Source organism: Drosophila pseudoobscura, chromosome 4 (assembly GCF_009870125.1).
Source record: "Drosophila pseudoobscura strain MV-25-SWS-2005 chromosome 4, UCI_Dpse_MV25, whole genome shotgun sequence".
Classification (NCBI taxonomy): domain Eukaryota; kingdom Metazoa; phylum Arthropoda; class Insecta; order Diptera; family Drosophilidae; genus Drosophila; species Drosophila pseudoobscura.
This window is the reverse complement of record NC_046681.1, coordinates 4,821,308-4,893,396: the sequence shown is the minus strand read 5'-3', so window position 1 is coordinate 4,893,396 and position 72,089 is coordinate 4,821,308. Positions and strand designations below refer to the sequence as shown.

General features: G+C 41.8%; 2 protein-coding genes, 2 long non-coding RNA genes and 1 pseudogene across 4 annotated transcripts; 2 read left to right on the top strand and 3 right to left on the bottom strand.

The window, feature by feature from the left end:
• Positions 1 to 9,586: 9,586 nt before the first annotated feature.
• On the bottom strand, positions 9,587 to 13,125 carry LOC26533095 (uncharacterized). The gene is made up of 4 exons (XR_004469422.1): positions 12,780 to 13,125; positions 10,186 to 10,515; positions 9,901 to 10,054; positions 9,587 to 9,815 (listed from the first exon to the last, which is right to left on the bottom strand). It is a non-coding gene; the product is annotated as an uncharacterized lncRNA (long non-coding RNA).
• Positions 13,126 to 41,956: 28,831 nt separating this feature from the next.
• On the bottom strand, positions 41,957 to 42,767 carry LOC117183966 (uncharacterized; annotated as a pseudogene).
• A 10,776-nt stretch (positions 42,768 to 53,543) lies between these two features.
• Positions 53,544 to 55,049, top strand: LOC4816683 (uncharacterized). Its single transcript, XM_001356138.4, has 2 exons — positions 53,544 to 53,686; positions 53,740 to 55,049. Exons 1-2 carry the CDS (start codon positions 53,683 to 53,685, stop codon positions 54,957 to 54,959), a joined length of 1,224 nt encoding a protein of 407 aa, XP_001356174.4. The 5' UTR covers positions 53,544 to 53,682; the 3' UTR covers positions 54,960 to 55,049.
• An 836-nt stretch (positions 55,050 to 55,885) lies between these two features.
• Positions 55,886 to 58,035, top strand: Tektin-A (Tektin A). The gene is made up of 3 exons (XM_001356139.4): positions 55,886 to 56,407; positions 56,469 to 56,743; positions 56,801 to 58,035. Exons 1-3 carry the CDS (start codon positions 56,045 to 56,047, stop codon positions 57,921 to 57,923), a joined length of 1,761 nt encoding a protein of 586 aa, XP_001356175.3. The 5' UTR covers positions 55,886 to 56,044; the 3' UTR covers positions 57,924 to 58,035.
• A 742-nt stretch (positions 58,036 to 58,777) lies between these two features.
• Positions 58,778 to 60,069, bottom strand: LOC117184084 (uncharacterized). The gene is made up of 2 exons (XR_004469285.1): positions 59,507 to 60,069; positions 58,778 to 59,431 (listed from the first exon to the last, which is right to left on the bottom strand). It is a non-coding gene; the product is annotated as an uncharacterized lncRNA (long non-coding RNA).
• Between the last annotated feature and the right edge of the window lie 12,020 nt (positions 60,070 to 72,089).

Genomic DNA, 72,089 nt, shown 5'->3' with positions numbered 1-72,089 from the left:
AATACCGGAATCGCAGTCCCAATCTCATTCCCACTCCCACTCGCACTCCCTGTACCAGTACCAGGTCCACTCCCAGGCCAGAACTTTGAACCCAGCAAATAACCCGCGGCGAGCATCGTTGGTAGATGGAAATGAGGCAAATGATACAGCGTGGGAGCCTGGGCTGGCAGGGGCTCGGAGGGTATATTTAATGCCAAGGCTGACAAACTAACTCGGTTACCGTATTGTTGCTACTGGCGTGGCCGTGGCTGGTGTGGCACCATGTTTAACCCCTGCTGACCAATAAAGCCGCTTTTGTGTTATGTGCAACAACAATGAGAAAGTTTATCCAGCAACACATGTCCGAACAGAAACAGAAACAGAGGCAAAAGTCGAGGCAGAAAGAGCCGCCGAGAATCGGGGAGCAAGAACCCCGCAGACCCGGGCAGGAGCTGGAATAAAATTAGGGACATTAAAAAATGCTTCACAAATTTACAAATCTCCGAAGGAGATAAAATAAGCGATAAAGGGGGAGGGGGATTTGATTGGGAGGCGGAGTAGATAGGCCAGAAAAAGGTCAGCAGCGGGAAAGGGTTTGTGAAAAATGAGCCAGTACAACAGCGCCCCCAGCCCCATTCCAAGCCCCCGCACCATCCCCATCAATCCCTGATACACATGTGAGATTATCCCCACCCAGGGCTGTGGGGTTAAAGTGATTTTTTCTGCTAGTTTTGAATTTCCTTTCGTTCTGGCTTAACCACAGCCTCGCATCCCTTAGGTGGCACTCGGGGAAATGCTCCTGATAGTTGTGGCCTTCGTAAACCGAAACTTTACCACACACACACACCCATTCACATACAAATCCACTCATACCTACGCTCGTACCCACACTCATACTTGCACGGAGATATAAAAAACTTAATTAAAGACTTCATTAACTTTTGCTTTTGTCCGGTGGATGATGACCAACCCTCGGCTCGGTATGGCCTGGAGCATGCCATTCGGCCCGTCAGTACGGCTTTATTCCTGACAATTCTGTTGCATTCAAAATGTGAGCGGAGTATTTTTATTTCATTAAATTTTTAATTAAGCTTTAAAATCATAAAATTAAATAAATAAAACAAAGAGCGCTAATTAAACAGAAATCATTTATAAGTACATTGCGCTTCGGTAATATACGTCAGCCAAAAGTTAAGATTCCACGCAAATGGGAAATACAAAATATAAAGATTTAAAAAAGTCGCAAAACGACAAATGAATTCGGAGAGGGATGATTAACAAAAAGACTGGTTATTATTTTCAAGATTAATAGAAACAATCAGATATCAAAATTTATTCACTTATTTAATACTTTCATACGTATTTTAATAATGAACGAAAATTATAAATTAAATGAATTAAAATGTTCTACTTAAAATCTGAAGACCGTATCGACTGCAATTATCACCTACATATTCTCTCCTGATAGATTCTCACCCAATTTGTAAATTGTTTAGCTCCCTATAAAAGTCGCGCAAGTGTCAACCCAGCAAAATGTCAGCTTGCCCCGAGGGAAAATTCAAATGCCAATCATTCAAGAATATCCCAAAAGTATCCAAGAAATGGGTAGATCAATCTGCCTTCCCATAGCTGCTGCCTGCCCCCGCCCAGCCACGCCCGTTGTGTACACAAATTATGCGTAATAATTTTATTTGCATGTTTTATTTAATTTTTCATGCCACTCTGATTACGAAATTGAATTGGCAGCTTAGTTTTGTGCTGCCGGCGGTGGGTGCCAGGTGGGGAAGCTCGCCGGTAGTCTCACGTTTTCCGCCCTGGCGTCAGATCCCCCGCCAGCACCGCCCCCAGTTGTCATACAATTAGCAAGGTTGGATGGATAAGGCTACCCATCTCAGTCCTCTAAAAAACTCTCAAGTCCCCCCAAGTTTCTAATGATGTTGGTCCGCAAATTTCTTCTCGTCTCATCTTCAGTTTCATTTGCTTTGACGTCGACATCGTTTCATTTTACTCATTTTGGTGGCTGTTTCTGTTTCTGATTTTGTTGTTTCTTGTTGTTGTTTCCTTTCTCCAGTATCCAGAAATTTTATGCTGAATCATTACCCAGAGCGTAAGAGAGAGGGAGAGGAAGAAAGAGGAAAAGACGAGAGACAGAGACAGAGATTGAGATTGAGCGAGACAGAGAGGGAAAGAGGGAGAGAGACAGAGAAGGCGAGGAACCAACTTAAATGCGCTTAAAATTAAATCTGATTTCATGAATATTGATTGATTGCTTTCACCTTGAATGAAAATCCGCTTTTGTGCTACTTTTTCCTGCCGCTGCTCCCGTTTCGGCTGCTCTCTCGGATCCGTCCGACCCCACCTGGCCGCACATCCGGTTCCTGCTTCTATCTGTATTGTTTGCCTTGAAATTTTCCTTCCTCGCTTCCTCTCTTCTTCTTTTTTCTTTTTTAAGTTAAATTAATGAGCTTGAGATGTTGCCACTCCACCTCCACCTTCGACCCCCACTCCCACTCCCACGTCCACGGCTTTGGCTTTTTTGTTGCCTCGCATTATGTAAAATAATTTGACCAAAAATAAGTTGATTTAATTGAGTGTGAGGTTGACTTACTCGAATATAAGGAATGATTCTGGGAATTACGAGAGGATAGCCTAAATATGAATACGATGTAGCTTAAGCTGAACCAATGGATAAACTTTCAGCTGAATTTCCCTTTAAAGCATCGATAGTTTTCCCTCCATCAAACACTTAAAGTGCAGAAAAGGGTGTCGTGCCGTCCACAATTTGCCAAATCAGCAACAGAGGGACGGAGGGACGGACAGTCAGACAGACAGCATCGTTCAAAAATAAAAAAAAAAAAACTTGTAACCAAAATACAGAGGAAACAAAACAACTAGAGAAACGAATTTCCTGTGGAACAGCAACAAAAACCAGAGGAAGGACCAACCACAAACAGACAGGGAAACACATGCAAACAAGCTGAGAAACAGAGCGAGACACAGACGGTATAGAGCTAAGGAAAGGAAAGGGATAGGGACAGTCAATTCAGGGAAAGAGAAATGACAAATACTCGCTGAAGGGAAACAGCTGGAAAACGCACTCGGAAGGACCCGTGCCTGTGCCCGGTACCCGGTGCCCCGGTAGAGCCTTCACTTGTTTTCCCTTTTCATTTATTTTCCCTCGTTTTTTCCTTTTCTATATTAAAATTTGATTTCTTTCGGTCCTAGCAGCTGCCATTGCTTAGGCGGTTTGGCTGCGGGGCAAGAAATATTTTAGTTGTCTGTGGAAATCAAATTTTCTCTTTTTTCACAGATTTGTGTCCCTTATTTTTTTGTGGGTCCGCCCTCCTTCTTCTTCTTCTTCTTCTGTCGTTCCTCCTTGCGGTGGCTGTCTGTGTGTGTTTGTTGCTGTCAGTTTCAGTTCCGCTTTCGGGGGCTGCCAACTTTTGACTTCCTGTCAATGGCGACAGCTGCAGCGGTCTATCCATTCTCCCCTCCCCTCTCCATCTCCATCTCCCTCTTTATCTAAGTCGTTCATTGTTCCCCGCTTTCATTGCCAATTGAATTTAAAGATTCTGTTTGTTTTCTTGGGATCCCCACTTAAAAGTTGATTAATTTCTTGAAGCCCACAAGGTCAGCTCCCACAGAAATGGGGACGCAACTATACTTCTCCACGAATATACGAGTATTACACTCGTGAGTACATATTTTAATGTAACGCAACGCATTTTCTAAGGAGCCTTCGTTAACCCAGTTTTTTGTCGGAGGATCTCGCCATGGCAAATGCTTTTCCCTGAAAAGCGCATTGAAAGCGAAAGTTTCAAGTGTGGGTTAGTCGGAGATGCAATGCGATGGAATGGCTCAGGATGAGGTATGAGGCATGTTGGCCACAAAGTCTCGCAGCTGCTCTTTTCATGAGTGCCCAAATTTGGCTGCAATTCGCATTGTTAGGGACCCAGCCCAGAGAGAGAGAGAGGCTCAGCCAGAAGCAAGACTCAAATCAAACAATGCCCAAACTGAGGCCAAACAAATGTCGAGGAGCTCTCCCCCATAGAATTTAAAGTAGACTACGAGTAAGAGTACCACATTTCCAGATATACGTACGTACGTACATACATTTATGTACGAGTGCGAGTATTTCTGTCAGCTCATTCACACACATTTTTCACAGTCAACGGCTAAAGTTTTTTCCTATTTGTGTAATGCTCTATATTTTGGCGTACAGAGGAGGAGAGTTTTCAAATTGTAATATTTATTTGGCTCATGGTCAACCAACGCGAAAAGTTTTTTGTGCGAATTTCGTTTTCTTCTCGTTTCATATTTTATTTATTTTATATTTTATTTATATCCGTAACGTGTAAATTTATTAAATTTAGTTGGTTATGGACTTTTGTTGGATTTAAATGTAGAATTTTTCCGAATGACAGCTGGCAGTATTATTTGCAAATTGTTGAGCTATTAGATTGGGAAATTTATCAATTCGGATAGTGTGGAGCTGTAATTTATAAAAAATGTTCGAGGATACGAGTATCTATCTGTGAATAGTTTGGAAAAATTCGTAATAAATTTGTCGCTGTTTTCCTCTTGTAAATGTTTCTTTAAATAATTTTGTAACAAATATTTCCATTCTCTGAAAGCATTTGAATGGTGATTCCCCGAAGAATGTTGACGGAATCTTGTTTAATTGTTGTAAATATAAAGTCTAGTTCCGCTGGCTATTTATGTTAGTTGTAAAATAATAAATACAGAATAAGTGCCCGGAGAAGAATCAACATATTTGTATCAAATATTTTTTCACAAACTCCGAACTTTTAATGAATCAGCTTTAACATTATTAGACAAACAAACAAACCTGCTAGAGCAATCCCGAATAAAAATATACATATATATTCGAGTATACGAACATAGTTTTTGCTGTTGTGCTCACAATTTGTTTACAAGTTTTTGTCCTATTTTTGCGTGTTCCGTTTTTGTGCAGAGCAGAAATACAATTTCCGTGCTAAGTTGAAAAACAAACAAAATTCTCTCGACTGCCAATTTTTAACGTTCTGCCAGACTTAACCCAAAAAAGCTGTTCTCCCTTAGCCTCTCTCTTTCGTCCGCCTGTGCGGCATCTCTTTCGCTCTGCTGTGCCTCTGGACTCTTGGATGGAAGATGAAGCAAAAGTAAATTTCCACTTGCAGTCAATAATCAACTAAGCATAAAATAGTATTTGAACTATTGAAGCAGCAAAAATGTTCTCGTCGTCCTGCTGCCGCTGCCGCTGCTGCTGCTGCTGCTGCTCCTCCCCGATGACAGGATGGAGAAATATGAGGAAGCATCCGAAGGAAGAATCCGCTTAAACTTGAACACCGACTTTGCCAAATGCTAAGAATCGTAGAGTTTCTTATTCTATTTTTATTCCTATTTATTTTTTGTTCAACCTGCGAGTGTGTGCTCCGGCAATTTATTTGAAATTCTGCACATGCTCGCACTCAATTGGAGTTAAATTATTTTCCTAGCAAATTTCTATTGGCTACGCACTTCGGTAGGTAAAAATAATTGGCCGAACTGCAGGCGAAAATAAACCGGCCAAAGAAAGGTATGGTAAGGGGGTGGTGGGAGGTAGACCTGAGAAGGAACCGGAACAAAGCGGCCAGAGGGGCGCTTGGGATGTGGGAAAAAGATTTCTAGCTAATTTGCGGCAATAACATCAAAGCTGCTTTTTGGCCTTTTTTCGTACCCTTTTTTCATTCGTTCTTCCATCTCCCAATTGGCCTTTTATGGGCATTTTTTTGGTGTGGATCAGGCGAGTGTGGCCTATAGGTCGGGTCTGCTGTGGGAGGGTTCGTGGGATGGCCCATCCTTTGGTTAAATGTTGCGTTAAACAGCATTTGGCGCTACTAAGGTTTCGACACAGTGGCTTTAAAGTGGCCGGAATTCGTGGAAATATTCAACGCTTTTTATTCAGTAAACTTTGAGAAATCAGAAATCGATAAAGATACGAAGGTTTTTAGAGATGGCTTTTAATAGCATCTTTATCACTGGACTAAAGGAAGACACTAAGACTGAGGAGTAGCGTGGCTTTTTAGTTAGACGCCAATCAATGATTGCTTCGTGAGTGTGAAGTTTCACTTCCATTTAGCTAAAAAATGCACTCTAATCGAGTCACTATTTTTCTCTCTCTCTATCAATGTTTACGCTGAGCTCCTGTCAAAGACGTTCTTGGCCAAGAAGGTCGGTGCGAAAAGCTCTTGAGCTCGAATTGAGTTTCCCAGACGACGCATTTGAAAAGAAGTAAAGAAAACCCGCATAGAAGTTTGATAAAGACGAAGGGGAAGGGCAGACAGCGGGGGTAAGGGGCTGTCACGTCTATTATTTCAGCTGAAATTTGAATTTATATGTAAATCGTGTTTAGTTTAGATTTTTGGAGGGAGTACGTGTGGGAGGGATGCAGCCCCATAGTCAACATTTCACCACACAGGGCGTATGTGTAATTAAAATATATCAAACATTCATAATATCTGCACTTTGAGGGTTTTCAGTCCGAGATTTTCTCTGGTATTGCAGAATAAACTAAGAGCTTGACTCATTTTTTACACTCTTATATATCTTATCTTATTTATTTCTTCGTAGATATTTTTAGTCTTAAAAATGTGGTATTCTATGGCTGATTTCCGAAAGCATCGTGCTATTATTTCATTTAATATTTAATCCACCGTTCATCCTCTAACTTTCTGACGAGCTGCTGTTCTTCAGTTCGCAGCTGCTTGACAATCGCTTAGCATTTTCATTAAGTCAGTTAGGAAAACGACAAGAAGCACAGGTCCCTGGGGCTCCTCAGGGTTCCCGATGAAGACTCCCTTATCCATTCTGCCAGTTTTCCCTGCTAACACATACGCTCAACGCCTTCTGTTGTCTTCCCCCTATTTTCCAGCTGCTTATCAGTCACTCTCCCCAAAAGTTCTCGTCTGGGTGTCTCTCACATGTCTGTCTCCAGAGCTTCCTTCTCCGCCTGCTCGTTCCTCTTGGGTTCAAACTTCAATTACTTGTTTATAACTTTTTGTGCCTTTGTTTGTTTTCTGGCTATGCCCTTGATGTGGGTTATTCTCATTTTTGGATGCCGATATTCATTATACATTTACCAGAAATAAATATATGTAAATTTAAGTTGTTACATACATGAATTTATGTAATTTAAATATACAAAAATTTCACGCACATATGTACGTATATATGTACATTTAACATATTTCATGTGACATCAGAGGATGTCTTTATAGATTAATATTAGAGATGTAAGGGTATTAAAAGCTACGACCTGCCTTTTTTTTATAGCTGTTGCTCGTCTCTTTGGTTTTGTTGCCTTTTTTTGCATTTTTAAATATGCGTCAACAGAAAGTTCAGACATGGCAATATGGCGGCTGACGGAAAGAACTCTGGCATATGCTGCGAATGATTGTTTTTGCCCCATTCCGCTCCGTTCTTTTTCTCTAGTCGTTGGATTTTTTGTTTCGTCTTTTTAGGGGCGTTGCACGGGATTTCTCATTGTGTTTGCACAATTTGCAAAATATTTTCGCAGTCTGGCAATCAAATTGCTCATTAACTGAACGAAACAAAACGAACGCGAGAAGGGCAACCGTAGTTGTTGCAGAGGCCATGAAAAGATGGAAAAATCCAGTGTGTAAAATCGGATCGGAGGCGTATCGAGTGCGAGCAAACGGCATAGCATATTGCACACGAAAACACAAACAAAATTCAAAATGCAATGAAATGAAATGGAAATGCAATAAAAAAAGGAGAGCCGATTGCGCGATTTCCCTGGCCCATCGAAATATACTCGCCCTCGTATATCTGCTTGTCTATGCATACGAGTATATGGCCATGCCTATCGAACTTTGTGTGATAATTCATTAGAAAGTTCAACAGGGCATAAAATTGAATTATGCATTTGTTGATGATTTCATTTCGCTTTGGCCATTTCACAATTTCCATTTACCGATTTCCAATTTCGGCGCTCAGCGAAAAGTTCTGTGTAATTAGAAATTCGCTCTTGTATGGGATATGGATACATTTTTGATCCATAAAGGGAATACCATTGAATAGCGGACCGGTATCGAAATCAATCTATTTGTTAAGAGAAACACCCTAAAAAGGATTCAAACTAGACGGGAATTCATTTAAGAGATATAAAGAATACGGATTTTATCGCATCCACCAGTCATTTATTTTGTGTGTTTGCGATACGATCTGTCCCAAGAAGATAGAAAAATCTGAATTTTTCTATTAACTAAGATATAAGGAGTTCGTGTTTCCAGCCAGAAATCCACAGGCCAACAGATTGGTTAAATATAGAACCAGAACATTTTCATTGAATCGAGTCGAGTCGAATCAAGGACAAACCACAGTTATAAATCTAACCAAAGCCATTACTCACCAATCGGTTGCCCACACATACAAAGAACCGGGAAAGCCAGGGCATTGGAACGGGTGGGGCGGAGAATATTTATAACAACCAACGCTAATGATACCCCAGAGAGAGCTAGATATGCTCCGTGCTCCACGGATGCTGCTCCGCCACCTCCGTCCTCCGTTAACCATAACACCCGTAGTAGTGTCTGTGAAAACATTTTTGTTTACCGCTCTGTCGATGCCAACAGGAAGCCAAGCAGGGCAGCCTCAAGTCCGCAAGGGCGGCGGATGGACTGGGTTTCAATTGGGTTCTGGTCAGAAATAGAGCCGGAGCCGAAGCCGTAGCCGGAGCCGGAGCCGGACCAGAGTCGGAGCTAGAGCCTCGTTTGTAGCTGAAGCGATTTAAGGGATTTTCACGTTAAGCGTTGCCTGTCAGCGATTGGCATGCGGCTTACAGGTGGTCCGTCTCTGGCAGGCTCTCCCTCAGTTTGATCCTGTTCTAGTTCTGGCTCCGGCCCTGGTTTATGGGCTTAGGCAGCAAATGACTGTGACTAAATGAATGGGGAAGAAGGCAAAAGCTGGCCAATAGATGGATATGTGAATGTTATTGCATTACTAAGGATTGCAGGTTGGTGAAAATATGAGTTTTCTTGTTGAAATACTCGTATGAGATTGGTTTTAAGAGATGGAATAGAGTACTAATACAACCTCTGGTACTGAAAGTAAACCTAGAGGAACCGTTTCACTTAACCTTACTTAATATCCATTTCATCTCATATTTAATTGAATTTAACATTCGATATTTCCACTTTTTACTGCGTTTAAGTTCTCACTGCCACAAAACAACAAACAAATATCATACAAATAAAACTATGAGCCAAATCTTTTTACTTCCTTCTCTTCGCATTCACACATCAACGCCACTGGGCTTCAATACTCTTCTATTGAAGCGCTTTGTCCACGCTTTAGCCAGTTCAAACTCTTTTCATTTACATGGAAAAATTATTATTATTTCGATGGTCAACATTTGCTGTTGCAAGGGTATATCGAATCTAGAAGATGAGTGTAACCGCCTTTTGAAATGCACTTTGTTTGTTCTTTAAGAAGGTTCATCCATAATATCGAAATAGTGCTGTATTGTTATCCGGATCTCTGAACATGTTTCGTTTTAGGGTGGCTGAGGGGCGCTCGGGAGGTCTACGATTCACAGGTCACGATCCACAGGTCACGATCCACACGGCGCTCAAGCCAGCATAGAGCATAGATCATAAGCCTTAGGAGTTAGTTACGTTTTCACCCCCGATTCGAACGGCCGAGCTACCGCGCGACCCCCCGAATAAATACATATATACCACGAGAACCCACGGCTCATTTTTCTTGCAACGGCTACTAGGAGGTTTCACTGGATAATCAATATCGTCTTGAAGAATTGAGCTTCGTCCGCCCCACTACAAACAAAATGGATATCTTACAATTGGATTATTATCTATCGAAGGATTGTAGAATTATATATATAGCTATTAAAGCATTTACTTGCCATAACAATGGGTATCCCACGGTCGATCCACTAAACCATCGATGTCTTCTGATTTTTTTCCGTACCACAATCAACTAAAAATGGCTTAAAGGCTTTATCAGAACAAACTCATCTCCGTTTCGGTTCACTCGGAATATTGAATACAGCCGCCTCAAGGGTGCAAAATGTCAATCAATTTTGTCGTTAAAAATGAACAACACAGAGATAGGGATGGAGGGAGGTGGGAAAAAAAATGATATACAATCTATATTGTTGAAAAGTCGAACAAAATGCCAACTGACCTTCAGTCAAATGTTAACCCTTTTGCAAATTTGCATATAAAGAGGGACATACAGTGTGGGAGGTGGGGGAGAGTGTGTGTGGGGCGCCAAGCTGTTAGACGCTTTATGTTGTTAAAGAAAAAGAGAGAGAAAAACTCTTTATCCCGGTTGTCATCTGGCGGCCATTGACTTGTGTGTTGAGGGGGGCTTGGGGGCTCTATATGGGGGCTACACACATTTATCAAGCATTATCTGTTTGCTCCCGTCTCCTTTTTTATTTTCTTTATTTATTTTCATTTTTTGCGGCTTCTCTTCTGATAACAGCTGCACTCAATTTGCATAACACACGCGCTGGAAGGAAAAGTGTGAAAGTGAAAATGTTAAAATTTATACACTCGAGGTTGAGGGAAAATACACATGCTCGTACGGGGGCTTGGGGGATTCAAAGCAATATAAATTATGAAAGTTTTTAAAAATCAGTTTGGGAACTCATCCCGGGATGTCAATCTTTTCCATATTGTCCATATAAAACTGTCATCGGGTGAAATATTTCAAAAGAGCAGAATGAGATTGAATCAAACTTTCTGGCAGAATTTCTTTCTCGTTTTTGTAGCTTGGGCAAAAAGTTGGTGATTGGAAAATTATAACACGCTGTAAGGTCTGAATTGTACTCTTTGCTTGAGGTTTCCTATATCTAGTCCGATAGAAATGTTTGTGGGCCCATTCTATTCCCAGCTCCCAGTAGACTTCTCTACTGATTTGATTTCTTTTGTTTATATCCGATACTCAAAGAGTATAGTTTATTCGTTGCGTGTATTTTTGTGGGACAGCTAAAAGAAAGCGTTTCCAAGCCCTTTGCTTATACATATATATTCTTGATTAGCGAGTCGATATAGCTATGGCTGTCTGTTTGTGTTGGTATTGGATTGTATTTTCTCGATCAAAGTTTACTGTCTCACGATATGCCGGTTGAATAAAAGACGAATACAATCATTACAGCACGGCGGAATTCCTATTTTCATTGGGACTTTTTTAGGCATCAGAAGCGACACAACGATCAATATCGTTATTAAATAAAATTATTGCAAATTATTACAAAAGCCACACTACAAATATATGAAATAAATAGCTTGTGCTCAATCCGTTTGGTTTTCCCCTATCACAATGTTCTTTTTTCACTTTTTTAGTGGTTAGTTCTTCTTTAAAATGTTTTTCGAACGACCTGTTAATTTCGTCTTTCAATCTTTGATCAACTTTCTTTCCCCCATCGACATAACCAGATGAGGTCTTCACCCTTTTAGCAACCGCACAATCTTCCTTCAAGCTTAAACTTATTTTCATTGATTCTGCTTGCTGGTTTCTCCCCGCCCCAGTACCAATATGTGGAAAGTTGTGCCCTGGCCATGTCCTAACCCCAGTTCCATAGTTCTGTATGAGTTTCTTGTGTTGACATAAAAGTTTCCTTTTTTCTGGTTTGGGGTTGAAACTTACTCGAGGCCGGCCCCGTTCCATGCTCCCCGCTTTTCGTTGTGGACTTATATACCACGAATTTGTTGCGGCTACAAATTACAAATTGATTATACGTTCAACAAATGTGTTAATGTGGCATTGTTTGCAAACTTTTCGAGCATGCAGGGGAGGGGCCAAGGATGGCAAGGATGTAACTCTCCACTGACCATAATATATTACAGCAAAACCCTGGCACACATACACTCTGGGTGAGTGATACGAGTATGTCTGCAGCCTGGCAAAGTTTTCTCTGGTTTTTCCAGTTGCGAGTTTTTCAAAACACACAAAACTCAGAAGCACAGATGCACACACATACATACTCTACCCAGAGAGCGGGAAAGAGAGAGTGGGAAATCGCTGACAAGCTCAAAACTTTTTCTCGTGGCTCATAATCTATTATAACCGGACTCGAAGGTCAAAGTAGTTAAAATTTAAGTTGCCATTTCGGATTTGTTGATGCCTCGCGGTGAGTAAAACTAGTTTTATTATACATATTTGAAAAATGTATACGTTTCGTATACATTAATATTTGATTAGTTTCGGTTTGATTGGATCTGACCCGTGTGGAATGAATTAATATTGTTCGAAACTGCGGTGTGCGTCAGCGAATATGAAATTAGGCTTGAAAAACAATGGTGTATTTTCTAGTAGTTCCATTTAATACGACTTTAAACACTGTATCGATATTTTGGAAAGCTAGAGAGGAACCCCCATTGTGTTTATGTTTTTGTTTTGTTCTATTCCAGGACAAGCTTTGCTTAATTGAAGCCTATGTATGATTTCATGTTTCATGCATTTCATGTTTAGTGAATGTAACAGGGGTACACATAGTAGAACAAAATTCGTTTTTAAATATGTCCGACTACCAATAAAGTTTTATTTTGTAAAGTAATTCAAGTTATTTTACCGTCGTCATTTGTTTGGGGATGAATTTAACGTTAGACAAGATCCCAGGACTTACGAATAAGGTTTTCAGTCCATTACCGAATAGTGAATTCGGTACAAATATCTATTAGAAGAAGATCCCCCACTGCCTTCCACAAACTTAACCATTTTAAATTTAAATCTCAACCACTACAGGACTAAATAACTATTTATGTACTTACCTACTGTCAACCGCAAAATGCAACCACAACAACAGCAGCCACCCCTGCACCAGGGGCTACAACTACAGGGACCGGAACAGAGATACTAAACCAAGCCAAACCAACTAAATCATGGGCAACACCTCATTGAGCTTTAACCACCATGACCTCGCCCTGTGCAATGTAGCACGAACCATTAACGCACCCAATGTCGATGAGAATTTCCATGGTGTTGTTGTTGTCGGTGGTATTGTTGGTGTTTGTACCCTGTAACCGAAGCGGACTAGGGTATTATATGTTTTGCGTAGTTCATTGTAATAGGCTTTATAGAGGTTATACGATTACAATGTGAATGAGAATAAATAAAAAGCCAACTAAAAAACACCGTGCACACTATACACACTAATTCTAGAACGGAACCGAGTCTGAGTCCGAGTTTCAATGAATTGGGTTTTTTTTGTATGGTTGGGGTAATTTTTGAGAACAATTGAACAGCTCTGAAAATCTAATGAACGCAGCTATGAAGCTGCAGAACGAATTAAACTTACCGTCAAGATCATTCCTTTCTAACTATCGTTTATTACAATCGTTCGGTAGGTAGGAAATACAAAAATGTCATTGATTTATTGGTTATTTACAGGCTGTATTCCAAGAAAAATGAGAAGGTTCGAGGATTGAATTAAATAGTACTTTCGACAGCCATAGCACTGTCTGTATTGTCAAGTTCCCCCCCACCCCCCACCCACCGTTTTACAGCGAGATTACATAAATGAATTCCAATTAAAACACCCAAAATAAATCTTAGCAGCGGGTATCCTATAGTCGGAACCTTATCGCTTAAAGCGATACTTACTTGTTTCGGGCAGTCCTTTTGAGAGAGTCAGACAGCAAGAGAAAGAGCGAGCCAAAGCCACTTAAAAATTTAATATGTAACGGGCCGATTGCTTTGGTATTAAAATGAAATGCGTTCGGGGCAGACAGAGAGGGAGACAGGGAGAGACACACAGAAAGAGCGGTACAGAGGGCCAAATAAGCTTTGACACACACGCACAAAGGAGAAAATAAAAAAGCTTAACGAGCATACAAAGCATAAACATGAGAGGGGAAGGAGGGGAGGGGGTCGAGGAGAGGATGCAGGGACGAGGAAGCAAAAGTGCACAAAGCATTTTACTTGCAGTTTACTTGACTCGAGGAAGTCAAGTCGATGGCAGAGCCTGCCACGGCTGCCTCTGCCTTGCTGCACGAATTTATTTCTTCTTACTTATTTTCCATCAGAAAATGTCATTGAAGATGGGGCGCTGGAGAACGCCAAAAGTCGTCTTCGTTCGCATTCCCGGCACCCTCCCTCTCCATGGCTAGAATCGACTCGCTTTGCCTTTCGCCCATCAACCTTATGATGGATGCTCGAGATTTCTGCTTTTGCCTGCGTTTTCGGCATCAGCTTCAAAATTGTCCTCGAACGACAACGACGACGACAACGACGAGGATGACGACAAATAAGCCAGGCAACATTTTAACAAATTAGTTTTCTCGGATAAGCCAGCCACTGCCGGATAGACTTTGACTTCCACTCGGATTGGCTGGGACTCCTCTACGCAGCACTCTCCGCCTGGCCAGGTCCGATCTGCAGTTGGACATTTTTTCCCGCTTGTTTTACACGCCTTATCTAAACGCACTTGTCCCGGTTCCGTTTGGCTTCATGAATAATGACAGTGAATATTTCTGGGCGGTCTCATCTTTTTTTGAAATGCATTCCTTTGAGAAAGTTTATCACTGCTGAGGCATCGATTGGGAGTTAAATTGTCTTCCACTTGCGGCGAAATGTGCTTCTTTTAACAGTACATTGAGCCAACAATTCGAATCAAATTGGGCTAGTCCGATAGACTCGTCAACCGAGAGACCGTGATAAAAACTAGAGCCTCGCTGCTTCGTTTGTGGATGTAGGCGTCCACAAGGAAAGGATTACTTAGCTTACTTCTTAGATTCTATATTCATATTCGCAGAACTTAAGCTAATAAAGCTACTTTAAAACTACAAAGTTGCCTAGTTAGCTTACCATGGACATATATTTGATTATATATATATAACACTGACGAATAGGCGAGCAGTAGCATTACTGCTCGGACCCATCGTAAGCCTAGCAGTCAAGGAGCTTACTTATCTACATTGCTGTGCACATGAATAGTGAAGCTTAACTGGGGCATTGCATTGCGCATTCACAAATAAGCCTGCAGTGTGATCCCAGAGTTTAAAGGCGGAAGGATTACAATGACATTACTACAAATGGCGAAGAACCGACGTAAGCTTCTCTGGTTTCAGGTACAAAAATGTATACACCTACAAAGGATATTTTACATTTTATCTTGTATACCAGATACTCAAAAAGTAAAGGTTATATTAAATTAATCAGCTGGGCTCCGTTTTTCACATTCACAAAAGTTTTCCGATTTACTTTTGAATACACATAAATTGGGGCTCCCGTTTTCAAAACGAAAGCAATTTCGTTGACGAAATGAAAAGTAAACGGCTTTTATACAACGAAACGAACCTTAATTGCAAAAGGAAAAAAAAATAAATGACCTATTGATGCATTTACATAAACTTGACACCTATATCATAATAATTTAACTGTTGCTTTCTTTATAAATAGTTTTATTTTAACCCAACCTCAAATTTGGCTCGGAAAAAATTTGCCAGGGAAACAACAGCAAAAATATATGAAAACGGGAGAACCTTAAAACGAAAACGAAGCGTTTTGGCTGAAATCGTAATCCGCAAAAGTAAATGAAAAACGTAGCCTGCCTGATTAAATTAAATTTGTATATGCCGAGATAGACTACATATAAATACATATGTAGCAGCCAAAAGGAAGCATTTAAGACTCCAGAAAGAGGGGTCGATATACCCATGGCTGTGTGTCCGTCTGCAAGAGCTATTTAAACATATTCGTCGACGTCGTAGTTGACAGGTCAACGATGAGGTCCGTCCTCCTCCACAAGATCAAACTCCACCAGATTTCTCTCGTTGTGGATTTCCTGCTCCTGGAACAATTCACCTTAACCACCTTTTGAATATTGCTTTAAAATATATTTTCAGTACTATAGTTTTTGTATCTAAGAGTAACAATTTTAGCATTAACAGACACCAGCTCTATTGAACTGAATTCTGGGGATATTTCTTGAACTTGCAAAGTAAACAAGAATGTTACTTCAAAGGCTGTGGAGAATTACGAATTAAATACTTTGGCTACTTAATTTATTTAAATACTTAGTGGGTACGACTATCCAGCTCGTAAGGTCGTAGTTTTTAATTTTACTATGGCTATACCAAGTACAACAAACTTTAAATTGAAGCAATTGCTAAACGGCCGACTCAAAGAACGAGTTGAAATTATGAATTTAAAGAGTTATTCACTCACCGGTCAGCAAACTGGTTGAACGTCTCCGTCTCTTTCCGTTGCATCCCCAACTCTTTGTATATGTTTTTCAATTTTTTTTTCTTTCCGTAACGCTTTTGCCAGAAGCGGCAGGAAAAAAAGTGACACTCAACTTTGCCATGTGAAGCAAATAAATCATCGTAAGTTTTCCGCCGGTGTAAAGGGCATCCGCCCCCGTCCCGTCACACAGCTGAGTGGTGGTTCGGGGCTCTGCTCTCAAGTTAATTCAATTTAAAGAAAAAGGAAAAAACTTTATCGTGCAGCTTCCCTGTCCCTTTATTTTTTTAAGTTTTCCTCTTTTTAGTGCTTTTTTGTTCCCTTTTTTCGAGCAGCAAAGGTTTCGCTTTGTCGCTTCATTTTGCGCAAAGTTTGCAGTTCCACAAAAGTTGACACGTCATCAACACAAAGAAGTTGTCGGCCCATCCCCACATCTCATCTCCGCACTTGGCACTCCCCACAAGCTGCCCTTTAACACACACTCTCCAAATTTTCTATTGAAAATGAAACGCATAAAGCGGCAAGTCACATGATAAATAATGAAAAAAGGGGCGGAGGAGGAGGGAAGGCTACTTTTGAGGTCCGAGACTGCAGATACCCTGGAAAAAAGACAACTCTACGCCTGAGGGTATGTTCTTCATGTCTGGCCAAAATACTTTGTAGTCACTCCTACTTTGTAGCCACTCCTAGGGTACTAAAATTTTACGCGCATAATAGAAGCTGGAAGGACAATGCACAAGGACAAAATGCTGTTGGTTAAACTTGAGCTTGAAATTTGTGCTACGTCTATACGGATTTGCGGACGGAATGGTGATGGGTGGAAAGGACTATTATAAGTCCACAATCCAACAATTTGTTGTGGCTCTCCGAAGCTTTTTGTTTTGATTTACTTGGCATGCATGTTTCCCCTTAGCCGGTCGCCGTCCTTCACCCACCGATTGATGCGAAAGTTATGTGAAAAGTTTTGATTTGTTTTAGTGAATTTATTTCACAATGGAAACTCCATCCCTCTTCGTCCCGAGCACGCCCTGACGGCCCCTGCTCGAGTAGCCAAAAACGAACTCTTCAAATTAACTGAAATCCGAAGTTCGGTCTCGAGTTCTTTTTTATTTATCTCAATATCTCTCGCACTGTTTTCATTTCACAGTTTATTGTTTCTGGCTCTGTTCTATATTTATTTTTTCGTCCTCTTGGCTAACCCAAAGCGCTTAAAGCTTTTCCATCTAGCAGGATGCCCCCCAGCCATTTCCCCTTCAATTTCGCTCACAAGTTTTCCGGTATAAACTTGAGTTATAATTGAAAATATTGTTGAGTGTCTGGCCTGTGCCCTCCACCCCCTTATCGCTGTTGTTCTTGTTGGAGCTGTTCGAGGAGCAGCTGTGTTTGGGTTTTAATTAAATTTTCCTGTCCACAAAAGTTTAAATAGGTAACATGTTGAGAAATGAGTGTGTAAACAGAAATCATTTGTTTACGTACAAGCTTTCATGGGAACAATGGGAAATGGAAAATATAGATTTGACAGACGGCCTGAGAAATAGTAGCCATCAGATACACAACCGCAAGGATCTGGCTAGGTGCATCATGGCGCAAAGTATATTAATCGCTTGGGGGAGCAAAGGCTTAAGACAGTTTTCGAACAGATGTGTGCCAAGGGGTACAATGAACGGTATATTGTTTGGATTATATCAAGTTCTCTATGGAGGTGATGCTACAATGGAACAATCTCTTCTTTCCCAGAATATTTTAGTGGGGGCTTCTAAGGGATTTTAAACTCCAGCTAGGAATGACGTACAGTTGGTGGCAGTGCACTCCAGTTTATTATTAAAATAATTATTGTGATTCATATTTTATCTGGCCATAGTCGAGCTGGTTCACTGCCATGTTGCATGTTTATCAATTGTCAGCAAACATTGCCGCATAATTAGTCAACGGATTTTAAGCCGCTCAATTGACGCAATTGTTGCTCCTTTCCATTCATTACATTTTTAAAAGTGTTTGTTTATTTTTACCCGTAAAAGGCAAAAAGCAACGAAGTTTGATGCCCCATGTCTGATCAGCATTTTTGTTGTTGTCTGCTTTATCAGTTTGTGGCACATTGATTAATTCGGGACCACTCTCCGCCGCAGACACGATTCGCTCATGCATAAATGCATATAAGTATCATTTGTAAAAATGAATTGGCTAATACCCGATGATGGTCATAGCGTAGCCGGCCGGACACGTGCCGGACATCTGCGTACGTACGATTCTGACAGGCGGAGTTACACAATTAGTTATTAATTAACAAACCGCATTTGTTTCAATTAATTCCTTGTACGTGGAAAGATGAGAGGGGAGTGACGAAGTGAACGCTGGGAAATAATTATTTCTATTTATTATTCTGCATGCATAAATAGAAAAATGTCTGCGATATTATGAATACATATTGCATACATATTTTTACGGCTATATTGCTATATAAATATTACCTGATCTCCACACTGCTGAGGACTGCCTGGCAAGGACATGCTTTGATTAATGATGTATGTATTATTTTCTTGTGAGAACAATCTTAAAAACATGTTTTATATATGTAAATATTGTAACGAACTGTCGGATAAATTAGACCTACGCGTAGTTAGCTACGTTTGGAGTGACATGCCGATGATATGCCCGATGTCCGACTGTTTTTGAACACCACTGAAACTTTTGTTTTTGTTTTCCGCTTGGCATTGGATCCTTTAGAGCAGTATGAAGACGGTCATGATCTTCTACTGGATAAGATAGCGAACATACTGAATGGCGATGAACTCCTTTTCCCTTTATTATATATTTATAATATCTTAGAATTATATAAAACAAAGTTGTTGGCATGGAAACAAGCCACTCAGTTTGCATCTACAATCAAAAAGATTTTTAGTTAATAGGGTCAGAGATGAATCCTTGATGCAAGGAATTTACAACACTTAACTTATTTTATAGCCACCTGAAAAACTGTCCAAGCATTCAAGAAAACGTAGCTTTAAATTTAGGCAAGCCTTTTCAGCTTCAAAAAGTCAACTCTAAAATAAATTTCAAATATAAAAACAAACACTTGCTTGCCTTCGCTTAGGTATCCTGGTCAATTACCAAACTATTTATCAATCAATGAATTTCGTTTGCCTAGAGTAAAGTGCTGCCCGGATTTACGTCTATCCTTGATTAACTTTGATTGAAATTTCGATTTGAAAATTACCATTCTGGTGCTGGTATCCAGCGTCTACTATTCCAAGCCATTTAATTAAAAATAAAGCATTTCTGGCCATGACTTCCGCCCTTTTGGGTTTTTCTTTGGCCAGGAAAATGCCGTTTTATTAAAACTAGCTAGACAAACTTGCAGCCGAAAACAGCAGCAGCAGCAGCATAGAAGGGATCTTCAGCTGGGAAAGTAACTAAAAACCAAGCCAAAAACTAAACTAAATGCAGACATAAATATTTTATGCTTAAAGCAAGAAACTTTTGCAATTTGACTGCTGCTGCTGCTGGTGCCGGTGCTTGTGCTTGTGCTTGTGATGCTGCTGTTTTGGTCGTACTGCTGCAGTTGCCTCTTACGAGTCCTGATGCCAAAAACCTCGACATCGTACAACGTACAACCGGGCAAACAATGTGGCAACCGGCTTAGTTCTTTCTCTTCATCCTTCTCTTCTCTCCCTGCTCCTTTACTACCGGCAGCCTTTTTTCTGGTTCTCGGGCTCGGGCAAAATCTAAACATAAGTTAGCATTTAAGTTGGCGCAGGGCGCAAAAGCATAAAACACGCACAACTACACACATGTGGCCACCGCACCACAGTGAAGGCACCACTACGACTCCCCTTGGGTCCCCACTTCCCCTTCTGGGTTAGATAAGGAAGGAATTCATTCGGATAGCTGGATTCCGGAAGCCTTTGCCAATGTCTGGAGTGGGGCGCTGTACCACTCCTCGGGTCTACATACGGTTACACACAGGTACCAACGGAGCAAAATTCCCGCATGTAGCAAGTCAATTAAAAGTTGCCCTAACGGGGGCCGTCTGCGCCTGCAGCCGGGGCTGCCTTCAGTTGAAATTATGTTATTAGTTGGATGAGTGTCGAAAGCAAATTGAAATGTTCTGTGAGCAGAGCAGATTTGAATGCAAAGCCTCGTGTGCAAAACTAGGTTGAACTCGTCACATGCCACATAAATCTCAAGTATTGCATTGGATCATAGTCTCTTGGAACTATTCAAATTTTGTTTAATCCTTTATACTCGTTATATTTCATGTATTTCAGTATTTCATGTTGATTATTTTCCACTATTTACCCACTACCCATTTATTCATATGCCACAAAAACCTCCAAGAGTATCGATGTAATCGTAATCGTAAGTTTTAAAATCACTTGCGAATTTGAGTCCACTGTCAAAATATGTAGCACTAATATCTTCTTATACCACTGTCCATATTATATTAGTCCCTGGGATCACTATAGTTGCTTTAAAGTTGACTATGTTGAAACCGTTGGGCTTTCATACTCAACGGCTGCCAGCGAGAATCAAATGGACGAGGACGAGTGGCGCCTTGTGATATTGCCTGAACCCACTGTTGGCTACGTCAAGGAAGCTCCGATGCTTCAGGGTTCCTCTCTTCAGCTGCCATTTCAGATGAGGTTGGTATCTGGCAAAGTGGCACCCCAAAGAAACCATCAACTACTATTCTGATCATGAATTTTCCGCCTGACCATTTACAATCTTCCGTCCCTGATGAGAAACCCTAAGTCATTCCAAATCATTCATCTCCACAGCTCCACCATTCGCCACGACGGCGAATGTTCTGTAACATCTATTACAAAAACCATAGAGCTACGTGGCATTGAATAATTTATAGCTTGGGCAACTAATTAAAATTGCATGAACACGTCTCGAACGAAATTTAATGAAAACATTTGATTTCAATGGTGTGGACTTTTATCCTCATCCCGACGGTGTGTGTCACTGGCCTCTGAGCTTTTGATTCATGAACTTACTCCCGACACGATCTTTCAATTTCACTTGGATAAATGTTTGTCTTCTATTTTCTTTTAGTTATTTTAGTTTTTCTTTTTAGTTACGCTGCTTGATTGCTGCTGAATGGATTTTGTCATGAAAGTAGTTCAACTTGAATTGCAAAATGGAATGGTTGATATTTCGAAGTTTTCAAAACTAGCCTATATAATGTCTAGTCTATCCAAAATTATATGAACTTTGAGCATGTAAAGTGTAGGGCTCCAGCCTGGAAGACCCCTGTGTAAATCTAGCTGCAACTTTGATCATTTTAATCCAATATTTTCCTTTATTTTCTACCTAATATTCGTTACGGATTGTTCCAGATAGTTGATTTATCCAATTTTATTTACCCAATATTGCCGAAGGTGCCCCAAACGTGTACTGTGTTAAAGAGTATAGTTAGAGTATGTGATCGCATCTCACAATCTTTTCAATCAATTGCCTACTCACCCGCAACTATTAACTTAAAAACCTCCCGCCCCAATACGCGTAGTTTCCACATACCTCCGCATTTAAGCCGCCACAGACACATGCTACACACTCGTCGGACAAGCTGGCCAATCAATTTCAATGCCCGCAATTTGCCCGGCATTGTCATAAATTGCACTAATGCCTGGGCCCTAGGCTCTGCCCCACAGAAGCTTCTCACTGCGGGGCGTCCACGCCTCGCTTCGACTCGCCCCACCTGGGCTCTGCCACCTGTCAATTATTTTAACAAGACAAAACGCATCAATGGACTGTACGGGAGTCGGTCGGCTCGGGCCAGGCTCAGACGGATTTGGCGAGTTGCGGAGTAAATTTATGCAATGGGCCAGGCATTTTGCTTTATCTACATGAAGTGTACGGATCGCTCATCGCTCCCTACATACTCGTGCAAATACATATTTGATATAAATATATATTGATATATTGTGCACCGAAAAAAGGCATCAAGTGAAGAAGGAAAAGAGCAGAGCAGAGCCCGGCAAATCCCCTTTGCGTTGAAATGGCTTAATGTCACTTTGTTTCATGCGGTCTTGTCACGTCTATTCTTTTTTTGCTTGTTGCTCGCCGGTGCTCGGTGCTCGGTGCTCTGTGCCCGGTGCTCAGGGATCCATTGTTGGAAATCGCCAACACTCGGGCACGTTGTCCATCAGTCAAATGTATATCGATTTCTCCCTCGTTGTCTCTTTGCCTCTGGGTCCCTGTCCCCGTCCCCGTCCCCGTCCCAGTCCATTGCTCTCTGCTTTCGCCGCTCACTGTGTCCTGCTGGCATTAGTTTTTGCCAATCAACACGCCCCAAATAGCTTGTCAATTATTTGCCAATTTCGAATCCCGAAACCGGGTGACAATGGGATTTGCTTCGTTTCATTTAATATTTCTGATGTCTCTCCGCACAGCGGAAAGGAAGTTGCGTTGGTCTGCGCTTCGAGAGAGCAGCGGAGCTGGCTCGCAGCTGTTATAAATAAAGATTTTCGACAGCCATTTAATTTATTCAAAATAGTCATTTCCGTGAGCTTTGTCCACCCCGACCCCAACGCCCACCCGCACCCGCACCCAAGACCGAACCCGAACCCATTTCAATTAAAATACCAAACTTATTTATACATATATCTGTGTACGTATCTGTATCGGTATATACAGCCGTAGAGGGGATATGATGAAATGCGTTCCGTTGTAATCGTCGTCATGGGGGATCACCATCAAATGCCTTTCGATAGCAGGCAGCGTGTCATGGAAATTGAAAATTAGCAGCAGTACGCCTGAGCCCTGAACTCGGGTCAAGCCCCAGCCCCATCTCCATCACAACCACCCCGCACTAATTGCCATACCCCTGCCATGCCATACGCAATTGTCCTGCCGCTTCGACGGGGAAAGGATTGACAGTTTGTGTTGTTTCTTTTTCGGGAGGAAGCGGGGAAAGAGCTACACAATCAGTAGAGAGCTGATTTATTGAGTTGTTGAGGTTGCCTGGCTTTGTTCAATGGGTCGCACGCTCTACGAGGCAAGAAGGGGGTCCGGTCCACAAAATCTGACCGTTGGCCTGGTTAGGCAGGTTTAGAATTTAGAACTTACTGGAGAAGGTTCGATGTGTGGGAATGAATGGTGGTCTCAAAGATGGTTGATAGTATACAGATTGCCCAGGCCTAAGAAATCTTGTTGTAGTCCTTTCAAGTGCTTTTAGATACTTTAATATACTTTAAGAGATTTTTAAATTATCTCAATTCCTACTAGAGAGAGTCACCACATTACCACTATCTTTCAAACACCCTTTGGCCACTCCATTACTGCGATGTTTTGAAATATTTGTCCATCTAAATCTATCGCACAACAAATCAAAACACCTTAAACTCCTAATCGACTGGGGTAAACAAAGAGAGGGGGGATGGGAGACCACAAGACCACAATGACAGGACACAACTTGAATTCTTTTTTCCATTTCTCTTTCTCATCCTTAATCTTTCTCTCTCCCCATCAACAAGGAAATAATTGAAAAAATAACTCCAGCTCAGTAGCAACTCTGGTCTGCCGTTAAAAAATATATACCAATGCCTTCACACACATCACAGCGGTGCCTGCAAAATGCGCAAGGACAGCCGAAAAAGGACTTGCCGAAGGACCCACAACGAACGGTCATGGATAGCAGTTGGTCGTTGGTCACTTTTGCTCGCTGAGAAATTGACATTTAAACATGAAATTCCAGCAAAAGTCGATGCAATGACAATGGCCAGGGCACTTTTGGGAGTGCCTCCCTCTCAGGCAGCTGCCCCTCCGGCACTCAGCTCGTACTTGTTGTCCTGGCAATCCCTGCACGACTGCAATCTCAGCATTGCCCGCATTTCGGGCAAACTTTATATGCATTCTGTTGAAAAAGAAATTGAAAATATACGAGGATATCCCAATGCCAAAGAGATGTACATATGTGTGTTTGAGGTATTTCCCATATGACTGTCTATCTAGCTGTCCGGAGCTCTCTCGTCTCTGGTCTCTCGTCCTCTCCTTGGCCTGTCTGTGTGCACTTATCGATTGCTCATACGCGGCCAAAGTGTTTGAAAAGAAAAACGGGCAAACATCGGGGGGAACTTGAATCAAATACGTATATCCTAAAAAATAAAGCCAAAAATCACACATTTTTACAGAACTGAGACGGAGCATCAGGGAGAGAGAACCCATTAACACTAATCGCTTCCCCACAGACACATAAACAATTTATCTGACACACACAAAAACACATCCGAGCACACACATAAACAACATCGAACTTACACATATGTGTGGAGTCCTTTTCTGTAAGTTGGCCGCAAGATCGAAGCCAGACTTTGGGTTTTTCCTTTCGGTATTTTGCTTACGCTGGCGAAAATTTATCACGCTAACCTTTGGGAAATGCTCATATAATTTATCTTCAAGAAAGTAAATTCAAAAAAAAAAAAAAAAAACCATTGAAAATTTAACAAAAAACTCCCCTTACAGCATCCACTACAGTTTTGAGAGCGAGAAGAAGCGACGGGCAAGTCCTGGAAAAGTTTTCCAACTGAGGGCTGTTGCTGCTCCTCGTGCTACGGCTGTTTTTCGCACAAATATACTCAGGGGTGCCAGCAGGTGAATAGCAGTGGTGGGACTGGCGGCAGCTACTCTATGTGTGAGTTACGAAGGTAAAAAATTGCCCTGAGTTTAAAAACAAGTCGTATGTGTGGATGTTTGTCGGCTGTCCTAACCTTTCCGACTGAGTCCCATTTTGCCCTCATCTCTCCCACCGCCCAAAACATTGAGTGGGTAAAAAATTAGGTTAATTCTGGGTGTGCTATGGATTGATGGGGCTCCATCCAAAAGCACTTGGCAAATAATTAATAAACATTTTACGTGAAATCCGTTGAGGGGCTGGAAAGGGGCGAAAGGATGCCGGAGGCCTTGTGGACTGACTGCGAAATATATTAGCTTGAGTATCGATTGAGGGAAAATTCAACACAGGAATGGTTTCAACTAAAGGTAAAACTGATCTTATAATGAATTTAAGATGAAAATGTATTGTCAAATTTAGTATTAGGTATATAATTTTTAAAAATTGATAATTATTTCAAAATATAAACTTGTACAGACTACTCTTTAATATTAATGCCCGAAAAACACAATCCAAGCAGAATGAGAAAATTGTGGTCACTTCTCTGGGCAGCCTAGCCCCTTGTCTAACTCTATAGAACCTCATTTAATATGCTTTCATTGCCAACTTGCTCGCTTTGCCCAGTTCCCAGTTCCCCTATTCTCCAGTTCTCTGTTTTTTTCAAACATTTCTCCACTGCTCACCACATTGTCGTCGCTTCATTAAGAAAGTTTTTCTTTATAGTTTTTCTAACATAAATGCTGAAAACTTAATTTCTTCTAAGTGAACTTGTTAAGTTTTACTCTCTTTCCCCCTCCCAGCCATTCCCCCTTCCGGCACTTCTTTTTGTTATGACTGCAACGGAGGGTGTTGCGAGTGGGTGGCTCGCGTGGGTGCTTTTAGCGAGGGGTTGAGTGGGTAAGTCCAAGGTTCGGTTTGACCGTGGCTGGTCCTGACACTTTGGTCACTTTTTATTTGTGCCGGGACCAGCTTTAAGCGCATTAAAAGGGAATTCCTTCGGTGCTTAGAGGACAATGTCTGCTCTGGCCTGTACAAAAATCTTGGAAATATAATTACACTCTTCGACAAAGGTTGATCTAAATTTAATTTGAGGGAAATTAAACTTTTACCTTTTTTGCAGTCGCCGAAATTTGAAGAAAATTTTTGGCTCTTGTTTTAGGTCGTTCAGTCGAGCTGATGATGGATTAACGCGTGGAAAGAACATTTATTTCTGGTGCAATTTATTTTTGATTGAACGTAGATTAAAGGGTAAAAAGAAGAAAAGGGACGGAGGAGTACGAAGTCTTTTTCCCTCCATAATTAGGAAGTAGAAAAGTAGGGATTAGCTATATGATAAATGAACATATCTGAAAAGGGGAATTTCAAACCTTAGCTAAAGGCATCGAAGTTATAGAGGTTTATTGAATTTAAATATTTGTTATATCGCCGAACAATATACAATTTAAGAGTATCTACAATCTTTAAAATATATGTGTTCAAATGACATTTTTATCGAGTTCCCCCACATTGTCGTAACATCCATGTCCAATAAAGAAGCAGGAAAAAAGAAGACATGGAACGTGCTGTAAAAACTGTTCCTTTGGTAAGTCAATATGCTTGTTCACGTAAAACACTTGTCCCATCCAAAGTGCTATAATTAAGTAGTTAAACATGGGTGAGGTTTAATGAAATGCCAAACATTTTTGCTGACTTGGGTTCAGACATTGAAAAGTGCATCAAATTTCAATTAAATCAGACACACATCAACACTTCATAAACATGAATTGAGTTCGGGGCCAAAGAGCAAAAGGCCAAACTCGGATCGAACCAGACCAGACCAGACCAGATCCTGACGGAGCAGAACAGACAGACTACCGGAGTGGAGTCAGGTTGGCAAGCGATGCACATTCAGTCAAGTTAAATGAACCGCATCTATTGACTATCTCTCTCTTCCTCAAATGCCTTCTCTCTCTCTCATACTCATACTCTGCCTGCCTTTCTCTGGCTGCCTGTGTGCTGTGAAAGGCAATGCCGAGAATCAAACGACGCTGGCAGTTGGCGATGGCAAATTTTGCTTTTGAAGGCAACATAAATTTTTCAAACGATTGACTCAGCAAAATGACCATGAATGTGTGACATCAGCAGTGGCTAGGTGTGGGCTTCATGTCCTTCCCCACGTCCTGCCCGACCCCGACCCCGACCCCGACAACGACTACGGCAGCCACGACCAGCAGATCCACCATCGTCATTATCAACATGGCGCAGCAGCAGTTTGGGGCACTCTGTCCCCTTTCGATGGAGCAGCAAATATCCAGAGGTAAACACGTGCATTGCCTGCTTCCGTTATCAGTCAGCTTGTTTGCCAGACAGCCGGCCAGGCCCAAACGGCGTTTCCAGGGGACACGCCCCGGGCGCCGGGGTCCCGCCTCCGCCTTCACCACCGCTCGTCTGTATTTGTCTGCTTATTGACGCTTTGAAGTCTGTTGAATTTGTACAATTTTCTCGCCCAGACCTGAGTAGCCCCATGGACAAGAAGAAGGAGCTGCTTCCACAGCTGCCTCCACAGCTGCCTCCTGTGTTTGTTCGTGTGTTGAAAATTAACTTTGAAAGATTTCCGCTAGCATCAAATTGCTTGACATTGCATTTGCGGTTCAATGGGCTTGTCTTCCCTCACCCAGCACTACTCCTCCAAGGCCGAGCTCAACTGAAAGGTGTTTTGATATGTTAAATGCAGTCTGATGTGACCTGAGATTGAAATGGGCACACCGTGCGTATGATTGATTTGATTTGACAAGCATTGGGCAAAGCCTTGTCAGCCCGATGATGGGTAATGGCAATGGTTTTTGGTGTTCGAGAAAACAATGAATGAATGAAAAATGAATTAATCAAATGTGTAGGTGTTTACGAGTAGTTCGGGGTTGTCTTCGCATAAATCTATACATATACCGAACCATCCATATCACTATATCGAGTGTAATGCTTGACAAATTCATAAAATCCTCTGCGAGTGTTCATACGCAAAGTGTTGTAATATATGGGAAAATATTTCCCTTTTAAACAAGTGAGTATGTAAAAATCGCATTCAATTTTTATTCCCTACCAAATCATTTTCATATTTATTTTAAAATGCCCAATTAATTCCACAAACAAAAGCATCAGCATCTATTATAGAGAAAGCCACAAAAAATAACAAATATAATGCAGGGCATAGTGGTTTCTGTTCCGCCAGAGGTTAAATAAATATAACACAGCAAAGCGAAATAAAATTTGAAAAATTAAAATGAATCTGACCAACTTGCCCCAAGGTTATACCAGCGGCGTCAACGCGGTGGCAACTAATAAAACGTGCGCTAAATATTTATGAATTTCCATTTTACGACACCTTCGGAGCTCCGCAGCTGCAACAACACACTGCCCCCAAAAAAGCAAACGAAACTGGACAACTGGGGCTCCGTTCCATAATATAAGCTCCCAAAAAAACAGCAACAACAACAAGAATTAACATAAAACGTAAAATGTTTTCCGGAAAAAGGAGAAAGCAAGGAAAAAAAGAAAATCACGTTTTGCAATTACACAAAGGAGAATAAACAGTGACAGAAGGAGAAAAGAGGAAGACGGGGGCGAGAGAGACATAAAGTAATGTCATCCTTGATGCTCCGGAGAACTTGGTGTCCTTTTCCGCCGTGAACTGTGCGAGGACAACAGCAGCTAGAGGGATCCCAAGGAACTTGTTTATTTGGGCAACCAAAACACAGCACAAAACCGAAATGAAAATGCAACAAAATAATTAAAAATCGTGTGCAGAGGCTCATTTTCCGGCATGGGAAATATGTACAGCTTGGCTCACAGCGACTTGTCCCCAGCCCGAAATTGCTTATGAATTGTAAACAGAGCTCCCTGTTGGGGAATGCAGTACCGTCCCAGTCTCCCAGCCTCCCAGCTTTCCAGTCTCACAATCTCCCCTCGCGGACAGTCCGGTTTGTCTGTTTGTGCTACGTGTGAATTATAGCATACTTTCTGGCGCGTGTTGAAAATTAATTTTAAATGACTGAGAAAACAGGAAAATTGACAGCACAGCCGAAGAAAACTAGAGCTTCAGACATTTGAAAAATTATTTGGTAATTGTGTAACGATATTCCAATAAAAAGCAGTTTAACTTGCAAAATGGTTGTGGCTGCATTCTGTTTAGTATCCCCAAATATGTAAGATCTGAATTTGGCAAGAGAATTCCGCTAGCCCAGGAAATCTATTTTATAACAAAACCAGTGGAATGCTTTGAATCTTTCATTTGAGTCCACTTGCCAACTGTACGACACGGAAGTGAAAACTTCTGTATAGTTCTCGAAACAAATCCTTTTATGGCGGCGCACGAACAACAAAAACAACACCGAGAATAAGAGATGGAAAAACATCTGCAAACAAATTTTGGGATCCCAAACGTAAGTCCCACAAAACAAGTCACGTTCTGAGGCACAAAGCACACACACACACACAGACACACACGCTCGAAAACCACACTCACACAGACGGTAATACAGAGTTGCAGGCCTGTTCGCATAATTGTATTGCATAATTTTAGCACGCGCTCGCTTTTCATTCCCTCTCTCTTTTCGGAGGAAAACTAAGCGCAAACCATAAATACGCCTAGAAATATGGTGCAATATTTTTTGTAGCCACAGCCACAGCTACAGCCACAGACAATTCGCACTACTTTTCTCATTATAAATTGGATTTCGCAGTCACATTTTGCTTATTACTTTCACAAATCTATGTAAATTTCTTTATATGCAGCTTCACCACCCCTGCCTCTAGTCAGCCCCTCACCAATCGAACCGCAGTAAGCCGCCTCGGCTTTCATTTTTTTCCATTTCCAGCACACTCTTGTGCGCCTCCTTGCGCTGCACGTACTGCAGTTTGCCGGATAGGACGTGGATGTGGGGTGGAATGTTGGAGGAGGAAGTATTTTGTTTGCATCTTATTATTATTGCCCGCAGAGCTGCAGATACTCGTAACAACAGACAAACGAACAAACAAATATAGAGAGAGACGGCGGCGGCTGCCAAGTTTATTGTGAAAATATAATTCAGTTTATTCTTCCTTTTGGCCTCTTTTTGTGTCTCTCTGTCTGTGTCTCCCTCTCTCTCCTACCCCTGAAAATTAGCTGTGTGCAGCGTGATAATGCAATTTCTGTACGTTTCTCTGGCTTACAAAGTAGCCAGAAAGAACTTTATTGTCTGCAAATGTGCAGATTATATAATCATGCTAGGGTCTTAGCTAGGAAAAAATAAGGAATGGGATGGCTTTAATAATTTATACAACCTGTTGTACATTTTTCACTACACTTCCACTGCTTATAGTCGTATTCCGCACTGATATACAACGAAACTTCCAGTTCCGAAGAAGGCACTTCTGCCAGGTCTCGAAGGCTAGCCATTTTCAACACTGCTGAAAATCGGAGTACAGAGGATATAACTTTATTATTAATTCTGATGAAGAGAGAAATCTTCCTCTTTACCAATTTTCCCATGACAGCAACAATTAGTTCAATAAGAAACTATGTACAAAATTGCATACTTCACTCCATGCAAAGTGATACAAAAGAGCACTGCAGCCTTGACTCGGTTTACCTGGGCCACGACTGGAGCCAGGCATTGGGGAATTCAGAACTTTGGTTACAAAATACAAGAAATTTTCCATAAAACCCAAATGCAATCCTCAACCGTTCGATGCTGTTCCACGCACGCATGCAAACAAATGGGAAAACCAAAAGTTTTAGTTTTTCATTTAAAACATTTTATGCACAGATTGGTCTGGGAGGGGGGTATTTTGTGCTGGTATTTTGCGAAACCAATTCGGTCTCGGCATAGATTCTGTTCTTCCGTTTGTGGAGTTTGCTACTATTGTTTTCTCTCCCTGAACGTTTGTCGACATAAATGTTATTACCTATGTGGGAATTCGGAAAATTGCATAAATTTCTTTCGGTTTCTGGCTGAAAGACAGGAAAATCTTAAGGGAGTTTGTTCTGGCTACAACAATTCACTGATGAGTTACAAAAGAAGTAAATATGTACATTTTTCTGAATTGTGTAGTTAACATAAAATTGAACTATATTACATACATATACATATCTATTTCTTGAACATGCTAAGAAGAAGATGAAGAAATATTCTCTATTCCAGGTACGTAAAAAAGGACAAATTTTATTTAAGTACAACGATGATGCGTTCGTGAAACTGAAATTAATTTAACCTATGAACCAGCTTTGCGATATAAGACGACTTTGGCCTAATCTGAAATTTAAAACGACAACCAACTAAATTACTTTAAGCAATTTAAGAAGAATGAACTCATCTCAAGGCATGTCCGAGCTGTCGGCAATAGCTCTGTGTTTAAATAATGCACTGAAACAGTCTGGGCATCAAATTGTATCTGAAGGGGGATGGGGAACATAAAAATTAATTAGCCCAAAAAGCTAGTTCGTATAACTTGGGGCGTTTGTCGCGATCTCCGTGCTGGGATAGCTTGCTGGCTAATTGTGGACTTGTGCGGGTCGTTTCATTGATTTATGACTGCTAATTTCAACGCATGACGTTCCAAGTATTAAATAATAAACTCTAACCCGCCAAACGCCTCTCGATCCTGCTGGCTCTGATGCTGTTCTCGCTGCCTTTGCTGCTCCACCCCTGTCATCATCATCCGGAGCAGCAGGACCAGGAGCAACATCAAGCCTCATGCTGGGCTGCAATGTCGGACGAGGCGCCATGGAACATGAGCTCGTCCCTCCACTGGGTCCCCGTCCCACCACTCTCATGGCCCGACTTTACAAGTGTTTCCTTCTGTTTTATGGACCACCTCCGCTCCGGCGTGCCGCCTCCTCCTCTCTGGTCTTGTAATGAAATTAAAGGCGTAATGTAATACAGCTGGCAAAGTTTGCTCGGCGGTTATTTCCATGGCTGCTTGTTACTCCTTGCTTATTCCACCCTACTTTCCCCACCCTCTCAGTATCTATCGTTGCTCTCCTAGACAGGAATTAAAGTTAATCTTTTTATTTATTTGTAAATATTTTAGAAAGTCCTTTTTTGTTTCGTTGCAGTATTTTTTTTTTTTTGAATTATGTTTTTCAGCAAATAGAGAAAGGAAGAGAGAAAGACAGTTGTGGCGCAATATACGGTATCTAAAAAGATGCAATGTTCTAAGTATTCGAATTCTATCGGCTCCGAAACCTAGTCCGGGTCTTTTGTATAAAATGAATTAATATACATGTATTAGTATATAATAATGAGTATCGGCTATATAAGTACCACGTACCAACTCGTTTAAGTTTTGTTCAATTTCATAGATTAATGAATGATAAAATAACATTGACACACAATCTTTTGTTCCGAAAATATATTGTGGAACGATAAAATATCCTCAAACCATTCAAACTAAATTAATCCAGAATGTGGTGTTGGCCTGATTGTTTTATTTATTAAAGAGCACAGAGCTGATAATGGTTGAGAGATTTCAAGGCCGTAATGTGCCTCATATGTTAGATGAGCTGATAATGTGATAGGTGACTAATTAACTAAGTGCCTAAGGCAGGTTTGCAGTTTTTCGAAACAATTCAATTTTGCATTTAATAGAACTTTGCCACAATTTCTTTACTAATTATTTTGGCCCCGTCAAATATACATACATAAACGGAAATGAGAATGAGTTGAACAAACAAAATGCGAGCAGCTTTTTGCACACACGCAGAAGAACACTCACTCTCACACAAAAACACACTCAGATAGACAGCACAAACAGCAAAACCAAGTCACATCAGGAAAGATAGGGTAGCTTCGGGTCGAGGCCTTAGGTACCTTTTGCAGATCGATAGGTGGTTTGTTCCCCTATCTTCTCTTATAATCAAACCCAATGTTGATATATCATACAAACATCTGTTCTCTTAGCTTGAGATCGACTGGACAGATCAGTATTATATGGAGAATAGATGGGGTCAATATCTGTGAATAGGAGACATCTAGGCGTAATGATTACCCGTTGAAAGGGTATAACAGCAACGTTGGCTCACGAAACTTCAACAAGACAAGACACAACAAGGACAAGGCTAACAGCAGTGAATTGGGTGTGGGCCATGCTCGGCGGGGAGGGAGAGGGTAAAACTGGCACCATGTTGGAGCGTACTGCGTGACGGTTACAGCATGGCAAACAAGATGGGAACGAGAGCGGCAAGACGACTGCGACTACTCGTACTAGTAAACTTCTACAACTAATCCTGACTGATGTTGCGACAATATATACAAACATCTATCTAGATACAAACGCACAGAACAAGTACATATGTATATATAAGTATGGTGTCTCTATATGGAGTGGCACAACATATGCTTGAGCTGCCGTCGCAGCCACGCTTTGCTGCCTTCTTTTCTCGCCCTTGGCCGCCTCCGAGCGCTTGTTTGCCATTTGTGCTGAAGATTTATGCGTTGGCGCAAAAGTTGCATTTCAAATAGATTTATAGAAAAATAAAGGAATGGCATAATGCTGGAACAAACAACAACACGCTTGCAGGAAGTTCAAGGCGAATGTGCAGTACGTGAGGTTTGCTTTCTCTAATCAGCAGCTGGAGAGAATATAAAGCGTGTTTGCCAGCGAAAGGAAATGGGAAAGAATATAAAGAGTGTTTCTAAACTTTATTCTACGAGTATGTCTGATGCAATGCCATAACTCTCTCTATTCAATGAGGAACATCGGAGACGAACTTAATCAAAATTCTTAAACTCAAACATTTGAAAAGGAGCTGTCCTCAGAGGCCAAACTTCCTGGTGCCTCGACTATCCCTAGAAAGCGGAGCCTTCTGGTACACACCAGTTCTTCGGGAGTAAACAGTAACAGAAATATAGAATAGAAAAAATAATTGTTTTACTTACTGGAGGATTAGATAATGGGATTAGAAATCGACTTCGACTAATACGAATAAATATGACACAAAAAATGTCCTGACATTTCGACATTTTTCGACCGACTAATTACCCTGCATTGTTTACCCATAGAGCGCATCTCTGCCTCTCCCATTCCCCCTTTCGGCACTAGGACTGACACTGTTAATGAGCATTTTAATTTCTGTGAAATTTATTGGCCGCTAAAAACGGAATTTATTAAATGCTGACCGCCGCAAAAATTAAGCCAATTGGTTATTTTAATTAGGCGTAAGCGTAACGTGACCCGGGACCATTAAGCAAATTAGTTAGTTGACCGTATTTTGAAGTAAACATTGTGTGCGAGTATTGTTGATTGATAAATTGAATTTTAATTAGATTTACTTCGTGCGGCGGGACCAGTTCCTCGAAGCTCTCTACGAGGGCGTGTATGCACATGGCCCGGAAAACTTTCGAAAATGATTGAATGTATTTTCAAAGTCACAGCTGTGGCTACAAGTTCACTTCGCTTTTCACATCCTGAACTTTTCTTTTGCTTTCCACGATCTGTGGGTGTGCGGCTGTGGGACAAAGTTGAGTTGGAAAATTGTCCGCGACAGAGTAAACATATTTTGCGCCCACTCAAAGAAATGACAAACTATGTGCCATGGACCCGAACCACCATCCCGTACAACATTGTGTGTGTCTCTTTCTGTCTGCTGCTCACTCCGTATCTCCGTGTCTCCGTGTCTCCGTTTCTTGCTCTACTGCTTTCGCTCTCTCTTTCTCTTGTAGCACGTAAGTTTTTAGAGGCTTAATTAAGTGCATAAACTTCTAAGCAAAAATACACGCACTCTGTGCCTGCCTGTTGGCTCTCCACCCCTGCACCCCTGCACCCACGTAACACCCTTCCGCCCATACACACAAAAGCATACATACAAACCCCGAAACTCACATAGATACTCTCACACGAACATTTACAGGTTCATGCCTTGGTCCTTTTTTAGCTCGTCATCAGTTGCTGCTGCTTCTACTGCTGTCGCCGACTCCTTGGGGGCAAGTTTTTGGGGTTGACGTATAAATTTGAAACGGTTTACATTGTTTACGTACTTTGTCATAGTTACAGTTACCTTAATGTGTATTAGTGTGTGTGTGTGAACGGGCATGTGTGCGTGTGCGAGTGTATCATCGTCAAAGTCCTTAGCTAAAGTGTTGCAATTATATTGATTGAATTTTGTGGCAACATAGCAACAGCAGGGGCTGGAGTAGCAGCAACATCAGCATCGGTATCGGAAACTGCTTGCCATGCACATTACGCATACGTCACCCAGGGGAGGCATTTCTCAGGAAAAAACACACGGAGCTGGGTCGGAGGGTCGTGCTAAGCCTTTTATCACCAACGATAACCGATTCACACCTTTTGGCATCCTGGGCTTTATCCCTAACTCAATCGGAGTATGGGTCTGCTGGGCGGCGGACCAAACGTGGCTAGGGAATCGTAACAAACTGACTTTCACTTTGATTAGCTAATCGTAGGAATCAAATTAATCGGCAGATATACTTGCTACAGTGCAGTTGAATTTGTTCAAGCCATGAACTAAGTAATTGAGAAGATATCCATCCAGATAATTATTATCCAGTCATTTTTAGATATCAAAAACTAGTATTAATTTTTACTGTTGGTTAATACAGTGGTGCAGTGTGCACTGTCCACTGTACCGAACTGTGACCTACATACATTCATTCATATACGAGTATACGCCCACGCACGGCCAGAGTCCATGCAGCTCTCTCGCCTTTCTTTCTTTCGCTTCCGCTATCGCTTTCGTGATCTGTCGAGCTTTGGTTGCCCGCCTGTCCTTGGATAGTCCTGATCTAGCATTCACTTCTCTCATATCTTCCAATTGATCTTCAATCTGACACAGCTCTGAACCGCACCCACCCCTTCAATCGATGCCCTATTGAATCGTTCAACTCGTCGTTAAATCTTGCTTTCGCTATCCCATCCGCACATCTTTTGCTATTGTTCTGCCGCTATATTTACTATTGAAAATCAAAAAATGGTTTTAATTTCCCTACTTTAATATTGAACCTTAAATCATGTTGAAGTTTTTCGGTATGAGGTAGAACAATCTACCTTTAAACCGTGTTCTTTATCATCTGACAACAAAAAATGGTATGATTATTCCATAAAATTGTCGCGGCCAGCGCTTGTATTTTAACCCTCACCCGTTTGCACTTTTGTGTAAATGTTGTATTTATGAAATCGCATGTGTCATGATCTATCTATCATATGCAAAAATTCTGTCAGCAGTTATGACATTTCATGATGCGTTGTCAAAAATCAGCAAACAATCGGAATATTTGTGAGAACCAGCTGAAATTTTCGCAAATATTCCATAAATTTTTACGGATTTTCTAATTAAAATTTGCTCTGCGTATAAATTTGATGTCATGATGTTGACAGCAGCCAGTGGCAAGCAAGCTTAATGTCAGGCGGGGGCAGGCCGTATATAATAGATTTTCATAAAGGTGGCAACAAAATTTGCATACGTTTACTTATTTTACCATATGTGGCAGTGTTACCGACAGAGGCGCTCGAATCTGTTGTAAATTCAATAAACAAATAAATTAACAGAATTTGCAACAAATCAGCGGCATATTTGGTTAATTTCTAAATATGCCAGCCACCGGGCAACGGACCATATGCAAATTGCCCCGGCTAAAGTACCAAGAGTACCAAGGATTTTCTATAATAAAGTGATAAAATATTTATGCCAACACAAGGGCACTCTAATAGAAGTCAACTATTAGACGACATTTGGATACTCTTATTCACCCATATTAAATATTTACACCAAGAATGGATACTTGGCTAAAAGTTGTCGAAAGGGAAAATGATATTATATTGCATAAAATAGTGATTAATTCAAGGAACTCAGTGTTCATCATGATTACCCCCAATTTATTTACAGGATGAGTAAATAAATCGCAAGGGAAATCTGTATATACAATAGTATAAGGAAAGACTGCATAAAATATACATAAAATGAACACAATCGAATTCAATTCGTACCTTTACTATAATGCATCGTAGACAGATTAAAAGAATGAACCTTTCTTTGCAATCCGGAAAATGGTTGCTCATAAATGTTGCCTAAATTTACCTTAAAATTGGATACGCGTAATGAAGGCACCTAAACATCTGGTAAGCGCATTAACCATTCAGAGTGGGGATTGTGTGCGAGACACACTTGCAGTCCTACCTGGCTGTGATATTTGCATAGGCCGCGCATTTTGTGATTAACAGCTTCCCAAATACAATTACAAAATTCATGATTGCATACGAGACTGTGCCACTGTATATGTACGTGTGCGTATACGGATCTGTATGTGTGTGTATGTGTGCGTGGGGTAAGGGTACGAGTTCATTGTATGGCTCAATAATTACGTTGTATTTATTCGAAACTGTTTTCCGATGGCTGCCGCAGGACTGGCTGCCAGTCCCATTGTCTTCCTCCCCACAATCCATGCACACGAGCACGAGTATGCAGTTTCCAGCATAATTATTGCAATTTATTTCGTTGCCAAAATCTAAGCAAACTATTTACAAAGCATATTATACATTATACAGCCCACCCACACGATGTTTGCATTGATCTGCTGCAAATTGCATGAGGTATTGCCGATTGGATGGTTGGGATGGGGGCCGACAACTTCATTACACACAGTTTGGGCACCATCATGCCATTGAGCGAGTTTATCAATCAAAATGTATTGTCGGATTTCGAATGTATATTTTGTCGGGCTTGCAGTTTAATTTTATGGTTTGATTTGACTCAGTTTTCGGATTCGGCGTACGAGTATTATGCTTACGGTCAGTTTAGTAATACAGGAGCTGTGCTAATTAGTGCGGCTCTAACCGCAGTCGAATGCCCACGGGGATTATCAATTTGGTTTTGGATGACTGTCCATTGCCAGGGTTTTCCCTATAATTCTCAATCAGTTTGTCTGGCCTTCTCATATATATTTATTACTATTTATTGGCTTAGAAGTTTGACAGAAATTATATCAATGAGACGCAGACACAAACACAAGAGGGATGTCTAAGCCGCTTAAACTAAGTCGAACAATGGGAAGGCGGAGACAGACAGAGAATATATGTACTTATATTTTTATATAGACTTATATTGTGTATCTGGCCTTAGTGCAGTCATCTGTCTGCGTAAAAGTTTCACTGGCAAGCGCTAAGTTTTCTAAAGCCGCATCAGACTACGACCACAGAGTCATGGATATTTGTGGGCATTTTTTAGTTCAGTTTCAGTACAAAGTACTCACAGAGCAGTGCGATGAGATTCAACCTGCCAGACCTTAAGCCGCTTGTGGCCAATTATTATCGAGATCTCCAATTAAATGTTGCCATTGTCCTTGGCCTGAATCGAATCGAAGCGCCCACAAGCTTTGGAAATTGAGGTGTCGCTGGACCAGCAAGAGGGGAGCACGAAACGTTTAATTAATTTTTAAATGAATGTAAAAGTTTTCCCCGAGCAGCAGACCTTATCTAGGCAGGCTGAAACTTTAAAGAGATAGTAGGCCTCCCTGAAACTACGGGTAACTTTTTCGGCTCAGTCTGTAGAATGCGACTTTTGTTCACCTTGAGCCAGAAAACTTTTCTTGGCATCAATTTCTTGGTACACTTTTTTCACAACTAAACACCTTTGCCAGGTGATTGTGTAGGTGGGAAAAACTTATTCTCGAACCATTAAGAAAGGGTTTTAGCTCTCGCTTTGGGGCTCTAATTAGAAGACGCTATTAAAGGGACTTAACATTTTCAGATTATATGTATCTATGCTTTGTGGTGGAAAGAAAGACATACAAATGTGAGGGATAGTCTAAGTGATTCAATGGCGAGAATTGATTGTACAAAGCAGCGAAAATCGTTCGACATCACGGATATACATATGTTTGTGGTTTGTATTTTTTTTTTTTTTTTTATTAAGCGTTGAATCCGTACATTGCATATATCGTATCTAAACAACACAGGTAAATAGTATTAAGGAGGCCAAACCTATTGCTTTATGCAAGAGGACTTATAGAGATATAATATAGTATAGTATATAGTAAGTTTTGTAGTAAGTTTGTATGAAGTCATCTTAAGATAGTACAAGCAGCATTTTATGAAAAAAGGTAATTCGAATAGACAACATCTAAAAAAGAAAAACTTCCCTAAGTTATTCAAACAAAAATGACTTCGTTTACTTCAGAGCTGGCATGGATGTTCTTTCATTAACTACAGCACGGAAAGTGCCTTTTAATTTTGAGGTTGTAATGGGGTAAACCCATACTTCGTTTGTCTCTTACAAATGTCAATCACGTTTTACCTTTAGACGGTGCCTTCTGCTCAGGCATCATTGACCTGGCAGCGCCTCAAATTGCCAGTGAGATGAGCAATCATATCAAGAGCAAGCGGCAGCCATGAACCTTTCACATGAACAGTTTGATTTTCATTACCAAAATAGGACGAAGAGACATCAGAGGGCAGGGACTGAACGGATAGTATTGTCAGTCGGAGGAGAAAGCTCAGCACACTCTCGACTCGGGCAGCTTGGGCTGCAGCAGTTGCAGTTTGTTGAGGTTGGGGTTGAGGTTGAGGTTGATGTTGGAGGATGGGTCTTGGAGTATGGGGTTGGTTTCCTGTTGGCATCAGCAGCGGCATCGATGATGGTGTCCTGGGCGGCGGCCCTGCTCGATTCAGTGCTGTGGCAAGAAAGCCAGCGAAGCAAATTGTTTTTAATTAAAAGTAAACAATATCAATTCATTCGACAGTTATCCTGTTATGCTGCTGACATTACTGGCTGGCGCCATAGACGGTGACGTGTCCAGGACCTCCTCTATTGCATTTTCTACTAGGGGATACTCGTTGAGTGAGAGTTCAAAGCAGCACTAAGCGAGGCGGAGAACAAAATTATCAAGTGGCATCGCAGAGACTTTGACAGGGCCTGTCCATATATACTCGTACTTTAGCGCCAACATTTTCCCACTGAGACCCCCACTTTTCCTTTGCCTCTCCGATTTTCTGCGATTATTAATTGTCTTGTCTCGCTTAACGGGATTATTTCAAAGTTGGTTTTCCTTCTTCTCCTACAGGTTGTGCAACTCTTTCATATTTTATTCGAAACTTTGTTGTGCTTTCTTTTAATTGGTCTGAGACTTGCCAAAGTTTGTTTTGTGATTTCTTTTATTATGATTTCCGTTTTCAATATCGTAAATGAATTGATGAAGCAGCAAAAGTTGAAACGAAGATTCCTCCTTTTTTGCAGCACTTGTCAGTCTGTTATTTTCGCTGGCTTAAGCAAAGTTTTGAAGTCTTGAGTTAAAAGTGTTTGTAGGAGGGCTGATCGAGACGTAGGTATCCAATGAAGAGTACGAAAATGCAGAATGAGTCCGAAATCCCAGTCGAAAGAAGAAATGGACGTGCTGTATATATATGTAGTCTGTAGTCTATGTCACTCTGGTATTCGGGTTGTATGTACACGGCCGGTTGAAAAGGGCGTGCGAACGTATCTGCCACTATGTGAGCTCTCGCTTACAAGCGGAGCCCGGCTGAGAGCGGTGTGGATTGTGATAACTGCGCGATAACGTCTCAGAGCGCTGTCAGAGAGCGCTGTACCTGGCTGTTAGCCGGTATCGATAACAGGCTTTATTAGCTCACCAAGATCCCCTCTATACTTCGTGCTTCTATGTACATATATTGCAGCTTTCATCCAGAGTTGTTGGTTGGACGACATCCTTGGAAATATGATGAAATAGCGACCACCGAAAAAGGACTAGTCCGCTGATTTTGTTTTGTATTTCTTAACAACGACTGTTGTTGTATTTGTATGCACATCAAAAATGCTTGGCTGCAAAAGAGCAGCATATGTACATAAGTTTGTACGATAGAATAATGAAGAAAGAATATTATCTTCATATTTAGGAACCCATTTTGTCAAATTTTATGGACAAATCTTCCCCACATCCGAGATCACTTTATAGCAAGACGGTAGCCCGACCCACACGGCTAAATTCGTGAAAAATCGTCGCAATAACTCGAGTTTTCACTTAATCCAGTGGCCTACTGAATAGCCCAGATCTACATCCCATTGAAAATCAATGGGCTCTGTTTAAAAAACATTGGAAAAGTAGGAGTCTGCACCAAAGGGATTGGCTGAGTCTTTGGGAGCGCGTGAAGTCGGAGTGGCGCATGATACCTTGCAAGCACCTACTAAATTTAGCCGAGAGTATGCCAAAACTTATTTGGAATATGATAAAACCTAAGGCCCATTCGAACAAATATTTTTAAAAAATTAATAAAGTGAAACTATTTTAAACGTGCATAAGTGGATACATGCACTTTTTTTTAACAAATTAAAAACTCTCAAGGAAAACGATCTCTTTGAATTGAAATTATTGTTTTTTTCTTTCTCACTAAATTAAAGAATCTATAATACAAAATATCACAAGGATTGATCCATTTTTAGAGATTTTACAGGCGTTTGAAGTGAAAAGTGATAAACATGTATCCACATGTGCTTGCCAATGTATTATATACGTATATGTATGTGGCCCCGAAATTTCCTTAGTTGTAGTTGTTGTTGTTGTTTAGTCCAGGACGCCAGGTTTTATTTTAATTAGTCTTTATTTATGAATATTATTTAAGATTAGTTATGATTACAACGGCCGCTGTGCTTTAAGTATATTTTGATTAATACAAATATTTGCGCTCGTAATTTGCATGTGGCTGAGTGAGACTTTGGCACCAAATTAAATGGCGTCGATCGTTGAGGCTGTGTTCTCTCCTCTCTTTTTTCGACGGCCGCTTCTAGTCTCTCTCTCTCTGTTACTTCCTCTGTTATCTATACAGACTCTGTTGCTCTCTATGTATGTATATACGTACAAAGTATCGAAAATAGAGTATGGTAAAGTAGAGTGAAGGTCATTCTAGTATGTAAATTGTATATAGTGTATGTAGGTAGTTGTACAAGCATAAAGAGATAATCAAATGCTTTGTTCCGTCAAGTTTGTTCATGCACTTGAAAATGCTTTTCAGACTTCAGCCGGACGCTCAGGTATATAAATATTCGGTAAATATAGGTAGAATATATATAAATATGTGCGTATGCGGTATATGTTGGTGTAAGTATGTGTGTGGGCCAAGAAGAAGTTCTTGGCTAGCAAAGGCGTTTAGTAAGGCACAAGCATTTGAGCCACTGAGATTACTTGGTGGTCACTACTCTTCCCCATATTCGAGTAGATTATTTGAGGTCCATTTAGGATTGCTTCCTGCTGCCTTTCCTAGTACAGTATTATGGCGGCCTGATGCTTGTCCGCGATCGCGGCTCTCCCGGCATCTGGCATAACGGAGAATCGTTATGTTGAGCAGCACCACAATGGTGGAAATCACGACCAAGTAGAAGCTATAGCCCAGAGAAGCCAGCCCAGTGCTATACCAGTGTCGCTGCTGGTGCTCGGTGAGAAGCACGTTGTGTATGAGATAGTGGTAGAACTGCACTAGCCATGCAACAAAGGCCACAACCTGCGCTCCCGCGGCTGATATATTGGCAGTTAAAGGCAGAACCATAGTGCTGCCTCTTTTGGCTGCCGAGGCAGACTTTAGGACGGCAGCAATGGCAGCCACGGCACAGGCTAAGAGGCCAAAGCCAGTGCCCAAAGTCGTAAGAAGCCAAAGCCAAAAGCTTGTGTCGCCGTTCTCATCATCACTATCAACTGGATAGGTGAGTACTCCAAATCCGAGGTTTAGGTGCTGGTTTCCATAGAAAAGTCAAAATTAACATCGCCCTTAGCTTCTGATGAAGTGGGTCTGCGTGGGTTGGCTCGTACCCAGTGGTTTCTGGTCATGCTAACAAGTAGCAGGCATTGGCCAGGCTACTACCAAAAAATGTGGAAAAGACTAACGCACGTGTGCGCATGCTCATTTTGAGAAAACTTTTGATTACCGGGGGCAAGAGCAAGGTTTTCACCATTTAGAAATCTTCAACACGAAAGACTTCAACCTTTCCGATTGACGGGCCGAACATAAGCTTAGTCAGACTCTGTGTTGAATTTTCCTCGATTTATTTTGAGAAATTAATATCTGTGTTATTTTTTTTTCTTACTTGTGAAAATACGGGAACATCTTTATGACTGATGAACCGAATTCATCGGCTTGGGGATGATGATTTCTTGAGCAGAAGGACTGTTGAATGCAGTGAAACGTGCTGTCAAATGCATAAGACTGTGCAAATGGTCCGACACGGTCAGCACAACATCTTCAGATACTTCCTGTATACACTATAATACATACATATATCATTAAGAATCATCCAAAATATACAAGATTACAAAAATCTGGAAAGCCTTTAATTTTAAAGTTGCTCAAAAGCAAGTGATGATTCGATTACAGACTTTTTCTTTTATTCTGAGTTGTATGATTATTTATGATAATAAATAAAATTAAATTCAAATAAAGTGTACGAATACATTAGGCGCTGAGACACGTACGTTTTTACATTGGGCCGGAATCTCAAAAATTTCTACTTAGTGATTAGAAGTTTCGGAATTTCGTAAAATAAAAATTTGTAAAGAGTTGTTTAAAATTTCAAAGCTTAAGAAATGGTTGAACCTTTGGTAGTTCTTGTCAATATATCATTTAATATATCACAATGTCGTTATTCGCATTCTAAAAATATTAATAAATCTTCTCTGTACAAAATAATGGAATTGTATATTTGAGCTTTCAGTTCAATCATATGTCTATCCAGATATGTAAATACCAGTGCAATGCGTTTTTGCTTATTGGTTTCTACTTTCAGGGTTTTACTGACTATTATTGGTGTACGTACAGAGGGAAACACCTCCTCATATCATTTCCACTTTACATCTTGCCTTACGAGTAGATGTTGACGAAGATGTTTGCATCGGGTGGAGGCAGGGCAGCATCATCAGCATTATGAAACGAAATACATATGTGATGTGGTGTGAGTGTCCTCCATTGCCCAGCCCCGTTCGACCTTGTTCTCCTCCACTTCCCCCTCCACGTCGTTGGCTGGGTCGTTGCCATGACTATGTTCCGACTGTAACTGCCTCCCGCTGTTCTCTTCCTCTATGTTTGGGGGTCTAACTATTTATTTTTATGACTTAATGTAGATACGGTTTTGTCTGACACTGTGTGCGTGTGTGTGCCCTAAATGCTGCCATCCAAATATGTGAAAATTGCTCATTTCAACTGTCCGCAAAGCAGTATCGAGAGGGTGGCCGGGAGGACGGGGCAAATATGTGTGTAGGCAAATTGCCTGTCAAAAATTTGTAGACAATTTCTTTTTTTTTTTTTTTTTGCTTTGTCTGTTATTATTGCTTTTTTGTGTATTTCTGTTCTGATGTTTATCAGAAATGTTTGACGCAATTTTAGTAATAAAACCTGAGTATGTGTTTATTTTCAGAATGTGTACAAACAGTGTTGGGCACCAGAACTAGAAGGAGTGCTATCCATTTAACAAGAATTTAAAAGATATGAATTCCAGCAAAATATAATAATTTTTAAAGTTGACCCGAAGTGGTCCGCAGAAAGTACTTATGTAGATATAATCATATATCAATGGTTTTTTATTGCATATTTCTAGGCAGTGCAGCTAACTGATAAACATGTGATATGAAATTATTATCCGAATATACTGACGCAATATTATTCTAGACTTTACCAAACATTAAATCGAATTAACTGCACTCATGTCTTCATCAAAAGTTTACAAATAAAAATTCTATAGTTTTCGAAACACATTGTTCAATAACGAGCATTGAAACTCTCAAAGGGGACCCCTCTTGAAAATTATAATTTATATTTTCAGCCCCATTTGCACACAAACAGGAATCCATTGTGCAGAAATGCGTATATTCCCCACTCAAATCAATTTTGAAGCAAAACTTTTCCTTCAACTTTTCAGTATGGTGATATAGTGGTACGAGTACAAATACGGAAAATGATTTTTCCTAAATTTTGTCGACTTTTGGGGCATTAGAGAACCTAATGAGTTCAAGGCGAAAGTCAAATCAATTAGTTGGCAAATGATGATGAATGAATGGACTGCCACTGAAGAGAATATTCTCCTTAAACTTTATATTTTAAAGAGCAGGAAGGAACTTTTGTCGGAATATGAATATAAAGAGGTCCCCAAAGGGAAGGAGCTGAAGAGCACCACCCGCCCGCACGCCTTGTTGCTGTTTTCGTGCCTATCACGCCTCTTGTGTTGCTGGCATTTTCTATTTTCCCCACTTTCTTCCACCCATCTCTTCCTTTTCCTTTTATACCATGCAGCCGGATAATCTTGGGCAGTTTTATGGTCTGGCAAAAGAGTATATTGGCTATGTGAATGAGAAGGGGAGAGATATTTGAATGAATTTTTCAAAAGGATGAGTTACAAGTTAAATTTTAAATTTTTCGAAAGTTTTACTCCAATTATGCAACGAATCTGGACGAAAATGTTGGTATTACAAGGTCTCTTTATCCATTTTGTAACCGCTTACGTCCCTTCTGTTCCCATAAAAGAGCATTTCACTTTGTCCTATGCCCCCATGAGCTTTGTCCATCTATTTTCTTCTTGTTTTATCCCTGGGCTGCTTTGTATGCAGCGCCTGCTATCAGTTGTTGGATTTTCAATAGCCGAGTGCACTTTTGTGCCTCAACGAGCCCAAAAGTAACACTCGAGAGCGCGGGTCTCGAGGTACTATCAACAAGAGCAACAACAGCAGCAGCACCAGCAGCCCCAGAAGGAAAAGCGAAAAGGAAAAACATATTCAAAATGCCAGCGCGCTGGGGGAATTGCATAAAATTCTGGGAACTTGCTTAGAGAGGCGGCTTTAAAAGGGAGCCCTTGATGATGGAGGAGCTGGAGCTGGTCCCCGTTTGGGTTTAGCCCTCTCTCAAAGGCTGGATGTAATTTGCTGTTTGAACAACTTGTCGCTGGTGACATTTTGGCAGAGCCTCAACTTGGGTGACGATGGGGTGGTGCCGGGTTGTAGGACGTACGGAGGTCGTAGGTGGGGTACCGCCTAACTAACTTCCTGAACATGGCTGATGACTTGTACGAGTCCTGTGCCCTGTCCCTCACACACTTCACCTCCTGAACATCCATGCTGCTGACTGCTCTTCAATCTTTTGTCTTGAAAACTCGTGTGCGGACCACGTTGTCATTGACATACTCCGCCGAATGACAACAGACTCTGTTGCAGCTATAGCTATAGCTACAGCTACAGCTCCAGCTCCAGCTCCAGCGACAGCTCCTGCTTCAGCAACGGCTACTGTTGATGTTTGAGTTGCAGGCGGCAACTATAGCAACTGACATTGGATGTGGCTAAGGGCCTCGGCTCAGCCATGGCCTGTGACCGGGATTCGGCACAAAGCTGCAGCTAGCAAAATGTTGGGCAAAGCCAAGGCACAGTTATAGATATGTACATCACGGTTGGGTTGGGTTGGCTCGGCTTCGGTTTCGGTTTTTGAGTTTGCTTTTCTTTTCTTCTGCTGTTCTGCCTGCTCTGTTTTGCCTGCTTTGGCTTTTCGACTTTTTTTGAAGCCTGCGTATCAATCGGACAACGTGCCACTTGTTAACGCACAATGGACTTCTTTTCACAACGTTGATTGATATGCCTTTTCAGGGGGTTAGTATGGGGACGGTTGGGAACTGAAATTTCCTTGTGGTTTTCCGACTACCAGTCGAGTTTGTAGAGGCTTTTGCGAAGAGGTGGGACTCTAGATTATCTAAAAGCATTACTCTTCTTTAAAGGTATGGCTAGAAATCACTTTTATAAAATCAAGTAAAGAAACTCCTTAGATGGAGGATAATATGTGGAAAATGTACCAAGACTAGGACATTATCTGCACTTCATATCACAAAGACTGTCGACTTCGTTTGGTTTTTAGTGGACGAGAAACAGGGTAATCCTTTCGGAGTTCAGAGTTTTTCGTATGATCTGCATTCGTATGATGACATTTTAATGATGTGGTGTTATAATAGGCTATAGGTTTCTACTTGTTAATTCTTCTCTGATAATTTTCCAAAGAAGTAATCTTGAACTATTCAAGTGATGTTTTGATACTATGATCTATACATTTATATTGTGAATCCACGCATTATAGTGGAGTTTTTCTAAAAGCTGCTTAAGGGAATCTGAGACTGAGTTTTCTGACAATGGAACAATCATACATAATCTGAAAGGCTTTGTTCCGTATCCTAACGATTTCACCAAACCTTGGGTGAGCATAATGAGATCGCTTAGTCTGCTCTCATATCCCATTACAAGCCACCCATCACCCCAGCCGTCCACCCTCCAGCGACCTTCAAGCTCTTGTACGAGTACTCGACAACTTTTTATACCTATTCCCATTTTCACCGGGTGGCACCTTTTTAGAGTATGTTTGGAAAATATTGACAGAGCTATTATGTAGCGTGTACAAATTAATAGCAATGACAAGGTAAACACTCAAACCCTCGCTTACTCACACTCACAGCGGTTGAATACTTTCCCACACACTCACACCCACACCCACGCACACTCACACAGACGCACACTCTATCCGTGTGGGGAAGAGATGTCTTTCAGGTGCGAGCTTTCTCTTTTAGTAAATCTCTTAAATGCTGTTTGCATGTTTGTACGTGTCTTTGTTGGCAAATTAACACACACACATACACATACACACATTCATTGGGGGCATACGTGAGCCTACACAAACATATACACAGCCAGGGCAAACAAAAAGCATAGCCTACCTATGCGGGTGGCGTATTTATTTACGCCTTTGAGTGGTTTACGCCCAGCTGCCTTCCAGCTATCTATCCCCCTCACAGCCCCAGTCACAGTCCCAGTCGCAGCCCCTTTCCTTTTTCTCTTCCACATGTCACTCGCCAGTTTTCATGCTTTTTTATACGCGCACATATACACATACATACATATTTGTTTTTACTTTACACTTTTACAAACAGTTTTTTAAACAACTTTGGCGGAGTGCGATCTGAATGGAATGGGTAAACATTTACGAGTACGAGTATGAGTGAAATTGCAGCCGCGGCTCGAGGTTCCTTTGAGTAATTGGTTCAGGGCTTTGGTTATGGGTTCCATTGATACATTCCCTACTTTAAGCTTACAATCTTTTTTCAAATATTTTTCAAAGCGTGCTTCAGTGTAAGCCTTGATTTAATCCGTGAATTCAGACCTGATTCGATTTCCATGAAGATTTGAGTTCACTTTGGGAAATACCTTTTCCGCCTAAGAACTTTTATTTGTAGTTCACTCCGTTTTTTGCTGAAAAATAATTATTATGTTATTCCTTTATTCTAACCAAAAATACCTTTAAAACTTGAAAAATATTTTTATTGCTTGAGTTTTGAAATATAATTTATAATGGTCACTGTCCCTGATGTTCCCTGAATTAAATGTTTCTCCCCCCACCAAACAACTCATATCCACTGAATATCCACATCCAAATACCAGGTGGCACATGCTTCTGATGCTCCAGCCCTGCGACGAAGCATGGAATATGGTATCCTTTCTATTCAGCCGGCTTCTGCTTCCTTCATTCATTTGCCAGCTGAACTTTTTGCTAATTAGTCTCTTCCTTAAAGCAGCTTCCAAGGACTTTAAGCTTTGGCATCAGTTTTTCCCTGGCATATCATAATCTTTAATAAACTCTGCCACCTGTCAAGCGTCAGCTAATTAAGCGCGCGGAGAAAACAAAAAATGGTCGGTCAGTGGGTCGATTGGGTCTTTTGGGGGATTTGGTGCGGCGAGCCATGGTGCGGGCTCGTTAATGATGTTGCCACCAGACAGCCACCGTCTCAGGCTCTAATTAATTAGCCAAGTTTGTTTTTGGTTTTTTGTATTTTGTGTTATATGTATTTTTTCAGCGAAAGTTTATTTAAAGCAACTTGATGCTTAATGAGCTGATGAGGATAGTGGAAAAGTGGGTCACTCTCGGCTGCAGTCGCTACTCCGTTGCTATTGCAGATAGAAATCCCAGCTAAACTTCATTCTCCTTCCAGTGTGGATTTTAGTTGAGAATGTTTTCTCCGTAGCCAACCCGCCAGCTGGCCATCAATAAACATAAATGGAAATGTTACACGAGTGCTTGGGCTTGCCTTCAAATTGGATGTTGTTTCCAACCATCCAGGGTAGAATCAATAAACAACGTGGCAGTTTATGCATATTTTTCCAAATATTATTATGCAATATAAATAGGTCTACTCGTACATTGGGTGGGATGTGCGCACAGTTCTGGCCAAAACTTTCGGCGAGAAGTACAGAGCCCAAATTATTGTAAAATAAACAAAATCAGACAACAGTCAAGTTTTCGCACAGACTGTGCTGCCGCTGCTTGCCGCATCCTGTTGCCTGTTTTTCAGACCACCCGCACATCCGCCCATCCGCCCATCCGCCGCACCTGCTACCGCAACAGCAGCACCAACACAACACCTTGGCCAAAGTTTTTTGTTTGCCTGCAGATTTTCCGAGCACCGAGTTTTGTTTGCTTGTCAATGCAGGACGCCAGAAAAGAAAACAACCAGCAAAATGTGCTCTCCCTGCGACTGTACTTGATAATGCTCACTGAGATTGCATAATGAAATCAAATTGGAAAATAATTTGCATTTTATAAAATAAAGTTTTTGTGTTTTGCTGGGAATGGCCACAAAAAGGATTTCGAAAGGTGTACTATGGGCAGCCGTTTGTTTTTCGGCAATTGTTTTTTCGAACTCTGAGAATTTTTTGTTACTCTTTATTTCCTTGGAAAATTCAAATTTTCTGCAGAAAATATTGTAGGTTGTTGAAAGACAATAGTTTACCTCTGCCAGTGACACCGGGGAGTACTCTCTGTTGTAGGCGAGCGCCCTCTCACCAGGCTAGTAACTGAAATGGAGAGACAGGGACCTAAAACTTAATTAACTAATCAACTCATCTGAGTTTTTCTCGCACATGTGTAAGCCTTTTTGGGAAAGTTTTCAAAGCGATCTAAATATTTACGAAACTTTCGAACAGCCATTTCATTCCGTACACTCTTCTCTTCTGCCAACTTTATAAATTAATTGCTGCTTTTCAGGCTAACAAATTTCAATGTTATAAGCCAAAGTTTATGCATTTAATAGACGACTATTGAAATATCGGAAGAAAGTGCAGTGAGGGGTGAAAGTTTGTAAAGAATTCAGGTTAACATTTGGGGTCTGGCAGGGATTTTTGGTCTGGCCTTCTATACAACTTGTGATTGGCATTTTTATTACAATTAATTTATGGGCCTGCACGCTTGAATGCGAACATGAATATAAATGTCACAAATGGCGAACGAATTCATCAATCAATATTCAATTGATTTAATGAAATTATTCTGTTTGATTTTTGCCATTTTGTTTTTGCCCCGTTCATAGTTTACAGTTCACAGTTCACAGTTCAATTGTGCGCTCTGACCTCAATTGCATTCGAATACTCGAGCATGGAATACATGGAAGGCGTAAAGCAAGGATGGGTAAAGTTTCCTTTTAATTGCTTTTTACATAATTCACGCTCATTTATCCCATAACTGACTGACAAATTACAAGACCCTAAAGAGACAATGAGCGGTGCCTGGCGAAAGCATGCCAATTTGGTGGAGAGATGTGTCGAGAGATGCCACTTAAACCTGACACAAACAAAACAAGCACAAAACAGGCAGATGGGTATGGGGATGGGGTTGCATGTCCTTTCACATGAACAGCTCATAAAAATGCGATGCGAGCTGACAACACTTTTGTGTTTATGTATGAGTGAAGGTCCTGAAACCATTCTGTAAGAGTACTCGTGCATCCCCCATCCCCCATTCCCCATGCCCCGTCCCCGCATCACCCATCACCTGGCTTAGGTTTCATGCCTGCAGCAGTGCCACAGTTCTTCCTACCAACACGCAATCCTGTCATGCTCTCAGTCAGCACTCATTCAAAATGAGAGTTATATGATATACGACGAATGTACGAACTTGTCTGCGAGAAGAGTGTCCTTTTCTGCCATTTGCCTGCTGTTTTGCTGGGGATGTGTTAATTACAGAAAAATTGCGAGAACCTGTATTATTTACATTGTTATCAAGATTGAGCCTGAGATTCTCATTGTGTGGCCCTTGTTGCGTGTCTCTCATATAATTGCATCCACGAGGAGGTGTGTTTGTCTCTCTCTCTCTCTCTCTCTCTCTCTTTCTTTCTCTTTGGGTTTGTGCTATAGTTAGGGGAATGTCCGACTGTTGTCTCAGGGTTAGCTTCTGTTGTAAGTGAATACCCCACGTGGATTCTGAGGGATTTGCTGAGGGGGAGGGGGAGATTTTATGTATGCCTCATGATGATAGAAGACATGTTTATGTTTTTGGAGCTTATTTCGGGTAAAGATAAAATATGCAAGTATATTTTAAATTCTAAGCTGGTATGGTATAAGCTGAGTTCTTCAACTAATAATTACAACATAAAAGTAACTTACATGGAATACTATACTGGTTTGCAGTGAATCCGTTTTGTTTAGCCTTTGAATGATCCGCTGGAAAAAAGAATAGATTTAAACTGCTGGAATGCGTCTATATCTCTTGGGACATTACTTATTGTGAATGTACAATGTTCTTCACTTCTCCATGTGATCAGCATGTATCAGAGTTTTCTATCATCCGTTTTGGCCCTTCGGCATTCTTCTCTGGAATTCCACTTTAATTGTCTTTTGCCATTCGGCTGAGGCTTGTCTCCTTCTGTGCGTGTATCTGTGCGAGTATCTGTTTTTGTGGCATTGTTCCTACGATTCTTGTTCTTGGTCCTTGGTCCTAGGTCGCTCGTGCTGTTGTTATTGCATTCCTTTGCTTTGGTTTTTCGTAGCGCGTAAATAAATTTCATATCATGACATTTATTACTGACCCTTAAGCTCCCCGCCGACCCCCAATCACAATCCGTATTCCAAAGCCCACGAGCCCAATACATGTGGGCTTGGAGATTACCAACAGTTTTCCCCAGCTCCAGCTACAGCTACAGCTCCAGCTCCAGCATCAGCCCCAGCCACATCCCCGGTTCAGCCTCCACGGATTCCCAATGGCTTTTTCCACAGCCGCAGCGGTTACAATTTTCATTTAAGATTTGCTTTCCTTTTTTTAGTTGGTGTTTTTCCCAGGGTTTCTCTGTGCCCCACTCACATACACATACATTTTGATTTATTTTAGCACTCAATGGGTGGGGTGGGGTAGTGTATAGGTATGGTGTGATATGGCTTGGTGTGGGGCAAGGACAGTGGGGCCGAGGGCGAACAATGACGAGAAATGCAAAACAAATGCAAAGGAAATGAACGGGGCCTGAAATGAATGCAAAATGAAAGGCGAGCGTGTGGAGATGGAAATGTAGATGGAGATGAAGAAGATTAAATGTAAGTGGAAGACGGCACACAGAAACAATTGTAGTTAATTTACGCGTAGAGAGAAATGCATAACAAATTAATGAGAGGTCCACAATGAAGGAACACAACTCCTGTGGCTGTCCGCTGTCCGTGCCCCGGGACAGGACCTGGACCTTGGATCCGTGAGCTTCTCTTTTAAAGTTTACTTGACTGTGAAATAAGCGGACAACGGAGGATCCTCGGAATGAATGAACGAATGAATGGGGAAAAAAACGCATTGTCTTTGTCTTTTGCATAATTTATTTATATTTTCATTTTCATGGAGCGTAATTCGCGTAGTTAAGAAGAAAGAAAGGGAGGCGCAGCAGAAGCAGATGCCTACATTTCCGCCTCAGCAAATAATTACAAGCTTAATAACAAATTTAATATTGCCGAAGCAGAGACCCAGGCCGAAGTCCGAGTCCGAGCCCGAGACGGAGCCATTTTATTTATTTCTTACCCTTTGCTCAGCCTTTATCTGCTCCTCCGCTTTGCTGTGTGTTGTGTGTGTTCCTTCTCAACTGTTGATATTCTCATACGCTTTTTGCGTTTTAATGAGACGCCCTCCCTCCAGTGGCCGATGGGTCCTCTGTTTGCGCCCCAATAACAATGAGCATGTCCCTCCTGTGACCCTTTTATTGCCGTCCATTCGGTTACAGTCTTTGCCATTAAAGCACGCAAAGGCACACACACTCGCGTACACGTACTCGGCTCTTATTTACACTTGTCAGCCCCGGCAGCCACCCCCTGGAACACGCTGTTTGTCGCTCTTTAAGTTGTCTGAAGAGCTGTTGGCCTTGCAATTAGTTAAGGGAGCATGTCAGGACTTCTTCTATTTGTTTCGCTTGTTGCAGCGCAATTTTGAAGCAATGTTGCGCTCTGGGCCACTTCAGAATTACTAAACACACAGAGCACTTGAAGATGTTCCCTGATGCTCTGACTAATTGCCAAGCAAGTCAAGTTCTTGGCCAGCAGGACAAAGGCAAGATTTGAGTGGCATTCTGACTGAAGATCCTCAGCGAGACATGAATAAAGTATAACATTCAAACTGAATTTATGAACTGATGTAAGTAAACTATAAGAAACTTCTGTAGCCTTCACTCTACAGACTGTAAGTATTCCTACCACGATGTCTGCGAGGCTTTTTATTTGGCATATCTAATACAATAAGTAGGCATGTGAATAGAGGAGAAGAACGAAACGGTTGCAACTGAGACAAGAGCGCCTGTACGTTATCGACACTCACAGAGAAAATGGTAGACAACGCCAGTAAGCACATCGAGCACATCGTTTCTTCGGCTCACATTCGATTAAGAACCAAATGACATCGCTGGGAGAATCAGAAATAGAGAGAGAGAATATATCACTAGTATTCATGCATCAACTAGTATCTCATGTATTTAAGTCAATTCTTTAAGATAGCCATTGTGTTCTTAACAAATCAGCACAGCTTTGAGTTATACTTTCTTACTGTCAGTTTTATATAACATTAAGCTCGTAGAATACATATTTTTAATATTATCAGTAAAATTCTCCATAAAAATCCTAAGAATGGGTAAGATATGTACTTAGTTCCTCGCAATCACTTTAATCGGTTATTAAAAATAGCTTCAGAAGAAGATACAACTAAACTGATGTTGGACCCACCGCTCTTTGTGCCGTGCGACTTGGATACATTTCGAGACCCGAATAAGAAGCGCGTTTTTAGCGAGGCCTGCGAGGAGACGGATAAGCTTAGTGCCCAGGATGAGATCAGTGTATCGAGTATTATATCGGCTCTGCTGCGGCCCATCGAGCCCTCCGATGACCAGTATCGGGTGTGCGACTGGGGCATCAATCCCAAGCAGTTTCTGCCCGTGAAGCAAGCCGTCATTTTTAAAGAGCAGCTGTATATCTCCAAGCTGAGGAACACCAACTGCAAGCTCAACGAGAATCTAAAGATTTTCTTCGAGCGCGAACTGAAACAGATTGGGAGATTCTGCCTGAACGTGGAGGAGGCCTACGATGGCTACGTGGTCTTCAGCAGCAGCAAGATGAAGAAGGGCAAGGGCATCGTCGAGTGTGGCCATCAGCTGAAGGGGAAGTACGACGAAAAGTTTCTGCTGATCTGCGAGAAGCGCATGGAGTTCGACCGCGTCGATCATGCCAAGATTGAGAAGACCCTGGAGCTAAGAAACCATGCGGATCTTCTTCTCACAGCGATTCGGGCGACGAAGATCAACGAGGAAACCCAGAAGTTCAAGGCCCGCATCGACATCAAGGATCGTGATCATGTGTTTGTGCTCGACGGAGGCATCATGCTCCTCATGCGGCACTTGGTGTGCAACAATTTTGTGGGCGACTTTGAGTACTACACCATGAACCTCTACGGCCGAGTGCTGCGCTGCAATCTGGTGGTGCACAAAGAGCGCAAGGTGGTACGCATCTTCTACCGCACCTACAAGAACACCGTGCATATTGTGACCCAGCAGTGCTTCAACGATGAACTGCAGGATGTGGCCGAGACGTTCATGACCCCCGAAGGCCGCATTGCCCTGCACTACTGGCGCGGCTACAACTATTTGCTGCACGCCGCTTGCATCCCGCCGAAGCGCAAGGAGATGATTCTGCCCAAACTAGAGCTGATGTGGCGTCAGAACACCCAGCTGGCCAGGAAATTCAGAGAACTGAAGGCCCTAAACTATGAAAATGCCATAAATTACCTGGAAGGTCACTCCGAGCTGGCCGACTTCATGCAGGACTATGTGCTGAATCTCTTACGCTATAAGCCCAGCAACGTCCTTGAGTTTTCCATCATGTTCTTCCAAAACATGGCCGCTAATTCCTAGTTAAATCAAAACGCTTAATTATGCTTTAAATTGTCAGTCTTGAGTCAGAGAAGTTCTGGAATAAACATCAATCGTTTAGACTATAAAATATTTCAACACTGCCTCTACGGAGAAGAAGCTTCCAATAGATCTTATGATATTTCCTATAATATCTTCTAATATCTTTTATCGCAACTATTTTTAATTACCCTCTCGGAGGGTACTAAACAACAATACTAAAAGATACAAAGCAACAAAATATTTACATAGTATAACACTATCGGGACCTGCCACGTTTTGCTGTGGTGCACATTGTGGTCGCACGGATTAGAAATGAGGATAACTCAATTGATTGCTTCGTTGATTAACAATAATATCTCGAGGTTTGGAGCTGATCTCCAATTATAAAAATTTCGTCTTCGCTGAGCCGTTCTCAACTGATGAAATCCCATATATTTTTCAGTCCTTTTTATTATTATGTCGGACCTTCTTAGTGAGAGTGGGTAAATAGATACGACTCGCTCAGAAAGGGGCAGAAGAGAGAGCGCGTTGAGCGTTGAGGGATACCTTGGTGAAAAATCTAGTTTTTGTCTTTAACGTATATTAGGCGAAGAGGTGGATTTTACCTTGCATGCGTGGAATTTTCTGGGCATGCCCTCTTTTTCACCCCAATATATAAGAAATGTGTAGTTACTGTGTAGTTGCCATGTAATAAATTGGAGTCGCCCACACAGTAGCCCCGCTGAGGAATGCACTGTCTGGCGTGTTGCAATGGAAACAGATCCGAATTCTAATAGACACCCGACATATATATATAGATTTAGTATACCAAATTCTGAGCAAATGATTTCAGAAAAATACCTACATGTGTATGTATAACAGTGGATACGGTATATTCGAGGCTTTTGACAAAGACAAAAAAACAATCTAGTAACCGTTGCCATACCCGAAAGGCAGATTGAATGTTTATGTCCTTTAAACAAGTGAAACGAAATTTTCAGTCAGAATCTATTTCACGAACAAAGCAAAAGCGAAGCGGAGAAAAAATTAGTTTAAAATAAATATTCTTGTTACTTTTTGTGGTCTTGTGAGTAAGTTAATTGAGGATGAGTTGTGAGGAAAAGAAGACGCCGCACCAGGGAGACGGGGATTGCCAAGCCAAGGTCAAGGACCTAAATCCTCCGGCAACATGTCCGGCTCCATTGATCTGTCCACTGCCGCCGGATCCTCCCTCATTTCGACTGAAGAAGGCTCCGAACCCGGCTATGGTGGCTTTAGCACCGTACCCTGAAGAGGCTGCCCAGCAGAACATCCATCTGACAGTGGTGGGTCCGGCCCAGGAGCACCAGAAGCTTCAGGCGGATCTCCAAGCCGGAGTAGATCACCAGCAGAAGCAGCTGGCCGACATGCGAGCAGATCAGTACAATCAATCGCAGAAACCCATCTTTACGGAAGAAGTTCAGTTTGCCGTGAGTATCGAAAGTTCTCTAAAGTTTTTCCGTTTCCCGTTTAATAATCTCTTCGGTGCAGCGTGCTATGGACCCGAATAGGGACAACCTTCAGAATCCGCCATGCTATTTGCCGCAGGCGGGCGACGATCTGCCACACAAGGATCAGCTGATGCCAATGGGTCCGATCGGGCCCTGGGCTTCTGGCAAGGTCGATTGGAGTCCTATGGCAGGCCTGACGGGAACACGTCCAGTAGTGGATCGTTACTCGATCACTCGCTTCAGTCCTAACGAGTGGAGAACAAGGAACCATCAAACGATTCAATTGATCAACGGAGTGCTGGACAAGGCGGATAAGTAATGACTATCTAGTACCCTGATCAGAATGCACACGTTAATCACTTCCTCCCGCAGAAATCGCTTTAGTGCCGCTACAGAGTTCCAGCGACTGTCGGCCTTGGTCACGAAAACCCAGGCGGAAACTACCGACAAGCTGAAGCTGCGATCCCAGTTGATTGGTAAATGGAAGAACACTCTGGAGAATGCCATTAAAGCGATGGCCGACGAAATATCCACAATGGAAGTGGAACGCATAAAGCTGCGCAAGTCCCTCGTGATACTCGGCGTTCCGGAGTCAATTGCCAAGGAGTGCATTGAGAAACGAGCCTCTCGTCCCGACACGGAACTGGTGAGGGATCAGACCGAGGAAGAGCTTGTCAACGAACTGGCTCTGATTGCCGAAATACGGCGCCTGCTGAAGAAGACCCTCGAGGACTTTGAGGCTCAGCAGGTTGAGAATCGCACGGCCAGGCAGCGGTTGGAGTACGACTGGAGTGATAAGAAGGAGGCTTACGAAATCGATACCCTCAACCAGGGCCTCAACAACAACTCGCGAACGATTATGTTTCGGCCCGGAGCTGTGCGTCAGCCCCCAGAGCAGGCATCAGAGAAGTACTGGGAGCATTTCAGCATGGAGACACTCGAGGACTGTGAGAAGTGCCGCCAGAAGTCGGTGGCCCTGCGCGCAACCCTCAACTCGATCCTGATGAACGCCGCCCGGGACATTCGCACCCAGGCCGATATAGTAGAGAAGGCTCTTACGGCGCGCATCAATTGCACCCAGGAGGCAGTGCAGCGTTTCGAGAACGATCTTCGCAACATCCTGCAGACCCTCGCCGACACCGAGACCCGCATCCTCACCATTCGCCGTCGCGTTCGCAGCTTCGATTCCGCCATGAAGGTGGCCCAGACGCGAATGGACAACCGCAGCTATCGCCCCAATGTCGAGAACTGTCGAGACGTGGCCCAACAGGACCTCATCGACGAGGTGCACACCATTCAGAGCAGCGTCTCCGCGATGCTCCACGAACTGGACGAGGCCGAGCGGGTCAAGAGTGATCTGGTGTCAGCACGCGCCGTCCTCGAGCGGGAGATAATGCTCAAGCGCCGCACCCTGTTTACGGATCGGGAGCGCTGTATGCTGCTTCGCTCACACTACCCATCGGCGAATGCCCTGAGCGGCTCGGCAACGTTCTAGATAATAGTTCTCCTGGAATGGATCAAAATTGTTGAGTTATATTTTATATGGTTCTTTGACGTAGCAGTATATGTGATGCACGTTTAAATAAATTGTAAATGCATTTTTTGAACAGCTCGCAAAAGAGATTGTTAGTTAAAGCTAGGGTTATCTTCCGTCACTCCCCTACACACTTAAACTAATTCTAGCCTTTTGTCTTTAATTCGTTCGGTAGTGGGTGCCACATATAGAAAGCATGTACAGAATATTGTAATATTATTACTGTCCTTAGCGTTCTTAATGCTCTTTTGTTGATTCAAATGGGGAAAGTTTTTATCAGGCTTCTGTTTGGCCTTCTACGACTATGCGGACTTCCGCATTAGCCCGAAAGCTCTTAAGTTGTTTTTAATAAATGCAATAAAATGCCATTAGAGGACAATCAGACACGTTTGGAAATCCATATAACTGAAAGAAATATGTTGCCAACTTCCCATTCGGCCCTTTCGCTCCCTAGCTCCCTCTCACACGTGTTGGCTTCAGTATTTACCGAAACACGTTCAACAGCTAGAACAACACGTACTCAATTTAGAGATACACTAGCTGGGAGAGAGGGTGGGCTGTGGCAATGGTGGGGGGGTGATATTGATTTGGAGGTAGTTGAACATTTGTTAATGTTTGCCTTCCTCGGAGTAACAAATATTGGGACAGTCCCCCGGCTATTGGCCTCTTTCAGTATTTGGAAAACACATGAAGCACGGTATGGATAGGATGTTGTGTCCTGCGTCCGCTCTGAAGCCAATAAATTACCCATCGTACTGTACGACCAGTGTGTAGGAATTCCACACTGAAATGGAAAACTTTATGACTCGTTGAAATTATTTTCACTTCTGAATTTCAGTTTTAATATTTGTCCACTATTTCCACAGCGGGAGGGCCAAAGGTCATTGTTGTCCGTACACGGCCACTCCAAAATTCATTGTCACCCGCAAAAATAGCCGAAAAAGAATTCCAAGGGAACTATGTAACATGTCTCCTTTCTGTCTTGCAATGGTTGTGCTTTGTCCTGATTCTGGCTCTGGTTCTGTCTCTGGTCTCTTCGTCCCTATTCGTGCGAAGCATTCGTCGGCCAGGATTTATTGCCTCTGAACGTGTTGTTTTTCATATTGTGCATCGCTTGGCGGAAAGCAAAGGGTTGACGGGGTAAAACGCTGGGCGGAAATTTTTCCTGATGGATTCCCAAAAAGTTTGCATGGTTTCCTTGTGCTCCATTTTTTGGGCAAGGTCAAGGATTGGATTGAGCTGACAGGTGGATGAGGGATTGGCTGAGAATTTTTCTTGCTGTGGCCCGTAAAAATGCTGGGTAAATGCTACAAATGGTTGAGCAACCAGAGCTCTTTACGGGATGTGTCAAAGTCTACTTTCAAGATAACTATTTCGAAAAATACTTTTTGAAAATCTGCATGAAGATTAAAGAAAGAGAATCATCTAATAGGAAGTTTAAAGTTTGAATATGCTTTAAGAAGAATTGCCTGGAATTCAAAAAGTTGTTCATTCGAGTCTATCTAATCCTTATCTCTTTGGGCCCTTAAATTGTATTCACTTACATTCAGCAAAAGTTTTGAGCTTATAGCGAATCCAGTTGGATAAACTCCTATAAACCATTCGAGCATACTGGAATGTGCTTTCAAACCGCCGAGTAATTGGAGAATAAGGTTCCAAAACGACAGGAGACCCCAGCTATCGGCAGCATCGAAAAGCAGTTTCGTAAATTTGTACTCTACTTTGTATCTCATCTCCCACTCTTCAGCTCTGCATATGCATGTATGCATGTATGCACATCGTTTTTCTTATGTTTTGTTGTGTGCTGTGCTGTTAATATTTTGTGATGCCGGTAAAAATCACAGCGTGATTTTTTTGGCTCCGATGCCGCGTGCAAAAATTGGCGACCGTTGCCGCATGCCTGTTACCATCCTGCACGCCACCCCTTAACCACAGCAGTATTGCCTGTTTTTGCGTTGGCACCATGCGGCGGCTAAGAAAAAATCTGTTGCATACTTTTGTGGTGGAAGCGCAAACATTTTTATACTTCCCGCTGCGATGAGTAAAAAATGGTCTTTATAGAAGGTGTGTATGTGTGTGAGAGACCTTTATTCTATGACTTGTTTAAAGTACGATCCGTAGGCTACTTGAGGCAAACTTTTGGGAAACTATTCGCAGTTGGAGATGTAAAGTTTAATGCCTGGCTGGCGGAGGGGTTGGTGATGGGGACGGGATGCCGCCACACCTTCGACCCTGGGAGGCAATAATTTAACTTCAACGCAGCAAGACATGCAATTTAATTTTAACAAAACCTGACATTATCACACCAGCCAACAACAGGCTCCATACAGCTCCAGCTCACACACACACAGACACAAATACAGAGGGCTGAGAAGGGAGTGAGCGAGTCGGAGGCAGGAACACTGAGCGGTAGCTGCAACACAAAGTTAGTAACATAATAAGTAGCAATTTTCGGTTTCCGCTTTCCGGGCCAAGCGGCAGCAGCGTCAGTGGCTGCAACCTACCATAAAAATACATAAAATTGCGCCAGCTAAAAGAAAAAGAGGAAAACTCTTTCGCAGAGGCGGGCAAAGGCAAAGCGAGAAATGCCAGCCACTGGCATCAGCCTGGGGCTGAGGATGGAATTGGGATTGGGATCGTGAACGGGAACGGGAACGGACTGAGGGGCGTGTCTGGTTGCCAAGAAAGTAACTGCATGCAGAGTAAATTGGAATTTTATAGCTGCAACTGCTGGCTGGAGCTGGCAAAGGTGCAACCAGCTGCTGGCACGGCCCGGCTTGGTGTCTGCAGCCCATGCTGCTGAAAGTGAGACGCTGACTTGTGCTTTGGGTTCCAGAAAACAATTTCAGCCGAATAATTTCCAGTCATTTCCCGCGAAAATAGATATACATTTAAAAGGTTGATTCCAAATCATGTCACAAATGGTTTTCGAAGTTAAAACTTCTTCAATTTGTTTTATTCTATCTTGCGGGTTAATTATTAAGAAAATAATAAATAACTCCGAATTTTTCTTTCTTTGTTGCTTAAAAAGATGCTCCTCGTATAATTGGCCGTTTTATCTTCGCACATTTTGTATACCTTTTATTTGCATCGAAATGTTGGCGATATCGCTTCATGGAACACCAACGTTGCCCTATTCAAACAAATGAAGATGCTGCCTGCTGCAATGGCAGTTAAATTAGTTAGAGGCCACCTTCCGCCGTCATGCCAAAGTCACTCAAAGCGGCGACATCAGCGACAACGAGCACGATGATGATGAGGAGGAGTCGAAGCATGAGCTGGGGATGGGGATGGGGATGGGGATGGGGATGTGGCGAGAGTAGGACAACAAAGGCTGCCGCTCGGTCTCGGTGGCCGGGGCTCGTTAGCATTTTACAACACTGGCATCGGTTGCAGCACGTAGCACGTAGCACGGCACTGGAACTGGCACCGGCACCGGCACCGGCACCGGCATTCGCCGCTCCTAAGATGATTTGTGAACAGTTGCAACTTTTTGTTGCCGCCTCCGGCAGCCATTTTTGATATTATTTCTGAGCTGCCTCTGCACTTCCGTTTCCGCTTCGGCCTGCGCCGTCGACTTGCAGGACTGCATGTAAATGGAGTTTTTTCCTGATCGCTTATCAGATGGAGAGGGAAAGAGCTGCTGGTGTACGCGTGTGCGAGGCATATAATTGAAGTTAATGTGGTTGACTGTTGATTTTATCTCTGCTGTTGACTTGTTGACTTTGCGGGTTAACTGTTGCAATGTTTATGACTTCATTATGCTAATAAAAGATATCACTTTTACTGCGAGAGTACTGCCACTAGTACGACGATGTTTTTGTGCATGCGAGTGCGAGGAGAACCCCGGTTTTCTGTTTTAGTTTTTGCACACATCCCGGGCTCTCGTGCAGCAAATGAATACAAAGTGAGTGGCAGAGAGACAGCTTGGTGAACAAAAAGTTTTCTCGCTATCTGTTTGTATCTTTACGAAAGATTTCCCAATATACTCGTACCTAACTGAGGCGATAATAAGCTTATTCGAATTTGAATGAGTTTTGAGCCATTACTGTTAGACCCAACAATTGAAAAACGATTAAAACTCGAGAAAAAGCCGCTGAGAATCATAAAACTAAACTTAGTTTTGAATATTTAAGTCATTAGTGCCGAGAATGAAAAATTAAAATGGAATGCATTTTTATAAATATATATTAAATAATTATTTAAATTAATATTTTTCCTACAAATCTAAATTTTAAATTTTAAATTTTAAATTGCTGAAATATGGGAAGTATTTACAAGGCTTTTAAATAAATTTATATTTAAATCACTGAACTCAATTTATTTTACTTAAATATGTTTAAATTTAAGTAATTCCCATTGTAACTCTCATTATTATGTTCTCACATTTGAAGGAGTTGGATTAGTGGAAGAGTAAAACTGAATAAATTAAATCTCATAGAAAGTGGACTGGTGAAATAAGTGGACAAAATTGTTAAATAATTTGTGCCAATACATATTTATAAAGAAGTATTGCTGCTTTATTGTTATACGATATATAGATTAAAGCAAACTAATGGAAAATAATCTATGAACTAATTCCCAGATAACTAAACATTTCAGTTTGAATGAAACAACTTGGGGTATGAACCGTGGTATGGTGCAGATAACTTAGAGCTAAATCTTTACTCCCACTCGTGCGGCCATTTTTCGATGTTTCACATATGACAGCCTCAGTGCCACAAAAAAAACATTTGATGCATTTCACAGCCCTGACCAACACTTCCTCTCCATGCGCCGCACCTGAGTTCGCTCCCCTCGACTCCGCCTCCTGCAAACAAGCCGATTAGCATACGTTTAGCCCACTAGCCGGCACAAGCCACCAAACTCCCGGGCAACCACAACTCCGCGCAAAACCCATTTCCAGCACAGCACCGGAGAGCGGGGAAATCAGTAGATCGTGTCAAAAGCATCAACCGAGGCCGAGGCGCAGTGCACCGCAAGCTTCAAACCAAACCAAAATTCGCTGCTCTGTGTCCGGCCTGTGTACTGGGGCTTGCAGGCCCGGAACGGACTGGTCTGGTCCTGGTGCTGGGTCTGGGCCTGGGCCTGGTCAGCGCTAATGCGGCGTGAATATGCAAGGTACGATGGACGGAGTGATGTCAGGGGCCAGGCAGCCACGGCCACGTTATCATCATCAATGCACGATTTTTTGGGCCGCTGTCAGGCGCAAATGTTTGTCGAGCTTCAGCTCTCTCTTCCCCTACACCCTGCCGCACTGGGATTCCCTGTTGTACTAATGTGCGGTTTGGCGGTCGTCGGGAGATTAGCCCACACCCTGCACGGGGCCGCTGCTCGCTCCCTACAGACCCTACCGCCCTTCTTTTCGTGTTGACGTTACCTGAAAAATCAAAATTCCAACACGCGCGGATTGTCTGGCATTTTATTACCAGGAATGTTGACGCTCAACCTGCAGAAATGATTGAATGACATGCCCAAAGAAGGGTGGAGAACGAGACGAAGGCGCTGACACGTTTTACACACTTCAAAAATGCAAAGAAACGGGAGTATCGTTGGCCATGGAGCCGAACAAAGATGTTCTCTTTGAGTTCCCTTGTGTGTTTTTTGTCGGGGAACAAAAATACCACTAGACATGAGGGTATAGAATAGTTGGGAGTATTGGGAAACATGCCATATAAATGCAAGGCATATTTTCGACAGAAAGAGCACTCGGTGATCCGACATTTTCAAACACAGTCATTTGGCTAGGAATTCACTTTGATTAGGAGTCCAGATGGGTCTTGCTTGAAAAGGCGAAAAACGTACGTAAGGAGAGAAAAGAAAAGATTAAGTCATGTTAAATTAAAAATGTCTTGATGCTATAAAGCACCATAGCTTTTAACATGAAAAGATTCACACAAATTGCTTTTTCTTCCTTTCATTTTGTTACTTTTCCCTTTACTTTTGAGCGTTTTAAATTACCAAATAAGAAGGTCCGGCTAAGTATAGTTTAGATTGCATTAGAACAAAATGGTTTGAGATATCGCTACTAAATTACACAAACCTATTCAACTTTACTTTAATGTTAATATTATTTAGAAGCGGTATCACAACCAGCCGAAACCGGCCTAAGTGTACCGGGCTCCGAGCGACCTTGGCAGCTCCCTCTAACCAACCTAACCTAATGTTATTTAATATTTTTAAATGTGCCTGTTTTTGCCTTTTTCATTAAAAAACTGATCTGATATTTTCTAATTGATTCGTACTTTGATATAAATTTGGATTTATGATTCTGCATATTTCTTGTGGCTATATTATTTTATAACCTTATATTAGGCAGACCTAAGAGCTAGAGCATCCTATAGCAGCCATAGACATACCCTGAACCTTCCCATTCCCTCCTCCACTTTTCACCTTTCTCTCTCTCTCTTTATCTCATTGCAAAGTGTATAAAAAAAGAAGCCTTAAAAGTTAAAACTCTGACTCAGTTGTCGCTCGACTTTTGAGCTGCCAGAAAAAACTTTTTCGTCTCACGCACCCTCAAACATCCCACCCACGTCGCATCCAGCACATTCTTTGTTTGCGCATTTGAATCTGTAAGTGTGTATGAGGGTTTGTGTGTTTGCGTTTTCCCATGTATGTGTGAGCCGCCATTGAGCTGTTTGTCTTTTAATTGTTTGCACTTAAGTCGTTTGTTTGTTTGTTTGTTCGGCTGCGTTTGTCTGCCTCGCAGGTTATGACTTTTGTGAGAAAAGTCGTTAGGAGAGCGCTCTTCCAAATTACAGCCACAAAGTATGAAACGATGTTTTTGGTGGTGTGACTCTGCGTTAAAGGCGTGGAATGTCCATAGGATGATATGTCGGAATTTTGAAAGGGTGTGGTAGAAGTAACTATTTGCCTGCCAGAAGTTAAGAAGGTGGATAAAACTTATGAAGCTGAGGAACTGTCTAGTCATAGACAGGAACACAGGTATCCAATGGAAACCAATTAGTAATTATAGCTTTCATCTTCCGTATCAAGGTAAGAGGAAAACATAGCAATTAAAATACTTAAGCAACTGTCCAAAAAATCTACAAAAGACATAAATATTTATATTCAATGAAAAACGTATATTCCGTAAACTCAGTTTCGAAGCTATCACATTCTTGGCACTTAAATAGTAGGTAATGATTCTTTTTAAAGCTGCTACAATCCATAAAACATTTAATAAAAATGTAAATACCATCGATTCTCAAGAGTTTTAATCCAATGGAAGCCCTTCATCAAATGGATGCGCTTAGCAGCCAAACGCCTTTGACCAAAAAAAGCTAAAGCCAAGTTTCGTAACCAAGTCAGACACACAGAGAGAAACACCCACTGGCACACAGATACATAGATAGAACACAGAACACAGAACACACCTGCAATCAAATGCAATGCCAATTGACTTATCTGTGCGGTCATTCCATCAGCGTTTGCTCTCCCTCTGACTGAATGCTCGGCAAACTTCTCCTGTCCATCAGATCCGGCAATAACAAAATGTTTGCCCTGACAAACAGCAGCAGCAAAAGAGGCAACAGCAGCTGGGAGAGAGGACAGGCTGGCAGGCCGAACGAATGCAATCTGAATCCTTAACCTTAACGCTTGGGTAAATTGATACACACATCAAAGTTGCGTTGCAACAGCCTCAAATCTTTTCGTAAATCAAGCAAAATGCAAATTTTCCCAAAAGCAGAGGACCCCAGAACGGAGCGCCCCAACGTTGGAACGATCCGATGAAAGAAGAAACCGCAAACTCACTGAAAACTGGGAAAAACAGAAAAGGAAATGCGAAAAGAAATGGTTGTCCAGCAGAGCACAGTTTGGCAGTTGAAAGTTTTTGGGGGTACCGAAATGGCTGCCAGGTAAACGGACGACGCCGGGTATGCCGCAAAGTATGCAGCCCCCCTCACCTGTCCCTCGAAAAAACCTTATTTATCACACGTACTCGTATTTCCCTGGCCCTCTGTCTCTATTTGGCCTCATAGTCCGCACCCTTCCATTACCAGATTTGGTTTTTGAAATCGCATACGAATGCTGGCCAATTGGATTTGGTTAGCATGAGATCCCTCTCTCTGTGGTTATCCAGGCTCGGGGTTACCTTCTCCCTCTCTCTGTGTTTGTCTCGTGTTTTCGCCATGGAAAGACATGCTCATGTTGCCAAACATTTTCGCACCTTACGCCAATGGTTTTGACCATTTTGACGCCTGCTTCCGCTGTCGCTGCCGATCAACTTTCTCTTTAGAACGTGTCAATCGGCTATTTGATTTGCGACCTCTGAACGGCAGCCGAAACGGCACAACGAAAGAGCACTTCCACTTGATTGAACTGAAGTTCTCCTTCCCAATGCAATTTTCACTGTCCTGAGCCCGTTTCCCATTCGAGTTTGCATAATGCAATTTCGGATGCAATTAAAACAAAATTTATAAATGCCCGACCAAGCCAGTGAGAGTCGTTGACTGAAACAACTGCGGGCCATTTTTGCCTCATTTAATTAAACAAGGAAGGGAGCATGTTTTATTTCAATTAGCTCTCCTCTCCCTCTCCCTCTCCGGGCAGAAGGAGCAGAGTCAGGCACTCGTACGTATGCCTCAAAGGGGAAATCGTCGTGCCCAAAGTGGAAGTTGCAGCACACACAAAAACCTGTGCAAAATAATTAAGTGCATGCAACAATTTCCCTGCCACGCCTAACTACTGCCAACACAATGGGGAGCTGTGGGTTGTCGGGGGGCCAGTGGCCCAATCGAGAGTGACAGGGTCAGAGTTGGGGGGATGTAAAATTGGGAGGATTGGTGGTGAGGGGGCGAGGCCATGATATTGAACCGGGGCTGGCTTCTGTCTGGGGCGCGAGTTGATGGGGAGAATGAGAGCACATTGCATGTAGGAAAATGGAAATCTGCATTTAATTTATTGATGCAACAGCGGGCACAGCGGCGGCAGCGAACGAATGGCAACTTTTGCTGAGGATTTCATTTCACTTCGTTCCTCCGTCCCAGTCCCAGTGCCAGTGCCAATGCCAGTGCCAGGCCCGGCCCGGCCCAGCGCCTAAGTGTATGCAGCGTAAAATTGTTAAATGCGCGCTTAATCTGCATATAGGCGTGGTCTCCGCTGCGCTTACCTCCTGCATGCCTTCATGTCGGGCACCGAAATTGTTTCATTTACCCATTAAAATGTACAGGCGAAAATGTTAAACACTTTATTGGTACCGGCATCGCGGCAGAGCCGGAGCCGGAGGCGGAGGCGGTGTGACAGGTCTACCTCCGATTGCTGCGGCTGTTTGCCACGTTAGCATATCTGTTTTTCATGTTCGCAATGCTAATCGGCCAGTGTCCGCCTGCCTGTCTCTCTCTGCTCCGTCCCTGTCCCTGTCTGTGTTCCCTTTGTGTGAATGGGCTTAGGAATGGGATGCGGGCGACTTTTTCAATCGTGTTTTTGTATGATAGACCCCTAGATAGTTGCCATGCGTGTTAAGAAAGACTTTGCTGTCCTTACTGTTTTCAGGAATTTAGTTTTAAGATATAGATAGACGTCACTCTACCTAAAATCTGTTTCCTCTACAAGGATTGGTGGGCGATAGAGAAATTACTAGCATTTATTGAAGAAGACACTACCTCGAACATTTATAAACTTTACGTCTAATAGGAGGATAACTAGTTGAAAATTCTTAATTATTTAACTGAATTATTAATGTAGGGAAGGACCTGTTACAACTCATGATCCGATGTGATCACCAAACGGTGTACAAAAATTGAAAAAGCTATAATTGTTTTAAGAAAAAACTGACTACAATGAGAACTATCTGCATCACCACAAATTTAAACTTAAACACCCTTAAGCTTGAAGTCAAAAGAGATTTTCGCTGAATGGAACACTTTTGCTGGTCCTTTCCAATAAAAAAATGATTTATAAATAACTTTAAATCCGTTCAAAAAATTGAAAATTTCCAAATATCCAAACGTATTGGATACGCTTGATATTAAACATTCATTGCTCAAAGAGCGTAATTGAAATGGACTTTTGAAGCATTTTTGCTTCATCTGCCCCTTTCCCAGTCCAAAATTTTCAGACCACCCTCTCTATCTGTCTTTCCACTAATGTATTCCCTGACGTCAGCCATTTACTATTTTTAGTTTCAAAATTTGAACTTTTTGGTGTCTTTTTGTTTATTTTTATTTCTGTTCAGCCGCATGCCACGTCGAAGTCCATTCTCTGCACCGTTCCCCGCGGCTGTTATTTTTGGAAAGCAGCCAAAGATCAGGCCGGGAGCCATATAGAGCCATACACATTTGTAAACTCAGCTCGGAACTGGCTGAAACCTCCTCTCCTCTCCGTTTCGCTGCGCTCCGAGTGGACTGGAGTGGAGTGGAGTCGCAACCTTTTTGATTAGATTACGCAACGTAAAACTGGTTTGCAAATTGAATAAATGACTTTTGCGTTGCCAATATAAAACGTGTTTGAAATTTTTGATTAGCCAAACACACGGAACGCGATGTTGGACCTTTCTGACGTACCAACGGAAAAAAATGTGAAATAGAAAACAAAACAACGACAGCGCAAAATGAACCGAAATGGCAAGGGCCCAGACATGGAGACTAAAATGTTGTAGGCCCACTCAGGACTCCGGTAGGTTCTCGTTCTCTTCCACATTTTAGAGAAGGGACTCCCTGAACCGAATGTAATTTGTCAATTTTGTTGGTCGCCAAAGGAGGAGGTGGTGGAGCAGGGGAGTACGGACAGTTTTGTGGTCTACGTGTCGTTCAGCCCAGAGATGGGGGAGTCAAGGAGGGCCCAATTAAAATTCATTAAACGTAAATTAACATTGAAGTCGGGCATTACAAATTAACTAGAGCCAACAATGAAATGACCTCTGAAACCTGGCGGAGGAGGACACCAATTGAGCAGGGATTTGGGATTAGGAAATCGGCCAAAATTTTTCTCATATCTCAGATTTGATGAAAAAATTTAATTTAAATGGGTTTTGAAAATTGAAAAACATATTTACATCCGGAAACAACGAAGTCGATGTGGTTTTACACTATACAGCAGTTTTTCCGTTGCATTGCATGGGAAAATCATTAAAAAATCTCCTCTGCAAAGCTTGAGCTATTTAATCGTCCTACGTTTTAGGTTCTAACGCTGCCAAGATTTTCCCAGTTTATTTTTCAAGTGGATATAATGCTGGACGTTCAAATCCAATTCATGCTTAATGAGCTATGTAATATTTGCATTTCGTTCTCACCCTTTAGCACTAATTTTGCTGGCCTGCTCAGAGCGCCAAGAACTGAGCGACATTTTATTTTTCTTGGCAGAGTGCCCCTCGAAGCAAGTCGTGCCATTGCTTCAACTTCAGCTTCAACTTCAGTTTTTTTCGTTAAAGTCTTTTTTTCCCAGTTTTGGCAGTGGAGCAGGGCTCATAGAGAGGTCGCATAAATCCATTACAGATTGTGCATGCAAGAAAGAAATCAGAAGCCATAATTCAATATTAAATCACTCATACGCCAGGTTAAACCAATTCCACAGAGCCACAGAGCCACAAGCCAAATGGTAAATGCATCCCGGGCACAACAAGCAGAACAATTAGTGTGTCACTCACTGAGGATAGTGGAGAAAAAGAGAACCGAGAACTGAAAACTGAGAAATGAGAAATGGGTTTGTTTGCGTGGAGGTGCAGCAGAGCGGAGAAGGGGTCCTGCTCTGCTCTTAGCCAAATGAAAACCTCAAATGTGAAACTCTGCTGTGGGAAAATCTTCTTGGGCAAAATCAACAAAATATTTCAAAATAACAAATGTGGCCATTGGTGCAAGGGCCAAGAGATGGAACCTGGTACAGCATCTCGAATGACAAAGTGCTTGCAAACGCACAATATTTGTCTAGGTCATGCATATCACAGTCTGTGAGGCTACTGGGAGCACTTGGACATGGAAACCTTCCTTCCCACTCAACCTATTCGTGGAAAAGTCTCTCCCTTCCACCGATTCCAATCCAGTTTACCAGTTAAATGCAAACATAACACAAAGGCAAATACACAAAACGCAAGACATATTAATCAGTGTAAGACAGGGACAGAGAGAGACCATAGCCCATAGCCCATAGCCCATATCCATGGTAGAGAGAGATAGACAGAGCAGTGTGCGAGCGAGAGGTGGCTTCAGAAGAGGTATAGAAGCAATTTGCAGCATTGGCTTTGGTTGGCAAAACAAATAAATTGCAATTTGTGTAATCTTAACACCTTGAGGCCAAAATCAATGGAGAACAAAGTCCAACCAAGCTTCAAGCCCCAAACCTCCATTCCCTTGTATCGTATGCTTGCCTGTGAATGTGTGTGTGGTGTCAGGTGTGTGGCAAAATATTTACAATTAAACACAAAAGCCCCAAATGTTTAGAAACTCACATTGTTGTCGCCTGCTGGAGAAATATCTTCAATTCCATTCATTGAAATTGAAATTTCATTATATTTGTACTCTATCCTTTGTCTGTGTATGTATGTGACAGGTTTATAGTGGATTGTGGAATACATACATATATGGTTAAAGTTTAAATCATATTTAATTTTAATTACAGCACACCCGTAGTTTCCTCTATGAAAATTAAAACAAAATCTTTGAACAGTGCACAAAGAGTAAAAATACTGGCAAGAAAATTCTACATACAATTTCATAGAAGTCTCTATAAATCAATGTTAATATTAGCCTACACATATCGGTCACTTAGTAAATCATATGGCAAGTCTTACCTCCCATTCCCATTCAAGTCATGCACTTCCATTCCACTTTCATAAAAGTTCGAGATCTTCTCTTACCTTTTGCCAGCTGTGGTCCCACATTATACGAGCAAGTTTATACGTACATTTATGTATATGTATGTATGCTCATGTGTGCATGCATGTTAGCCCAATTGACACACATGACGTTAAGTTGCATAACGAATGACCGTTGGTCTTTGTTTCCATCGAAAGCAGGTCAATTGAGGCAATTATAAAACACTTGACTTGATTTCATTAAAATGTCAAAGTTTTCAATTCACACAAACCGTATCTTAGGCATCACAAACAACAATATAAAATGGATACAAAAAATTCATGTAAGGAGGAAGGCTGTATAATAATAAATAAACATTTTTATAAGTTTTTAGCCTCGTATTATTATTATTATTCATTTTAGCGGCAAAATTAATGCATTGTAGCTGGGTTTGAGGTCAACCTTCAGGAAACCTGCAGTTTTGCGTTTTTAGTACATACTCCTACCACCAAAGCAAAACGATTTTAAGCATTTTTAAATTTTATAAATTTTAAATCACTTTTTTCCTACCCTCCTATAATAATTAATTCATTTCCAACAACAACAAAAAATATATATATTTTTGATTAGACTTAATATCCGCTTTGGTATAATCAATTCATGAAAATCTAAGACAGAACCATAGCGGGCCATCATATCTCAACGATGAAACACATATAATAGGCATCAATATTAATATTATAGGCAAAATGAAGAATCCCGTCTTCCGTGGCTGACTACCCCGCCCTGCACTTGTTCTTCGTGTGAAAGATATAAGGGCGGAGGGCAATTCGTTTTTGGGAAGGGATAGAAAAAGAACGAGGGAGAGTTAAAAAGAGAGCGAGAAGTGCTGCGAACTGATTTCGTTAATGCTCACGTATGGTCAGTCATGAATAAAACCATTTTTGAAAAGATAAGAAAAATCAGAAAATTCAGTTGCACTTGCCATTTTAAGATTAAAGTCTAAGACAGTTGGTCTCTAAAAATTTCCAATACTTCATCGATGCTTTTGAGAATTAATTCCGAATGCCATGTATCTTTATGTTTATATCATATTCTATTTACCGACTAAAAATAAAAGTATACTATAAAAATTAACAAAAATGCAGGTCGAGAATCCTTGATCATAAATACGATTTCATCAGAAGAAAATAAAATATCATGGTATTCGAATAGTTAAAATGTGTTTTTTTTTTATTTGTTAATTTTTTTATAATTTATAAGGTCATTAAGGATTGAGTGGACCTGGCCAAGGATACAAAAAAGTAGAAAAGAGAATGGATGGGTGCAGGAATATATTGTACATATGTATTGTGTCATTGTGTGCGAATCTCAACGTCAGCACAGTATTCTG

Coding starts and splice junctions, on each gene's coding strand:
- Tektin-A (XM_001356139.4), top strand. CDS start 56,045: ATGAGTTGTGAGGAAAAGAAGACGCCGCACCAGGGAGACGGGGATTGC. Junction 56,408..56,468: donor CGGAAGAAGTTCAGTTTGCC/GTGAGTATCGAA, acceptor TCTTCGGTGCAG/CGTGCTATGGACCCGAATAG. Junction 56,744..56,800: donor GTGCTGGACAAGGCGGATAA/GTAATGACTATC, acceptor TTCCTCCCGCAG/AAATCGCTTTAGTGCCGCTA.